Source organism: Lathyrus oleraceus, chromosome 7 (genome assembly GCF_024323335.1).
Source record: "Lathyrus oleraceus cultivar Zhongwan6 chromosome 7, CAAS_Psat_ZW6_1.0, whole genome shotgun sequence".
NCBI classification, from domain to species: domain Eukaryota; kingdom Viridiplantae; phylum Streptophyta; class Magnoliopsida; order Fabales; family Fabaceae; genus Lathyrus; species Lathyrus oleraceus.
Window position 1 is genome coordinate 207934586 of NC_066585.1, and position 72089 is coordinate 208006674.

At 38.0% G+C, this 72089-nt stretch overlaps 3 protein-coding genes and 2 long non-coding RNA genes across 5 annotated transcripts; 4 read left to right on the top strand and 1 right to left on the bottom strand.

Moving 5' to 3' along the window:
- Positions 1-6441: 6441 nt before the first annotated feature.
- Positions 6442-7636, bottom strand: LOC127108161 (uncharacterized). The gene is made up of 2 exons (XR_007795972.1): positions 7151-7636; positions 6442-6679 (listed from the first exon to the last, which is right to left on the bottom strand). It is a non-coding gene; the product is annotated as an uncharacterized LOC127108161 (long non-coding RNA).
- Positions 7637-24984: 17348 nt separating this feature from the next.
- On the top strand, positions 24985-26148 carry LOC127108162 (CCG-binding protein 1). The gene is made up of 3 exons (XM_051045588.1): positions 24985-25333; positions 25427-25500; positions 25587-26148. Exons 1-3 carry the CDS (start codon positions 25147-25149, stop codon positions 25896-25898), a joined length of 573 nt encoding a protein of 190 aa, XP_050901545.1. The 5' UTR covers positions 24985-25146; the 3' UTR covers positions 25899-26148.
- A 790-nt stretch (positions 26149-26938) lies between these two features.
- On the top strand, positions 26939-29385 carry LOC127108163 (pentatricopeptide repeat-containing protein At3g57430, chloroplastic-like). The gene has a single exon (XM_051045589.1). It carries the CDS (start codon positions 27018-27020, stop codon positions 29190-29192), a length of 2175 nt encoding a protein of 724 aa, XP_050901546.1. The 5' UTR covers positions 26939-27017; the 3' UTR covers positions 29193-29385.
- A 5049-nt stretch (positions 29386-34434) lies between these two features.
- LOC127108164 (protein DMR6-LIKE OXYGENASE 1) lies at positions 34435-36065 on the top strand. The gene is made up of 3 exons (XM_051045590.1): positions 34435-35045; positions 35122-35449; positions 35542-36065. The coding sequence occupies exons 1-3, from the start codon at positions 34576-34578 to the stop codon at positions 35797-35799; spliced, it is 1056 nt and encodes a 351-aa protein (XP_050901547.1). The 5' UTR covers positions 34435-34575; the 3' UTR covers positions 35800-36065.
- A 16747-nt stretch (positions 36066-52812) lies between these two features.
- Positions 52813-53679, top strand: LOC127108166 (uncharacterized). Its single transcript, XR_007795973.1, has 3 exons — positions 52813-53330; positions 53439-53507; positions 53606-53679. It is a non-coding gene; the product is annotated as an uncharacterized LOC127108166 (long non-coding RNA).
- Positions 53680-72089: the final 18410 nt, after the last annotated feature.

Sequence of the window (72089 nt, forward strand, 5' to 3'; positions counted from 1 at the left end):
GCTAGGCGAGCGGTATAGCGAGGGTTTCGCTAGGCGAAGGATTTGCTCGCCTAGCGAGCATGCCAGTTGGAGTCATTTCCTCGGTTTGGCCACCTGTGAGCTGGGCCTTTGTTCTTTTAGGGTCAATGCCTTGAAAAATAAGTTGGGGTGCCTTAAGAGTGTCTTGAAAGATTAACGGGCAAATTTTGGGGTATGACAGTTAGCAATCAAATAATAAAAGCAATAATATACAATACAAGCATGATTGGTGGTCTCAAAACACTCAAACAAGTCCCACCCCTAGGGTTAAGGAGTCAAACATGCTATGATCCTTGAGGCAATGCACTTGTGCAATAACATGATGCCATGAGGGATCTTAGGGTCAAAATTAGGGTCTTACAACAGCTTTGTGCCATGGGCAATTGTATCAAAAGCGGATGAAAATGGCATTTGACAAGAAGGTTCGTCCTCGAGTATTCCAATAAGGTGATCTGGTACTAAAGAAGATCATGTTGTCTCGCTTAGATTCGCGTTGAGAGTGACACCCAAATATGAAGGTCCATATGTCGTAAAAATAGTCTTTTTTGGAGGGGCTATAATAATCATGCCAATGGACGGTGAAAATTGCCACATCCACTGAATTCAAACGCATTCAAGAAATATTATGCCTAAAAAAATGAGCCGACTAAGTCAAAAATCCAAAAACATCGACTTAGGCAAAAATGGGCATCCCGGTGGACTGCAAAAACCCGAAAGAACGGTCCAGGAAAAAATTAGGGACACACAAAAAAGTAAATTCATTCTGGTGGATTAAAAACCCGAAAGGGCGATCCAGACAAAAATTAGGGATTCTATCAAATAAAAAGGCAAAAAGATTGTGATCCACGAAAGGCTCATCCAATCATTCTACTCAGAAACAAAACATTGAGATTATTTAAGACATAATGAAGATAACAATGTCGAAACTCAATTCCATTTCCATTTCTTTTTTTTTACTGCTGTAATTACCTCTTTTAGGAATTGCATCATATTGTATTATTGCTTATTCACAGGCCACACAGTCATTAATAAAATTTCTTTTTCATAAAGTTTTCTCCATTATGTCTTTTTTTAGCTTGTTTGCAAAAAATGACCATTATTTTTTATAAACATGACATTAAAATTATATGAGACCATAATAATAAAAAGCGTTTGATTCAAAAGATGTATAAGGAAAATCCATAGTTTTCACCACTATGCCTGAAGCACAAGACATCAAGTCACCCTATAGGTCACTTCGACCTAATAAACACAAACACGAGCTGGAACAGCTTGCCAAGATACATTTGAAACATGAGACATCAACATGGCCCACATCCATTACACTTCCTCAAATTACAACAAAGGCAGGAGTGTCGGGAGGCCGACATCCTCATAGGTCCAATCATTCACAGATGAATCACTATCAAAGTTTCATTCATGAATCATAGCATATCCATTAATATGGAACATTACACCATAAAATTCCAAACATGTATACATAACAAAACATGCACGCATGATATAACACAAGGGTCAGAATACCTTGAAAAATCCAAAATCAATCCCTAGCTAAGTTGGTGACACCTCTCTGACTAGACTTATCCCTTTCTTACCATTCATCCCAACGAATGTACCTTACAAAAAATCCCCAGCTAAAAACGGTTGCGATCCCCAAGCAAGCTTATTTCAGCAAGTAGGCTTATTAACTTCCTCAGTAGACCTCCTCACAAGGTCTCATTTGCAGCATGCTACCCAGCAAACTTTCCCCTAAGGAATTATGCTAGAACCTTCCCTAGTGAAGGATCATTCTAAAGACTCACACTAACTCGATCGTAAGCAACCTTATGTATCCCCAACAAATCATTTATCTATGCATTAATCCCTGCATTAGTAACGAGCTACCTATTCAATTCCCGTGTTGGTCATTTTTACTTCAGCCCCGAGGTGGCCGTCTCTCTTTTTCGACTAAGGTACCGATCTCCATTTTGGTAAGAACCTCATTTCTCCATGGCCTTGTCCAAAGCATCCACATATCTCTGGTCCGTCCGGAAATTTCTCCATTATCTGGTCCGTCCGAAAATTTCTCCATTATCTGGTCCGTCCGAAAATTTCTCCATTATCTGGTATGTCCAGAAATTTCCCCATTATCTGGTCCGTCTGAAGATTTCTCCATATCTGGTCCCTCATGAAATTTCTCCATTATATGGTCCATCCAAAAATTTCTCTATTATCTGATCCGTCAGAAATCTTTTCATTATCTGGTCCATCCATAAATCAATCTATTATCTGGTCCGTCCAGAAATATTTCCATTTAATCTGGTACGTCCGAAAATCATTCTATTAAATCCAGTTCGTCCGGAAACCTTTCCATTAAATCTGACCCGTATGGAAATCTTTCTTCATTACCTCTGGTCCGTCTGAAACATTCCAGTCATGTCTGGTCCGTCCGGAACATTTTAATCATCTTTGCTCCATTCGGAACATTTCAATTACCTCTCGTTCGTTCAGAATATTTCAATTACCTTTGGCCCGTATGGAACATTTCAATCATCTCTGGTCCGTTCGGAACATTTCAATCATCTTTGGTATGTCCGAAACATTTCAATTACCTCTCGTCCATTCATAATATTTCAATTACCTCTGGTCCGTCTAGAACATTTCAATCATCTATGGTATGTCCGAAACATTTCAATCATCTATGATCTGTTCGAACATTTCAATAATCTATGGTCCTTCTAGAACATTCCAAGCATCTCAGGTCTGTCCGAAATACTTCGATCTTATCTAGCCTCGTCCAAATCTTTTCATTCTCTATGATGCTTGTACATCCCGTTCTCTTTGGCATCCTTTCTACATCCAAGCAGAGAGTCCATTTCATTCCAAGTTCTACTCGGGGATCATCGGAACAATTTCAAGATTTGAATGTACAACATTAACTTGTGGATGAGTGTTTGCCCATAATCCTCGACGAAGTTAGTCCTCCATACAGATCATTTCACCACCATGTTCCTCTTAAGAGACAAAATTCGGGTCTTCTTGTACTTAATTAAATAGGGATAATTGTTATACCCCAATTTTGTCCAGATATTTTACTATTATATGGGTTTTAGTTGCATTCTATCTCTAATGAATGGGATAACCCAATTTTATGTTTTATCTTCTTTTACATTATTTTAAAATTAAAAATTGCACTTTTGTATTTATTTTCGGATTTCTATTTAATTATCTTTTAATAATTAGTACTTTATTTATTTTAATGTATTTTAGTCCAAACAAAATCAAAAAAATGAAAAGAGGTTTATTATTTTTATTATTACTATTTTTCAAGTTGATTAGATAATTTTGGTTATTATTTCAAATTATTACATTATTATTATTATTATTATTATTATTATTATTATTATTATTATTATATTAAAAATTATTAAAAAAATCAAATTCGTTCATATTTTTGTTGTTACATTTGCATGGTCCATGAATCCATCCAAATTCATTAGCTTAGTCACAAATAAATAAATTATATCAAATCAAATAAAATCACATACAAAACTTCCTAATCTGACAAATCAAATTTAATTCTTGACCTAGTGGTTACACTATAAATAACATACACATTTTCATAAAAAAACCATCCACAATTTCCGAATTCACAACCCTAAAGTTGTTGCTCTTCACATCGAAGAACAACAACAACTAAATCCTAAAATCCTAAGCTCCATCTGTGAAGTCCAACAACCAATCCAAAACAACCTCGCAGCAAGGAACAAGAAGCATCAACAAAAGAAATAGAAAGAACAAGAGAAAGAGAGAAAGAAAACGAAGCCTACCCATGTGGATTCTTCCTCCGATAATTTTCAGATTGGTATACTCTTCTCTTTTTTTATCTCTATATTTTGTTGAGTGCTTTAATTATATATTGCTTGTGATGAAATTTTCCTGTAAATAAACAAGTAAAACCAACCTTAGATAAAACCCATGCATTTTAATATTTTTTGTATTGTTATGTTGCATGCTTGTAGAAAATCATCTTTTTTAAATAATATCATAAATTGATTTTCTGTATGCCGCCAAGTTTAAGGAACATGTGAAGTTCTGCCCTAAGTACAATGGTGCAACCGTGGAGGGGTTGAAGTGCATTAAGTTTGAGAAAGTTATGCGACCTGAGATTAAGTAGGGTATTGGCTATCGTGAGATTCACAGGTTTCCTACTTGGTGAACAAGTGTAGGATTTATGATGAAGATTGCAGGGCTAGGTCCACTCACTACAAAAGCATTAGTGAGAGGAAATGAACGAACCGATATAGGGGAAGCCATGCAATGCTCTAATTGACAGAGGGAAGCAGAGAGCTATAGATGAGAAAAATCCAAGTGGGGAAAGACTCTTGCTTCTGTCAAGTGCTTCAAGTGTGGCGAGTTAGGCCAACATGCTAATGAGTGCAAGAATAATGTTCTGAGATGCTTTATATGTGGGAAGACGGGTCACCATGTTGCGGATTGCAAGAGTGTTGGGATGACTTGTTATAAATGTGATGAACATGGTCATATCAGTACCAATCATCAGAAACTGAAGAAGGAACAGTCTAGACGGAAACTCTTTATTGTATCAGGATCATAGACTACTAATGTTGACCGTTTGATTCGAGGTACGCGTTTTATATATAGTATTCCATTGTTTTCTATTATTGACATGGGTGCAACACATTAGTTTATTTCGCTTAATTGTGATGAGAGGTTGGGTTTGAAATTGTCTTCTATGGATGGGAATATGACTGTTGATACCCCGACTATAGGTCTAGTAACCATTTTGTGGGTTTGTCTGAATTATCCACTTACTATTTACGGTAAGAGTTTTGGTATGGATTTTTAATATGTCTACCTTTGAGAAATCTTGATGTTATCCTTGGAATAAACTGGTTAGAGTCAACAATGTTCATATCAACTGTTACGATAAGACAGTGTCATTTCCAAAGTTTGATACAAGTGATGAGTTGTTTGTGTCTGCTAAGCAAGTGGATGAACTCGTGAAATGAGGAGGCTGAGGTGTTTATAATATTAGCTTCTATGAAGGCTGAAAGTAAAGTTATGATTGGTGAATTACGTGTGGTGTGCGATATTCCAGAAGTGTTTCCAGATGATATCAGTGATTTGTCGTCGGAGCGTGAAGTTGAGTTTACTATAGAGTTAGTACTTGGTACTAGTCCTGTATTGATGACTCCTTTTAGACTGTCTGCTTCAGAGTTGTGTGAACTAAAGAAGCAATTAGAATATCTTCTTGAGAAAAAGTTTGTTCGACTGAGTGTTTCGTCGTTGGATGCGTTGGTGTTGTTCGTAGGGAAGAAAAATGGTAGTATTAGAATAAGTGTGGACTACCGACACTTGAATAAGGTGACTATCAAGAACAAGCATCAACTTTTGAGGATTGATGATTTGATGGATCAGTTGGTAGGTGTTTGTGTGTTTAGTAAGATCGATTTGCATTCGGGTTATCATCAGATCCATGTGAAGCCGGAAGATATTCCGAAGACTGCTTTCTAAACGAGGTATGGTCATTACGAGTACTCAGTGATGATGTTTGAAGTGTCTAATGCGCCTGGAGTGTTCATGGAGTACATGAAAAAAATCTTCCATATGTATTTAGATTAGTTCGTGGTTGTTGTCATACCCCAATTTTGTCCGGTCCTTTGTGGTTTACCCATGAGATCTCTTTATTTCAAAGACCTATTTGCATAAGTGTGTCCATAATCTAAAATATGGTTTGAATCTTTTACATTACTAATCCAAAACTTATTTTTTATTAGTAAGTATTCAGAGCCATGTTATTATTTCTATGATCACTATTTACTAGTCCATTTACACATCCCAAATATTTATACCAAGTTCTAAGTTCTTCATGGGTTCCTAAATTAAATTTGCATTTTTTAGAAACATGTATGTGTTTTTTTAAAATTAAAAGTCTCATATTTAAATTTTTGTATTTAAAATAGAATTGTGTTTTTTTTAAAATTAAAAGTCCCATGTTTAGATTTTTGTATTTAAAATAGAATTGTGTTTTTTTATAAATTAAAAGTCTCATGTTTAGATTTTTGTATTTAAAATAGAATTGTGTTTTTTTAAATTAAAAGTCCCGTGTTTAGATTTTTGTATTTAAAATAGAATTGTGTTGTTTTTAAATTAAAAAGTTCCATATTTAGATTTTTATATTTAAAATAGAATTGTGTTGTTTTTTTTTAAATTAAAAGTCCCACATTTAGATTTTTGTGTTTAAATTAGAATTGTGTTTTTTTTTAAAATTAAATTACTATACTTAGTTTTTGTGTTTAAGATTAGAATTATGTTGTTCTTTAGATTAAGTCATTATACTTAAGTTAGAAGTGTATTGTTTTTAAAAGTTGAATGATTAGCATAAATAAATATTGAGTTAAAATTTGAAAGATTAAAAGGTAATTACATAATTAAAATTTAATTCAATAAGTCCCAAATAATCCAAACACACATTTTGTCTAAAAAAAACTAAACTAAGTAATTACAGTGAAAAAATTGCTACAGATGGAAATAGGTTCCTAATGACCAAAACCAAGCAATTAGGATGAAATCACTTTGGACTTAGTCACGAAAACAGGTTGTCTTGAAGCTTGGAGCAGCCACCTTCCATTCCATTAGATCATCTCAGAGCTATAACCTGTAGAGAAAAACAGCTTATTTAAAAAGCACTTTTTAAAAGCACTTAAAAAACTGAAAAACAACTAATTAAATTACTAAGTTCAAAGCTTTATCCAGAGGATTAATTGGAACATCTGAAAAGGCATTGCAACAATGGCTTAAATAAGAACAAATCAAATCCCACATAATCTGGGATGAGAAAATCGAAAAAAGGAAGGAGTTTTTTTTAAGACTTGAAAATTCTTCATAAACACGCATAAGAACACAACAGCAAAGGACACATGAATTTTTCTAAACCCCTAAAGAAAAACACGAGAATAGAGCAATATTTTCTGAAAGTCCTAAAAAGTTTTCACAGTGAAACTCAACAAACTTAAGCTAAGCCACGAATTGCCAAAAGAAAACCATTACCACGACGATAACAGTGACGATAGAGGCGAAAGGAAGAGAAAGGAAAAGCATATCGAAAAGACTCGAAAAGATTAACTACCTGTAAGCCATCTTGGTATCATCTAAACTTGCTTAAATAATGTCGAATCACGCCTCCTTCCCTCATGTTATCGTTATTCTAGGGAAACCGTGAAATCGGGGTCGAAGGGTGTTGATTGGGGATAAGGGTCGAAGTTTGGTTTGTCTGCACTTTACATTCAATCACTGCCTCATTGTTTTGCCGCTTGTTTGCTAAAATTTATTTGTGTAGATGTGTTTGTCTGGATGGATTCTTTGTTGTTTGAAGGTTTGCATAAGAACTTCTATTCTGTAGATGCGTTTTCTTTTGAGATGGTAATGATGAACACCATAAGGTGTTCATCCTTGACCCTAGGGTGGGCGCGTCGGTGTTCTTCTTTGGTTTTCTTTTTGTGGGAGAAGATAGGGTTTGGTCGCTGTTAAAAAAGGGATATCAGAAATTTATTTCAGAGAGAGAAACAACCGAGTAGGTGAGATGAACGTGTGGATGCTGGAGTTTTCCTTCTTGGAAAACGCGTTATTTCAGTAATCTTGGGAAAATGGAAAAGCTTTTATTCTTTTTTTTTCATTTTCCTGCAAAATTAGGGGAATCCGTTTGGATCCCAACTAGGGTTTCGGCTGGACCAAGGTAGAGGTGTCTTTGGGCCTTACGATTTTGGCCCATTCCTCCCTATCAATATGCGCCCACTTGGGCTTTGGCTGGTTTTAAAAAAGCCCATCTATCTCCTTTAAGGGTCATGCGCCCTAATGGGCTTAGGAGACATTTCAGGGCCCATTTTATTTTTATTTTTGTGTTAGCCTAGGTTTAATTTAAACTTATTTGTTTAAAGCATGATTTTTATTTTTTTATTACTAAAATCTTACTATCATAGTTATTTAATAATGGAATTATTTACTATTTAATTAATTAATTAATTAAGTTTAATATCATTATCACCATTTATTAGTTAAATGTAAGTAATTACTCATTTTTTTTATGAAAATTGTGTGCGCAACCACTTTGGTTTATTTATTTTATTTTTTTATTTTTTATTTTTGAAATTATAATTATACTATTGTTAATATTTTTTTTATATATATATAGTAAATATGTAATTACATTACTATTATTATTACTATTATTTTTTAGTAAATACACAATTATATGGTTGTTATCATTATTAATATTTAATTATTTGGTTATATTCATTTTTTTTATTACTACTTATTATTTAATTGAAATAAAATAATTCGTTAAACATTCAATTAATTAATTGATTATAGAATCACAAGTGTCCTCCATAATTTAGATGTTTATTTATCCTGAGGGGTGTATGTGCATGATTATTTTTTATCTATTTGTTTATATCGAACCTCGAGTGTATACGAAATGACATATTTCAAAATAAATCACATATTTCTCGATTCAAAGTCGAGCCCATTTTTAAAACACCTCTGTAAGTCGATCGCTTGTAAAAGCATCGCCATCAACCCCACATGGCTTACTCTTGGGCCTTCTTACTATGAGACCTATTTGGTTTTAATTAATCGATCAAATGGATTATTCACCAAATAAATTCAATTCATTTACAAGAATGCAATTTTAAAACCTTGATCCGACATCGAAAGTTAAATTAAAATACTTAATCACATTTAAAATAACACTTCGTTTGAAAATGAAAAAGGGGATGGTTTTGAGTTTTCAACTCCTCTCCTCGATTATTTGAATACGAGTTCTCTTACTCGGTTAGTCAAATGGTCGTCATTTCTAATCCATTTAAGCACAAACAAATCAAATCCTTTTATAACAAGAAACCAAAAGGGAGATAACTTTGAGTCTTCAATTTTTCTCCTCGACTATTTGAATACAAGTTCTCTTACTTGGGCAGTCAAATAATTGTCGTTCCTCTACAAACTTCCAAACCCCGATTAAATCAAAACATTTTCATAATAAAAAATGAAAAGGGAGATGACTTTGAGTTTTCAACTTCTCTCCTCAATTGTTTGAATACAAGTTTTCTTACTCGGTCAGTCGAACAATTGTCATTTTTCCGCAAATTAATAAATTAATCAAATCATTTCATAATAAACTATATGAAAAAGGAGATGGTTTTGAGCTTTCAACTCCTCTTCTCAAATGCTTGGGTATGAGTTGTCTTACTCAGTCATTCAAGTACTTGTCATTCATTCTAAAATACGTCAACCATATACAACCTTATTTTCATAAATATTCAGATGAAACAAAAAGCGGTCTAGAGTCTTCTATTCCTTTTCCCGATTATTAGGATACGAGTTGTCTTACTCGACTATCCGAGTATTCGTCATCCATTCAAAACACCATAACTATTATCAAATCATTTCCATAATTAAGGATGAAAAAGAAAGTGGTCTAGAGTTTCTATTCCCTTTCCCGACTATTAGGATACGATTTGTCTTACTTGACTATCCGAGTAATCGTCATACAACCAAAAACATCTCAACTAATCAAAACATCCAACATATTAATTCAACTTGTCACCCTCGCGTGATCCAAAACTCTTTTCAGAGAGAACACCGTTAATCCTTTCTAACGCGCACGACAAATCAATGCTTAAGCCTCCGCCGAGAGTAGACAAGCCAACGTTTAGCCTTTAGGATGCGATCCAAACAATTGTTCATTAAAAAAATATCAACCAACCGTAGTTCCCCGAACTACGAATGCTCTGATTTCCTTATTATACCATAAGGATACGTAGGCAGGAGATTGATGTATCTTCGCGAGCACACTAATAAAAAACCTCCCCTTTCCCTTTTTGAGGTTCTCATCCATTTCTATATTTAATAATTTTATAACCTAAAGGTAACAAACAAACATAAATTAACACTCGAAACACACATTAGAACTAAAAGGTTCCCGTTGAGTACAACGGACGTAAGGGGTGCTAATACCTTCCCCTTACGTAATACACTCCCGAACCCGAATATGGTTGCGACGACCATTATTCCATTTCCTAAAGGTTTTATCGATATTTTCCTATCCCTTTATTGGGATAAATAAAGTTTGGTGGCGACTCTGTTCGAGCACTAATTTTTTCCGCGACCATCGCGAGGAATCATATTTTTCGAGATGCGACAATTGTGTTTATAGATGACATCTTAATATATTCCAAGTCTGATGAAGAGCATGTGGAGAATCTGAGAGTTGTATTGTAGACTTAGAAAGATAACCAATTATGCGGGGCTATCCAAGTGCGATTCTGGCTACGGGAAGTTAGTTTCCTTGGTCATGTGATTTCTACTGGTGGATAGTTGTGGATCCATCGAAGATATATGTCGTGTTATAATGGGAGACTCCGAAGTCGATTACAGAAATTAGAAGTTTTCCTAGGTTAGCTGGTTACTACAGGAAGTTCATTGAAGGTTTTTCAAATCTAGCGTTGCCTTTGACTCAGTTGACTCGAAAGGGTCAAGCTTATGCTTGGATATGCATTACAGAGTTTTCAAGAACTAAAGAAGAAGTGGACTTCTGTTGCAATTTTGATTTTGCTTAATCCAAGTGAGTCCTTTGTTATGTATTATGATGTTTCGAAGATGGGTCTAGGAGGTGTGTTGATGCAGAATGGCCAGGTTGTGGCATACGCTTCTAGATAGTTAAGGGTTCATGAAAGGAACGTATGGCCTAGAGTTGGAAGCAGTGGTGTTCATGTTTAAAATCGAAGACATTATCTATTTGGCTCTAAATTTGAGGTGTTCAGTGATCATAAGAGCTTGACGTACCTACTCGATCAAAAGGAGTTGAATATGAGACAGATAAGATGGCTCGAATTTCTGAAGGACTAGGATTTTGGATTGAGTTACCATTTGGGTAAAGATAATGTTGTAGCTGACACATTGAGTAGGAAGTCTTTGCATATATCGATGTTGATGGTCAGAGAGTTGGAATTGATTGAGCAATTCAGAGACGCGGGTTTGGTATGTGAAGGGACTCCTCATAATGTGAAGTTAGGTATGTTGAAGCTAACCAATGGTATCCTTGAAGAGATCAAGGAAGGTCAGAAGGTTGACGTAGGATTAGTTGACCGACTTGTGTTAACAATCAAGGTAAGGGTGGTGACTTTGACTTCTGAATTGACGGGAATGATATGAGGAGGTTCAGAGACAGGGTTTGCATACTAGATGTACGCGAGCTTAAGAAGATTATCCTTGGGGAAGGTCATAGAAGTGGTTTGAGTATTCATCCTGGTGCCACTAAGATGTATCAAGACTTGAAGAAATTGTTTGGTGGCTAGGAATGAAGAAGGAAGTAGTTGAGTTTGTGTATGATTGTTTGACTTGTCATAAGTAGAAGATTGAACATAAAAAGTTATTGAGTCTGATGCAACCATGGAGTACTCCTGAGTGGAAATGGGATAGAATTTCCATGGATTTCGTGACAATTTTTTCGAGGACGATGAAGTGATGTGATTCCATTTGGGTGATTATTGATAGGCTTTAAGATCAGTTATCCTTTGTAGAAGTTATATGAGTTGTATATTAAGAAGATTGTTAGTCTGCATGGTATTCCGTCAAGCATTGTGTCGGATAGAAATATGAGGTTCACGTCGAGGTTTTGGTAGAGTTTGCAAGAAGACTTGGGTACTAAGTTTAAGTTGAGTTCCGCTTATCACCAACAGGCTGATGGTCAAACAAAGAGGACTATCCAATCCTTGGAGGATCTGTTGAGGGCTTGTGTGTTAGAACAAGGAGGTGCTTAGGATAGCTACTTGTCGCTGATTGACTTCACTTACAATAATATATTCCATTCGAGTATTGGGATAACGTTGTTTGAGGTGTTGTATGGTAGGAGGTGTAGGAGAATTTTAAGTTGGTATGAATCTAGAGAGAGCGCAGTGATTGGACCAGGGATTGTGCAATAAACTTTTGATAAGATCAAGATGATCCAAGAGAAGATGAAAGTTTCGCAGAGTTGCTAGAAGAGCTACCATGATAAAAGGAGGAAAGCACTTGATTTCTAAGAGGGAAACCATGTGTTTTTTAGGGTTACTCCAATAACCGGTGTTGGTAGAGCTTTAAAGTCTCAAAAGCTCACGTTGTTTCATTTTATTAGTCCATACCAAATCTTGTAGAGGATATGAGAGATGCCCTATCATATTGCTTTGCCACCGCCGCTTTCTAATCTTCATGATGTGTTTTATGTGTCTCGGTTGAGGAGATACATTCTGGATTCGTCCCATGTGATCCAAGTGGAAGACATATAGGTGATAAAGAACCTGATATTTGAGGCATCACCCATCCAGATTAAAGATCGAGAAGTGAAACAGTTGCATGGTAAGGAGATTGCCTTGGTGAAGGTAGTGTAGGGAGGACCAGCTGGTGGAAGCATAACTTGGGAGCTGGAGAGCTAGATGAGAGAGTCGTATCCGACTCTGTTTCCTTCAGGTAATTTTTTAGGGAATTTTTTTTCTAAGTATGGGAGAGTTGTAACATCCCAAATTCGAATAATTGATTTAATTGAATTATTTGGATTTATTTTATTTAACTGAATTATTTGGATTTATTTTATTTAATTATATGATTATATGTGTTATGGTGTAGTAGTGATAGTAGAGTGTGGAATGAATGTAGTAGCTTGGTAGAATAACTTAAAAAATTATTATATAATTAAAATTTTAATTATTATTATAAATAAAATGAGGAATTGGTGAAAATAGGAGATTTGGGCCATTTGTGTGAATTGAGAAAAACATGTGGCAAGGGGAGAGAAGCTAGTAATAAGTGGGCAAAACCGTAATTTTGAGAAATATTGAGAAACATATAAATTCTAAAAGTTAGGGGAAAACTAGGTTTTTAGAGAACTCTGACAGTACGTAAAAACAAGAGACAAGAAGAACAAGGCTTTTGGAAATGAGAGATAAGGTTGAGAAGAGAATCTATAGGAGTTGAAATATCATCATTGTTGCTAGAAATCTAAGGTAAGGGGGAGAAAATGCTATCAATATGTGTGTAATTGCATATTGGGATAGAGATGAGAGGTCATTACTCTCATTAGGGTTCCTAGATTTTCTTTTGATGAATTGTCGTGTGATGAAAATCTGGAAATTTGTTGGTGGATTGTGTGTTCCTATGTGATTTCATGTCTGAATCTATGTTTGAATCATCATCATTATGTATCTGTATTTTTTGTAATTGATGAATGCTTGAGTGTTTGAGTTGTATCTATGAATAATGATGAAATTGGTTGTTGAATTATTGATGAAGTTGTTATGGATTATAGTGAAATAGGTGTTGTATATGTTGATGATGATGATAATATGATTCACTATTAAAAATCATGTTTTGGGTCTATTAAATTTGTATGGATTGATTGGAGTGGTGAATAAAAGTTAGGAATTGATGATAATACTAAAGGTACGTGAAAATTAGGTTTATGGGAAAAATTGGCTTAGACCAATCGATTGGCCCTAAGGGAACAATCGATTGGTTCACTATAATAACACACAAAATTTTGGCAAAAAGTATAGACCAATCGATTGGCCTCCTTGAGCAATCAATTGGTTCCTTAAAATTTTTGAAAAAAATAAATGAACAATCGCTTGGTCATAACGTGTAATCGACTATTTAATTCAAATTTTGAAAATAAAATCAAGTCAGTAGGTTTAGGACAATTGATTGGTCCCTTGTGTTAATCGATTGGTCCCTATTTCAGTTGTGTGTTTCACTTGTCGATCTTGGCCGTAACTTTCGTTCCGTAAGTCCAAATGAGACGTCGTTCGAAGTGTTGGAAAGTTAACACTTAGAGCTACCTCATGGTAGTGCTTAGTGTTTTGTTTGAGTTATAGTCATGTGCCTACTGTAGGGATGTTTATGATGACTTATATGACCGGTTAGCGAATCATTGTGTTTATCTGATGATGTGTTGATGTTATGATGAAATAACATGATTGAATGCTTATGAATATGAATTTGTTGAGTTTCTGATATTGGCTGTTGTTTCTTGAAGTCTTAACATTGATTAATTGTTGCATAAGATGAATGTTTTTGTGTGTAATGGTGATATATGCATGATGATTCTTTTGGTGAACCATTTGGTAATAATGCAGGTTGTTGAGAGTCATGCATCATGGTGTACGAACTTTGGTCCAATTTTGGCGTGCTCTGGTCCTATGGTGGAGATTTAGGAGAGAGATAAACTTGAGTGTTCATAAGTGATACCACGTGCATATTGAGTCAGTTATGGAGTATATTGCATACATATTTGCATATGTAGTTGGTTGTCATGATGTTGTTATCTGATTGCGAATATGTGTATGTTGTTATGAATGGGTGTGAGACTATGTTGTTATTGATTGTGTAATGAGTGTGTGCTTGTTGTATATTCTTTACCTTAACATTCTTTACACTGTTTATATTGAATGTAGTTTCTCACCCCCTTTGTTTCATGTTGTCCACCATGGACATCTTGCAGATACTCGAGAGTGATTCCTTGTTGTTGTATGTTGGAAGGTGGCTTGTTGGAGTTACTCTTTGTTTTTATTTCATTTGTTTTATAATACATTAGTGGTTTACTGCTCTGATCATGTAACATTGGGGATGAGATTTATTATGTTTTGAAGTTGATGTTGTTTTTGTTATTTTGGAGTTTATAACTTATTTATGAAATTGTGTTGAAAATGTTTTTCCAATATGTAGTTTCAATTGATTTTGACGCGTTTCGAAGGATTGTCGGTGATGACACCTTGAATTTTAGTTTAATGCTTTATTTATAAGTTTCGGGGTTTAGGGTGTTACACCTTTCTTTTCACCGAGTACTCGTCCGCCTGTTGTATAACTTGTCGTCCAAATACTTGTCATCTTTAAAGGATTATAATTCATAATTAAATGCTTTTCGCAAATATTTTGGATGAAAAAGGAATAGTTATGCGTATGCCCCTCTTTTCCCAGTGTATTTAGATACTTGTTGTATAGTTTGACTATTTGAGCATTCGTCATCCTCCTCTAAACAAACTCAAACCAAACAAACTCATTTTTCGCCTTAGCACGATGTTAAAACCTTTTCATAAAATGAAAGATGATTCGTACATTCTGAGACGATGCAAACAAAACTTTGTTCCTACCATGCATAAGATGTAAGAACGCTTTCCGCTCAAATGCGACAAGAACATAACTCTGTGAGATTCCAAGTTATGTTGTTCATTCTGACGTGATGCTAATGTTCACTTCTCCCTGTTTTGGGTAGCAAGAAGATGTTTTTCGCTCGAATGCGACTAAGTACCTTTTGTTAAAGTTGACCAACCAACGAATATTTTCTATCCAGAACTACGTAGCATTGAGTTCCCCATCGCACCTAGGGATACTCATTCACCAACATGTCATACATGTTGTCTGCCACAACCTAGTTGACATCTTTATTACCATTTTTGATGGCATCTTAAGCTTATGATTTAGTGGAGGAGGGGCTGACCTACAAGGTTAACACTTTAAAGCTCAAGTAAGTAAGAAAGTGAAAAGTGACGCGAGAATGAGAATGAATTTGAATACCCGAGAAATGATGCGCTTTCCATCTTAAATATGAGAAACACTTAACAACTTAAAGCGTGAAATGAGACGTAGATCGTAATCAATCGTCAAATTGATCTAAACGGTCAGCAGGGTTCTTGTACGCAAAATTGTCTACTTAGAGCGGGAAAAAGAGTCTATCAATTTTACCCTTTATTCTTTTCGCTTTGTCATTGGACTTTTATCCTGGATTTTTTACGGCCTAAGACAATCCCATTCTCTAAATATTACATTTAATTCAAATTAATTTTAAATATTTGTTATTTTCAAATTTTTAATAATAATAATAATAATAATAATAATTATAATATTTCATAAAACTTTTGAAAACAATCGAATAAATAATGTAAAAATACTTCATTTTAATACTATACATATCATGATCATGATAACTTTTTTTCACAATATATATTAGAATACTTCAAAAAAATTAATAACTTTTAAATTATTAATTTAGTGATTTAAATTAAAAGTATAATATCAAGAGAAAAATAGTAGGCAAATTTACCGAGATAACCCACTTTTTCGAATAAATTCCCAAAATAACCCAGTTTTCAAAAAAATTCCCAATCTACCCCACTTTTAGGGGGAGGCGCCAATTGGATTGGCGCCCCCTCTTAAAAATTGCAAGGAGGCGCCAATTGGATTGGCTAGGGCACCTGCCCTAGCCAATCCAATTGGCGCCTATGTGTAATTTTTAAGAGGGGGCGCCAATCCAATTGGCGCCTCCCTTAAAAAAGCCTCAAATGAAAAAACTTCTAACATGAAAGTTGTAGATCTTTTCAAGAAAATGAATTTGGATATAAATTTTGCATCATTTGGATTTTTTATGAGAAAGTTATGGGCAGTTGAAGTTGGACATCTGAGTTTTTTAACTGTTATCTGACCGATAATGTTTTGTATTATTGCATGTGTTTCTTTTAGGAATATGAATTTTTGTCCAACATAACATTTGAAGTAGACATCTTAAATTTTCCAATGCACTTGGTCCCACCTCAAAATAATTAAAAATGAGTGAGTTAGGTCTTTGCGAACTTGATCCAAAATTAAGGTTTATGTCAAAACAAGTGTATGTGAATTTTGCCAAAAGGGACCAACTTCAAGCCCTTTAGTTTGAATGATAAAAGCCTCAAATGACAAAACCTTCAACATAAAAGTTGTAGATCTTTTCAAGATAATGAATTTGGACTAAATTTTTGCATCATTTGCAATTTTTATGAGAAAGGTATGGGCACCTGAACTTGGACTCTTTGACATTTTATCTGTTATCTGACCTATAATGTTTTGTATTATTGCACGTGTTTGTGTTAGAGTTATGAATTTTTGTCCAACATAATAAGTGAAGTAGACATCTTAAATTTTCCAATGCACTTGGTCCCACCTCAAAATAATTTAAAATGAGTGAGGTAGGTCCTTGCGAACTTGACCCAAAATTAGGGTTTCTGTCAAAACATGTTTATGTGAATTTTGCCAAAAGGGACCAAATTCAAGCCCTTCAACATAACAATAACAAGTCCTTGAATTAGGGTTTCTGACCTATAATGTTTTGTATTATGATATGTGTTTATTTTAGAATTATGAAAGAAACCTAATGTTTGGAGTTTACACAAAGATAAATTTGACATAATACGAATTGATATTAATAAAATTTGGATTTTACACAAAGAATCCTAATGGTGATGACCGGGATCACCTAACCGACCTCCGGTCCCACATCCCCTAGCTACCCTAACCCTTGGCCCTAACCCACGTTGACGATTCTGCACCGGTGTTTGTTCATCTGATGGTCCAGGAGCGTCATTACCTCATACAGGAGAAGATCCGTTGAGGTATTCAGCCAACTTAGCATAGTCTTCAGTATTCCATGATGGTGTACCGGCGTAGCTGAGCTCATGACCCATGCCAGAGAAGTTGGGGTGTGGTTGACTCATGGATGGGCGACCGGGACGGTTGAAGGGAGACATGGGTGTGAATGATGGGTCTAGGAACGGTTGGAAAGGTTGTTGGGGTGTTTGGAAAGGGTATGGTTGTGGGATGTTTTGGTATTGTGATGTTTGGGGTTCTTGGCTACGGTAGGAGGAGGGGCGGTTAGTGTTTTGGCTAAGGCGACTTTGGTAGGGTGATGGTGTGGGTGCGAAGCGATGTTCGGTCGAAGGTTGATGGTCCATTTGTTGGTGGTGGTATGGGGGATGTTCTTGGTTTTGGGGTTGGGTGAATGGCATGTTTTGGTTGTATCTTTGTGTGTTTGTGGAACGGAAAGTTTGACGGATAGGTGGTTGTGAGTAACCGGGCTGAGAATGTTATTGGGGGTTAGATGTTGATCCTTCTTGTGTGTAACTTGTCTGGCGTGGGTCGTAGAGGTACATATCATCGGCGATGAATTGAAATCCAACTGATCTATACCAATCCATATAAGTACGACTTGGTTTTACCTCATTTGGCATGACTGCGTCAGTTAAGACATGGTCATGACGGTGCTTCCACTTGCGACACTCTGATCTTGCGAAGGTTTGCCAAGGGTTGTAGTTCCATTGGTCGTTCACTTTATGCATATGCCATTCTCCTAGGCTAGCTGGGGGATCTGGGATATTCTGGACCATACCAAAATGCAGCTTCACACGATCGGTGTTGTGCATCTCCACTGTTGTGAACCGTATTATCGGTGTGCATGTTGTCCATACGGCTGCGTCTTCAGGGTTGATCTGATGCTCATGATCCATATTAAGGTATGGACGCCAAATGAACTGAAATGTTAAAGACGATAGGATTTAAATGAATGTAGAAAAAGTCAACATAATATGAAGAAATAATGAAATTATTTTGCTTACGTCTGCCGGTCGAAGGTGATCCAACAGGTTGCGATATTGAGTAATACAGTGTCTTGGACATCTGCTGTAATTCATACCGCGTGCCGACCATCTACACCAAAAAGTTAAAATAAATTAGTTATGGGTACTAAACTGTAAGGAAGGAAGTAAAGATATAGCAATTTAAACAACTTACTTTTTTGCATATGGAAAAGTGAAGGGGTTGTTATTGACCGGTGCTAGAGACGGTAGTCTTGACCATCCCCGTGCTTGTAGCAAAACAGCACATCCAGAAAATGTAGAAGTGTCTTTGTGAGAGTTTTTGCACAACGAACTATAGAGATAGGCTAGACATGCGGATCCCCAACTATAACTACCTATTCTATCTATATGTCTAAGTAAAGGTAAGTACATAATATGCATGCTAGAACCACTACCTTCGGGAAATAAAAAGGATCCTAGTAACAACATAATGTAACACCTAGTTTTGATGATTCGAGCATCTTCGGTAGAATGCTCATCTAAATAAAAACTATTATAATATGACTTAGGCGTGAGAGTAGTATACCTTGTCCCCTAGCATTATCATATAACAAATCAGTGTTTAAAAGCTCCATGCAAATTGAATTTGCATAGTTGGTCTTACCATTAACAGCTTTGCCTTCAATTCGTAGTCCTAAAAGCATGTAGACGTCTTCTAACGTCACGGTACACTCATCGGTTGGAAACCAAAATGTGTGTGTCTCTGGCCTCCATCTTTCGCATAAGGCTAGAATGAACTTGTTATCTATAGACCAAGACATAATTTTGCTAATGTGACCAAAACCGGCGAGTTCAACATAAGGTTGAATCATCGGGTCCATTGGGACAAATTCGTGGACTCGAGTTCGAAACCTTGAGACATCCTATAATAGAAATAATGTAACACTTGACTAAGTCGGTATTTCAAAATAAAATGGGGTTGGTGGAGATGAAACATAAAAAATAAGTATAAGAAAAAACTTAAGTATGTCGCGATGTTTGCAACTGTTCCTCTGTGTGTTTCGCCCATTGTGAGTAAAGACATATTGTTGGGGAGTTGGTGTAGATGAAAATGGAAGCTTTTGTTGAAGATGAAATTGTAAAAGAAGTAATGTAGATGAAGTAGTGAGAAATGTAGATGAAGTAGTGAGAATGTTGGTGTGGAAGAATTGTTGAAGGAGTGGATGAATTTATAGGCAAATGGAGGAGTGCATAAAAAATTGTGTTTGCATGGTGTCTCCACCTCATTTGGCGACCATGTACAATATTAAAGAGGGGACGCCATTCAAATTGGCGACACCATAGGGTACATGCATGCAAGGCTAGTTCTGAATGCTTGGTTTCAAGGACTGACTCCATGGGGGCGCCATTCAAATTGGCGACCATGTACAAGCCTTAAAGGTAGGCGCCAAACCAATTGGCGCCACCTTCTGCATGTCTGACACGTGGCATTGTTGTCTCCTGCATGCTGAACAAATCACTTATGGATGGCTTGCATGATTGACACATCATCTCTGACCATCTTAGGTGTCCGACACGTGTCTGTCTTGTCTCCTGCATGCTGATGACTACCTTCTTGATAGCTTTCCTGGTTGACACATCAACTCACACTGTCTTGCAGGATTGACACATCATCTCAGACACGTGGCTCTCTAGTATCCTGCATGCTGAATACTCACTTCTGTCTTGACTAGCTAGCATGCTTGACACATCAACTCACACTGTCTTGCATGACAGACACATCAACTCATGACTAGCTAGCATGCTTGACACATCAACTCACACTGTATTGCATGACAGACACCTCATCTCTGAAATTACTTGCATGCTTGACACAGTATCTCAGAGTAGCTTCAATGTGAGACACTGATACCATCTATTTAAGTGTATTACTATCACATTCATCTGCACTTGCAAAATACTTTTCATCTCCAAAATACTTTTCATCTTCACTCACATTCATCTTCACTCACATTAATACTTATCATCTGCAAAATACTTTTCATCTTCACTCACATTCATCTGCACTTGCAAAATAGTTTTCATCTCCAAAATGTCATCTTCATCATTATACAGTATCAACGTTCACTGCAACGGTGAAACTTTTGAGTCTGAGCTTCATGGTTTTTGTTTTAGAAACACTGATACCATTAGAGTCACGATGAAGAGAAATGCAACCTTTTTGCATTTCAAAAAAAGAATACAATCCTTTATAGCATCAGGTATTGTGTCAAAGATGACATATCAGAATCCTATATTTTTTGAGAATGGTCAATGCAAGCTTTTCCCCCTAAAGATACGAGACGATGAAGATGTTGAAAGCATGTTTCTTAGTCATGAACATTCAGGCATGGATTGTATCGAGTTGTACATTACTCTACAACCATGTATACCGTCTCAACAGTCTCAACTAACAGATCAGGATCCAGCTGGTGAAGATGCTGTAGATGATGCACAATGGTCAGATGAACTCAACCCAGAAGCAGAAGTAGAGGTCGACGTTGTTGATGAAGAAGAAGAGGATACTGAGATACAGGTTGATCACATCCTGAATAACGACGATGAAGATGAGGCTCAACCACCACCAATACCTCCTACTCATGCCTATATTCCTCCTCAACATATGACAAATATGGATCTTCACGACGATGAAATGTCCGACAGTGTCTTCTATAATCCGTATCCGAGACCAGTAGGCGAATTAAAGGTGGGAGACATGTTTCGTACCAAAGAGGAATGTGTCTTGGCAATCAAAAAATACCACATGAACAACTTTGCTGACTTTACGGTGAAACGCACTGATTCTAGAAGGTATGTTATCGAATGTCGTAACATGCTTTGTAAGTTTCGTTTGGCTGCATCTTACAAGAAGAAAAATGACTCTTGGGAGATCGCTTCAATAGACCCACCACACAGTTGCGTCGCAACAACCGTTGAACAAGATCACCGTAAACTGAGCACAGCTTTGATATGTCGAGACATTCTGCCATTGGTAAATAAAGACCCATCAGTGAAGGTGAGTATAATTATATCCCATATCCGAACAACATATAATTATACTCCATCTTACAAGAAAGCATGGATTGCGAGGACAAAGGCTGTTGAGCAGGTTTTCGGCAACTGGGAGGACTCATTCAAGGAATTACCACGGTTTTTATGGGCACTAAAAACTTATGTCCCAGGAACTGTGGCAATTCTGGAGACAGTGCCAGCAATGATGCCAGACGGAACCTGTGCTACAGGTAATAGAATATTTCACCGTCTCTTTTGGGCATTTGACCCGTGCATCAAAGGTTTCGCTTTCTGCAAACCTCTCCTGCAAATTGATGGCACCTGGTTATACGGAAAATACAAGGGTACGTTGCTCATGGCAGTTGCACAAGACGGTAACAACAATGTATTTCCCATTGCCTTTGCTCTTGTTGAAGGTGAAACGGCTGCTGGATGGGGTTTCTTTCTTCGACATCTCAGAACGCATGTCGCTCCACAAGCCAATCTATGTCTGATTTCTGATAGACATGCTGCCATCGAAAGTGCCTACAACAACCATGACAACGGATGGCATGATCCTCCTTCTACACATGTCTACTGTATCAGACACATTGCACAAAACTTCATGCGTGCTATAAAACATAAAAATCTTCGCAAGAAGGTGGTGAATGCTGGGTATGCTTTAACTCAACCGTCTTTTCAATATTATCGTGATGAGATTCGACTGTCTAATGAAGATGCGGGGAGATGGATAAATAACATCCCAGTAGAGCAGTGGACAAGAGCATTTGACGGTGGTTGTCGATGGGGCCACATGACAACAAACATTGTGGAATGCATGAACGGGGTTTTCAAAGGAATTTGAAACCTGCCGATAACCGCCTTGGTAAGATCAACCTACTATAGGTTGGCTTCTATGTTCGCAACCAGAGGTGAAAGATGGAGTGCAGTGTTAATGTCCGGACAAGTATTCAGTGAATGTTGCATGAAGGTCATGAAAGAGGAGAGCATCAAAGCTACGACACACGCTGTAACAGTGTTTGATCGTCATAGACAAAATTTCAGCGTCCAGGAAACAATGGGCAACAGCGAGGGGAGACCAAATTTAGCCTACGCGGTTAAACTACACAGAAGTTGGTGCGATTGTGGAAAATTTCAGGCCTTCCGCATACCTTGCTCCCATGTCATTGCAGCATGCGCTTATACTCGTCAAGACGCTTACACCCATTTATCTGATGTGTACAAGGCCAACACCATCATGAATGTATATAGTCAAAGCTTTTCAGTACTACCAATGGAGGATTACTGGCCTCCATATGAGGGAGATATTGTTTGGCACAATGAAGAGATGCGTAGAAAGAAGAAAGGAAGGCCAAACATCACACGTATAAGAACAGAGATGGATTCCACAGATAAAATGATAAGATTATGTAGTATCTGTCGTCAACCAGGACACAACAAAAACAACTGTCCCAATCAAGGAGCATCATCTAGATCTTAAGCTTATTGTAACATGATATCTAGATCTTAAGCTATTTGTAACATTGTATCTAGATCTTATGCTTTTTGTAACATTGTATTTCTGTAACAATCAATCATTATATATCATTAAGTTCTTGTTACAACGAGTTTCATAACCAACATCAGTACAAAACATCTGAAAACATAAATAATTCTAACTGATTACAACAATCAAATTAATGTCGTCTCGACCGAACATCATTTCCCTAGCATCCTTATCAGTCCTCATTCGCACCCAACCAAAGATACTGTCAAGTCTCTCAATACTTCTGATTTTTTCCCCTTCTGGTATTTTCCCGTCTAACCATCGAACCAGCTCCCTCTTCAGTTGATCTAACGTGGTGATGTTCCAAAACAGCATCAGCAATTGAGGTTTGTCTCTCGCATAAATCACCTTACCGTATCGGCGACGAACACCAAACATGATAGCCAAATGATTATATGAGTTGTGAAACAATAGGTCACACTACGCATCTATTTATAAGACCAAAAAGGCATTTTATGAGGGACTCGGCAATTGAGTTGGCGCCTCCTTTTAAAACATACACATAGCCGCCAATTGGATTGGCTAGGGCACCTGCCCTAGCCAATCCAATTGGCGCCTCCATTCAAGTTTTAACAACAGTCGCCATATGAACAACTTTCATGTTCATCAAAAATCCATTTGAAACTTGGAAGCTCATCATTAATTTCAAAACATTATAGGTCATTTTGACAGAAACCCTAATTTTGGGTCAAGTTCGCAGGGACCTAACTCACTCATTTTTAATTATTTTGAGGTGGGACCAACTGCATTGCAAAATTTAAGATGTCTACTTCAAATGTTATGTTGGACAAAATTACATATTCCTAAAAGAAACACATGCAATAATACAAAACATTATAGGTCAGATAATAGTTGAAAAACTCAGAAGTCCAACTTCAACTGCCCATAACTTTCTCAAAAAAAATCCAAATGTTGCAAAATGTATATCCAAATTCATTGTCTTGAAAAGATCTACAACTTTCATGTTGGAGGTTTTTTCATTTGAGGCTTTTTTAAGGGAGGCGCCAATTGGATTTGCGCCCCCTCTTAAAAATTACACATAGGCTCCAATTGGATTGGCTAGGGCAGGTGCCCTAGCCAATCCAATTGGCGTCGGGGGCGCCAATCCAATTGACGCCTCCCTTTAAAAGTGGGGTATATTGGGAAATTTTTAAAAAACTGAGTTATTTTGAAAATTTCTTCGAAAATATGGGTTAATTCGGTAAAAAATCCAAAATAGTAAAGTGATTGAGCGAGAGAAATTTCAAAACAATCTCATTTTGAAAAATAAAATATATTTAATATTATAAAAAGAAACAAATTTTAGTGTGTAATGTATCTGTGTGACTGTATGTCTGTATAGTAAAACCAATCCTTGGCCGGGCCCCACCACGTTTTGAGACCATTCTCCCACTTGACTCAATCATCTCATCAAACTTACACAAATTGCCCTTAATATGGTCCCACTTTTACCAAAAAAGCAAACACCAATAAAAGTTCAATATAATCCCTCAATTAAAATGCAAATTTAAATCAGAGAAGTGATCTTACATCTAAAAAAGAGTAGAGATGCAATTTATTATTCGTTTAATATTGGTATATACATGTAATATTATTTGTGTAAAACATATTATTGTTTAGTTTATAATTGAAGGATTAAAAAAAATAGAGAAAAATCATTTACTATTATTTTATACTATCGAAAGAGATATATTATGTTAAGTAACATTTTTATTTTTAAGATATTAATATAAAATACTAAAACTTTATTAAATAATAATGTAAAACTATTTTATATTGAAGGTGCACCATCTTTAATTTTTTTTTAATTATTTATTAATTTATATTTCATTTTTTTCTGATACAAAATTAAATAATCTCTATGTGCCAAAATTAAGTGGTTTTAAAAAAGAAAACTGAAACCGGATAATCATTCTTTTCAGCAACTGCAGGATACTTTGTCAACAATATAAAAAAATATCTAAAAAATATCGTCCTTATCCAAATACCAAGTAACAAAACCCCCACAAAATATCGCAGTATTTAACGGGATATAGTATAATATAAACCATCATCATTATGCAGCCTTATCGTTAACACTATTTCTCTCCGTTTTTCTGAAATTACCTTTTCACAACAATGAATTCATCATCGCTACTTCGTCCTTCTCCTCCTCCTCTTCTTTTTCATCGCAACCGTTTCGTTATTTCTTCTTCATCTAGAAACCAATCTTACATCCCTAAACTCGAACCTTTTAGCCGATCCAAAATCGACAGAGTCGCTAAAAGCCTCCCTATCATTGAAAAATCTGAAAAAGATCTCTCCGGTGAGTTCCCTCCCTCCCTTGTTTTTTTTTTCATGTTTATTTTCCTCATTTGATTTTAAGATTTTAATTTATACTTTTAATTTTGTTTTGCAGATTATTGTTCTACACTTGAAGGTGATGAATGTTATAGTTGCTGGCAGGCTTATTTTGAGCTCAAAGATCTTCAAGTATGTTTTCTCTTCCACCCTTATTATTCATCACTTTTATTTTTTTATTTGTTAGGTAAAACATTGAAAGATTTGATGTTTTACAGAAGGAGTCACCGAGAGGAGATATAGAGAGGTTAATTATTCAGATTGGTGGTGTAAAATCCTTGATAGGATGTTTACATGGAATTGCTGCAATTCATAAATCGAAGAAGAATGGATCAAATTTGGGCATGGAAATAGAATCAGAAGATGAACAAAATCGTTGTCCTAGACCAGATGGATTACCAAAATCTGCTGAGGAAATGATGGAAGAAGAGGAAGCGAAAATGCCTGATTCGTCGTATACTAAGCTTTATAGATCCATGGGAAAGTCACCTGCATGGTATTCTGAAGTACCAGATCATGAAACAGATTGATGATTAGTGCAATTTAACCTGTTTATTTCTTTTTTGTTTGTAGAGAATGATTAATCATGTGAATGTGAATATGTTAGTAGTATGCTAGTTATGCTCCTATATTTGTGAGGTTTTTGTTTTTGTTTACTTTGGTTATTGCTTTTCATAAACCATGATGTCATGAAATTTCAGGAAGTAATGTATATAACATGTATCTTGTTTTTCACAATTTTAAAGTTTTGATCTAATGGAATGAAGTTTGATATTTTTATATCGGAGCAAACTCTAAACTCTAAATTCTATTAATTCCTCATTGTTAATTTTTTTTTTAATAAAAAAGGGCCTAAAGATTCAGAATTCAGAAAAAAGAAAAGAAAAAAAAACTAACTTAAACTCTATAACGATATTATGAGAAATATTCCTCTCTAGTTAGACTTTTGTGTAGAGATTACTATTATTCACAGAGGCATCAAATGGTTCATTATAATTTGGTCACAATTTTATATAGTATCACATTTCACAGTGCAATGAGACGAAATTGCATGAGAAATTCTAGTAGGTCAATTTTAGGAATCAACATCAGAAGAGTGTTGTTTTCGGAACTAATTATAGGGAGGGATCACTCTTGACATTACTAACAAATTGGTGCCAAACCACAATATCTCAAACAATGGTGGTAGAAAAACCACAAGGTCAGCAAAATGTCGCATAGCCATCTATTTCAGCTTCTCATGATCAAACAATGGCTTTAATTTTTCTTTTACAAACAATAGTATTTGAGTACTAGTATTTTGGGTTTCTATCATCATCAATAACTCATTTAAAATCAAAGATATTTTTTATAGTAAAAAGTTTAAGTCAATTAATCTTCAAGATCACACTCAAGAGCTTCAAGATATTTATGGTAAGCCATAGAATGAGCTATTTTGAATGTTTACGAAAAGAAAAATTTGATGATTAATTAAGTGATGAAGAAAATTCAAAATAAAAAGTGGTAAATTTTATTTTTTAATTAAAGAAATGCAAATTTTTTTTTAATAAATTAACCGTTTATGAATGAGTGACACGAGATATTACACCATTTGCGGTCATGAGGTAACGGCTATCCCTCGTAAACCACCATGTTTTGTTTCCGGCACAATGACTCTGATTTTCAGATTACACCCAGTGAGTTCCACTTGGAAACGGAAAGCAAAAATCCAACTTTTCACGACCCTTTTGCAATCTTCGAAACCATATCCCCCTAACGTGATCTCCACCAATATCTCCATCGCCCACTGCTCAAAAACCGGGAAACTTGAAGAAGCGCGCCACATGTTCGATGAAATGCCGCTTCGAACAGTTTCCTCATGGAACACCATGATTTCTGGATACTCCCAATGGGGGAACTACGCTGAGGCTTTGACTCTTGTTTCCATCATGCACCGTTCTTGTGTCAAGTTCAATGAGATTTCTTTCTCAGCAGTTTTGAGCGCGTGTGCACGTTCTGAGTCTTTGTTCCTTGGAAAGCAGGTCCATTCACTCCTTTTGAAATCTGGACATGAGAGGTTTGGCCTTGTGGGGAGTGCTTTGTTGTATTTCTATGTGCGCTGTTGTGGGATTAGAGAAGCTGAGCAAGTTTTTGAAGAGCTGTGTGATGAGAATCCCACATTGTGGAGTTTGATGCTTGCGGGGTATGTGCAGCATGACATGATGGGTGATGCTATGAAATTATTTAACAAGATGCCTGTTAGGGATGTTATGGCTTGGACTACGTTGATATCTGGGTATGCCAAGAGGGAAGATGGGTGTGACAGGGCTTTGGATTTGTTTGGGAGTATGAGGAGGAGTTCTGAGGTGTTGCCTAATGAGTTCACTTTGGATTGTGTTATAAGGATTTGTGCTAGGCTTAAGGTTCTATATGTAGGGAAGGTTGTTCATGGACTTTGCATTAAGGATGGTTTTGATTTTGATAACTCCATTGGTGGTGCACTTGCTGAGCTTTATTGTGTTTGCAGTGCTGTAGACGATGCGAAGAGAGTTTATGATAGCATAGCAGCAGAAGCTTGTTTGAGCATTGCTAACTCATTGATTGGTGGCCTTATCTCGATAGGGAGGGTCAAAGAAGCTGAGCTGATCTTTAATGGATTGAGCGAGAAAAATCTCATCTCTTATAATTTGATGATTAAAGGTTATGCGATGAGTGGTGAGTTTGAAAACTCGAAAAAATTGTTCGAGAGAATGAGTGTCAAACATTTAACCTCCTTAAATACTATGATTTCTGTGTATTCCAAAAATGGCGAACTTGATGAAGCTTTGAAGCTTTTTGACAAAACTAAAGGTGAAAGAAACTGTGTAACATGGAATTCAATGATGTCGGGTTACATTCATAACGGTCAACACAATGAGGCATTAAAGTTATATGTGACTATGCGCAGACTATCAATAGTGTATAGCAGATCAACTTTCTCTGTCCTATTCCGTGCTTGTGCTGGTCTCTGTTCTTTTCAACAAGGCCAGTTGCTTCATGCACACTTAGCCAAAACACCATACCATGCAAATGTTTATGTCGGGACTGCTCTTGTAGACTTCTATTCAAAATGCGGTCGCTTGGGTGACGCTCAAAGGTGTTTCGCCAGCATCTTTTCACCAAATGTAGCAGCATGGACAGCTCTTATAAATGGTTATGCATATCATGGACGTGGATCTGAGGCGATTTCACTCTTCCACTCAATGTTAGATCAAGGAGTTGTTCCAAATGCAGCTACTTTCGTTGCTGTTCTTTCTGCCTGTAGCCATGCTGGTTTAGTTGACGAAGGTTTGGAAATATTCCATTTAATGCAGATAAGCTACAGGGTAACCCCAACAATAGAACATTACACATGTGTGGTGGATCTTCTTGGTCGATCAGGCCGTGTGAAAGAAGCAGAAGAGTTTATTATAAAAATGCCTATTGAAGCAGATGGCGTAATTTGGGGAGCTTTGCTCAATGCCTCGTGTTTTTGGAACGACGTGGAAGTGGGAGAGAGAGCTGCTGAGAAGTTGATCAGTTTGGATCCAAATTCGATATCTGCTTTAGTTATTCTGTCTAACATGTATGCTGTACGAGGTAGATGGGGAAAGAAGACAAAAATTAGGAAGAGATTGCAGAGTTTGGAATTGAGAAAAGATCAAGGGTGCAGCTGGATTGAGTTGAACAACAATATGCATCCGTTCTCTGTAGAAGATAAAACACATCCTTATTCTGATGTTATTTACAAAACTGTAGAGCATATAACAGCAACCATTAACTGTATCGTACCATTTAATTATCATTATAGCAGCAATGTCGGTTAGCTTTTCTCATACAACCTGCTCTTTTTGGTCTTATTTTTCTTTCAGATGTGGCCACTTAAATTTTTTAATGAAGCACGAAGTCTTCCAAAAGGTGAGTTTTTTCAAACTTAATATTGAATGGGATAGATTTTGTAAACTAGTTTCAGGTAAAAAATGATTTATATTTAAATTTCAACACTATGCAAAAGCAACATAGGTTGCACACCTACTTCTTCTAGCCACTATATTTCAGACTGGAAAAACTTTTATTACAAAGGGATGAGTGCTTGTACATTATTTTTAATCTGTAAATAGTTTATTTTTATTTTAGTTATTGATTTCTGTTCGGAGAATTCATGTTGAATTTCTGTTCAGAATCGTAATAGAATCACATATCTTGATTCTGGGGGATCGAGAAACATTATGTTTAGGTGAGATCTGAGTGTATTTCACAAGATTGAAGATGAACGAAAACAATATGAGCACCAAGCTTCCAGTGTTCAATGACACTGGAATCGTTTGATGATTCAGATGTGTGTGTTGTTTGGAGCTCAAGATGTTCTTGATCTCATCAACGACGGTTACATTCAGGTTGCACTTCCAGAAAATGCAACAGATGCGCAGCGAAATGCTTAACGTGATTTGAGGAAGAAGGATCAGAAGGCTATGTTCTACATCCATCAATGAATGGATGTGAACGTGTTTGATAAAATCGTTGATTCGACGACGGCAAAAGCTGCGTGGGACACACTGGTGCGGTGTTACAACGGTGATGTATCAGTGAAGAAGGTGAAGCTTTAGTCTCTACGTAAGCAGTATGAGAATCTCATCATGAAGAACAATGAGAAGGCACCTGACTACATCTCCAAAGTGATTCTGATCACAAATGAGATGAAGTCGTGTGGAGAAACTCTTTTTGAAGAAAGTATCATTAAGAAGGTGCTTAGATCTCTTACTCCTCAGTTTGATTACATCGTTATAGCAATTGAACATTTTAAAGATCTGAGCACCATGAGAATAGAAGAGCTGCAAAGCAGTCTAGAGACACAAGAATTGCGTCTGACTGAAAGAACCTCTGAGAGAGAGGTAAAACAGGCTCTGAAAGCTTCTTTTGTCAAGAAAGACCCGAAGCAATCCTAGTCAGAAGCCAAGAAAAGATATGGTAGGTCTCAGAAGTCAGAAACCTCAACTTCTGGGAGTCCGAAGGAAAATGAGAAGTATGACAAGAGAACATTTCAATGTTACTGTTGTAAGAAGTTTGACCACTTCGCTGCAGATTATTGGTCAAACAAGGAGAAGAAATCCGAAGAAGTGAATATAGCCAGAAGTTCTGATGATGAACATGTGCTATTAATGGATTCTGATTCTGATAGAGCGTCTCTAGAAGACTGGTGGTATATGGACACTGGTTGTTCAAACCATCTTATTGGAAATAAGAAATGGTTGGTTGATTTTGACTCTAGGAAGAGGACCAAGATCAGACGTGTTAATGATAAGTATCTGAATGCTGAAGCAATGGAGAATGTTATAGTGATTTTGAATAATGGAAAATCTGCGTTAATTAAGAGCGTCTGGTATGTTCATGGCATGAAGAGAAATCTGATGAGTGTATGTCAATTAATTGAAAAATGATTCTCAGTTACCATGAAGGACAATCTTTTGAGGTTGTATGACTGTAATCACAAGTTGATTATGGAGTCAGAACAGGGAAGGAATATAACATTTAAGGTGAATGTTAAAACTGCAGATTCTGAACGCCTTAGCGCAACAAGTGTTGTGAAGGAAAGTGAGTTACGACACAAAAGATTTGGTCATTTGAACTTCAGAAGCTTAGGGCATCTGAATTCAAAGAAATTGGTACGCGGAATTCCTACAATTAAGAAACCAGGAAAATCATGCAATGTGTGCATGAGAGGGAAGTAACCAAGACTGCCATTTGCATCAGAAGTAGTTCGAAGAGCAAAACATACTTTGGGAGTAATGCATTTTGATGTGTGTGGACCATTTCCAGAACCTTCACCATGAGGGAATAAATACTTTGTGTCATTCGTGCATGAGTTCACATGGATGACATGGGTATCCCTTATAAAGTTCAAACACCTCAAACACAAGGTGTTTGCTGAATTTAAGAAATTTAGAATCAAGGATGAGAAACATAGTGGTCAGACTCAGAAGATTCTCAGAACTAATGGTGGAGGTGAATATAACTCTACTAAGTTCAAGAAGTTCTGTGAGGAGAATGGAATTGAGCTTGAAGTGACTGCTCCATATACTCCTCAACACAATGGTCTTGCTGGAAGGAGAAACCGAACTTTGCTTGATATGACAAGGGGCATGCTGAAGGAGAAGAACCTTCCTAACACTTTGTGGGGAGAAGCTGTTGCAGGATATGTGCTCAACAGGTGTCCAACTAAGAAGCTGAAGGAAATTGTTCCTTTTGAGAGGTGGACTGGAGATAAGCAAAGCGTGAGTCATTCTAGAGTATTTGGTTATATATGTTATAAACACGTTCCAGATGCTACTAGAAAGAAGCTGAATGATAGAAGCAAGGCGATGTTACTTGTGGGGTATCACAGTACAAGTGCTTATAAGCTTTATTGTCCATTCACTAAAAAGGTTGAAGTCAACAGTGATGTTGTTGTGAAATAGTCAGAAGTATGGGATTGGAGCAAGTCTCAATCCAACTTCGGTGCTGAGTTAATTTCTGAAGATATTGATTGTGATTCTGAAGATGAGTCAGAGTCTGAAAATGATTCTGAGAGTGAGTCAGAATCAAAAGGCGATATTGATTATGAGGAAGAATCTGATTCTGATCCAGATTCTGATGGTGATCCAGATTCTGATGGTGATTCAGATTCTGGTGGTAGTCTAGATTCTGGGAATATTCCAGATTCTGAAGGTGGTCATGCTTTTGAAGTCGGTATTTATGGAGTTCTAGCATCTGATATTGTTTCAGAATCAGAAGGTTCTGAACAAGTTCAGAGGCCACAAAGAATCAGAAACATTCCGAAAAGGTTTACAGAGTTTGACATGCTGCAAGGTACTGAAGTAGATTCTGAAGGGGAAGTTATTCAGTGTGTCATGTTAGTAGACTTTGAATCTGTGAGTATGGAAGAAGCTCTCAAGCAGAAATTTTGGCTGAAGGCCATGAAAGAAGAACTTGATGCCATAGAGAGAAACAAGACTTGGAAGCTGACAGAACTCCAAGAGATCAAGAAAACCATCAACGTGAGATGAGTTTATAAGGTGAAGTTAAAGCCAGATGGATCAATTGGCAAACACAAAGCAATGTTAGTTGTGAGAGTTTTTCTGCAGAAACCTGAGTTAAATTGTTTTGAAGTGTTTGCGCCTGTAGCAAGACATGAAACAATCAGGCTAGTGATTGCGATAACTGCTAACAGGAATTGGCCTTTGATGCAGTTACATGTGAAATATGCATTTCTTAACTGTCCATTAGAAGAAGAGGTTTATGTGTCACAACCTTTTGGATTTGAGAAAAAGAATCAGGAAGGGATGGTGTACAAATTACACAAAGCTTTGTATGGACTGAAGCAAGCCCATGGAGCTTGGAATCTGAAAACTGATTCATTTTTCAAGAAGCAGGGATTTCAGAAATGTGAGATGGAGTATGGTGTCTATGTTCAACATACTTCTGAAGACAATATGATTCTGATGTGTCTGTATGTTGATGACATATTGCTAACAGGAAGTTGTGAACATGAGATAACTAAGTCCAAGAAGGAGCAGATGAATGAGTTTGAGATGACTGATCTAGAAAATATGGTTTATTTTCTAGGGATGGAGAGTATGTACTCTGAGAAAGGCATAATTTTACATAAGCTGAAATATGAACTTGAGCTTCTGAAGAGGTTTAAGCTGTTGAATTGTAAAGTTGTTGTCACACCTGCTGATACAAATCAAAAATTGGATTCTGACTCTGATGGTGATGATGTAAATGCGACAACGTTCAAGCAGTTGGTAGGGTCTCTGAGGTATTTGTGTAATACTAGACCTGGTATTTGTTATGCAGTTGGAATGATGAGTAGGTTTATGAGTAAACCGAAATGGTCTCATTACCAAGCTACTGTTAGGATTCTGAGGTATATAAAGGGAACTCTGAAGTATGGAGTTTTGTTCCCTTCTAGTATTGAAATTGGCTCAGAACTTCTGAGTTACTCAGATTCTGATTGGTGTGTAGACAAAGTTGACAGAAGAAGTACTTCTGGATACTTGTTTAAGTTTCTGGGAAGTCCTATTTCTTTGTGTTCCAAGAAGCAACCAGTTGTTGCTTTGTTAACCTATGAAGCATAATATATTGCAGGTGTTGTAGTTGCATGTAAAGTTGTGTGGCTTCTGAATTTACTGTAGGATCTGAAGATCAAAGTAAACAAGTCTCTGAAGTTGATGATTGATAACAAGTATGCAATCAATCTTGCCAAGAACCCAGTGCTGCATGAGAGAAGCAAACATATTGAGACTAAATATCACTTTCTGAGAAATCAGGTTCAGAATGGTGTGCTAAAAGTTGTACACTGTAGCACCTAGAAGCAGCTGACAGATGTTCTGACGAATACGATCAAGACTGATCAATTTCTCCGTTTGAGGGATGAAGTTGATGTTTTTAGTTTTGGTTAAGCTGAAAATGAATTAAGGGATGATGTTAGAATTAATTCATATTTTCAGAAACTTGTTGACAAAAGTTTGTTAGAGGGTATTTTAGTATTTCTTCTAAAGTCTCACTTGTATTTAAGCAAGTGAGTGGTGTGAACAAATTGTATCTTTTATTCCTTTTTGCAGTCTGTGTAGCAGTGTGTGTGTGTGCGCAACCATTTTGTAACTTTTAAGAGTAGTAAAAGTTTGTTATTATTCTCTCTTCTCTCTCTTATTTCTATTGTTCATCTTTATCATCTTATGCACCAATAAAGTCCGCTTCTACCTTCACCGCAAATAAATAAAAAAGTTCATCGGCATCTAAAAATATGTCAATACCATCCGAGACCAAAGACTATAACAATTTGGAATCACTATCCAACAGGGTGACAAGATTTAACAACATATACTAAAACTATTGGTAAAAGATTGAAAGGATTAAAAATATACTATTTTTATACAATGTCAAAATATAAAACATGGATTTTTTTTTACTGAAATCAATTAATATTATTTATAACTTGTATATAATTTGGGTACATATTTTCACAATATGCGGTGTGAAAAAAACCACGTTTTTCTCTCCATACCTACCCCCTCACGCACATATACTAAAACTAGTCCAGATTCAATGTATATGTACCTGTGGTTTAATAATCACAAAAATGTTGATAAGTTTCTTATGATGCTGATATATTTTGAAACAACCTTTTAAATAAAGAGAAACACAAGAAAATCATCTTCAACATTAAACATGGGAGAGATAGATCCAGCTTTTGTTCAAGAACAAGAACACAGACCAAAACTCTCCATCATCGAAGCCCAAGGAATTCCCGAAATCGACCTCTCTCCATTATTCCACCACGAAGCTCCAAATCCATCTGCTATTGAAGGCTTAGTGAAGGAGATTGGAAGTGCATGCAAGGAGTGGGGATTCTTTCAAGTAACAAACCATGGAGTCCCTCTGAGTCTTAGGCAGAAACTTGAGGAAGCTTCTAGATTGTTCTTTGCTCAGAGTTTGGAGGAGAAGAAGAAGGTTGCAAGAGACGCCATCAGTCCAAACGGTTATTATGACACAGAACACACCAAAAACGTTAGAGACTGGAAAGAAGTGTTTGATTTTACTTGCCATGACCCTACTTTGGTTCCTGTTACTTCTGATGAACACGATGATCGAGTTACTCAATGGACCAATCCAACCCCTCAGTATCCTCCTCAGTTCAGGTACCTATTTCATAGAATTTGTGTATTTGAATTAGATTCAATCTTAAAATTGATGTGAAATTCTGAACATGAGCAGGGCTATAATTGAAGAGTATCTTCAAGAGATACAAAAGCTGGCCTTCAAGTTACTGGAGCTAATAGCTTTGAGCTTAGGAGTTGAAGCGAAGAGATTTGAAGAATTCTTCAAAGATCAAACAAGCTTGCTTAGATTCAACCACTATCCTCCATGTCCCTACCCTCACCTTGCTCTTGGCGTCGGAAGACACAAAGATCCCGGTGCCTTGACTATTCTTGCTCAAGACGAGGTTGGAGGACTTGAAGTGAGGCGAAAATCAGATCAAGAATGGGTTTCTGTGAAACCTATTCCTGATGCTTACAGTATCAACGTTGGTGATATCATCCAGGTACTTTTGGCCTAATTCATATTGTGATATTATCTGCAAATCAATCATTTCACCGGAGTAAGAGAGTAAGAGAGTTGGGTTTATTGTTACAGGTTTGGAGTAATGATGAATATGAGAGTGTTGATCACAGAGTAATAGTGAAGGAAGAGAAAGCAAGGTTTTCTATTCCATTCTTCTTCAACCCAGGACATGACGCTGAAATCAAGCCTTTGAAGGAGCTTATAAACGACCAAAACCCTTCAAAATATAAGGCATATAAATGGGGTAAGTTTTTAGTCAGCAGAACAAGCAGCAATTTCAAGAAACAAGATGGGGAGAATCTTCAAATTTATCGTTATAAGATATCTTAGAGATTACAATACGTTAATATAAGTATCACAATGTTACTTAAGTTGTTAATGCAGTTAGTATTTGTAACATATTTGTTAGTTAATTTAATTATTTGTTTTTTAATATATTTAAAAGACTTAGTCTTTATGTGTGTTGTTAGTGCTGTTAGTTTGTTTAGTAGGTAATTAGTTTTTAGGAATTTTAAGTTCGTGGCTTTGTTGAATTGTTCTGCTGTACTGCCTATTTATAAGGCTATCTATTTTCAATAAAACTTCATTCTCTCCAATTCAGTTATCAATATCTATTAGTGGTATCAGATAGTGGTTACGTGAGAGGGAGAGAGGGAGTGCAGTGTGAGAGAAACACTGTGAGTGAGAGAACTAAGAAATTGCAGAGTTGTTTTTCTTTCAACACACATGACTTCCGACAATAGCTTTGTGCAAGCTGTTATTCCCCGCTTTGATGGTCACTATGACCATTGGAGCATGCTCATGGAAAACTTCTTGAGATCCAAGGAGTATTGGCAGGTTGTGGAATCTGGATTACCAGAGATAGGAGATGAAGCTGCATTGACTAATGTACAAAAAACAGAAAGAAAAGCTTTAAAGTTAAAGGATTTGAAGGCAAAGAATTACCTCTTTCAAGCCATCGATCGAGCAACCTTGGAGACGATTCTTTGCAAAGACTCCTCCAAGTAGATTTGGGACTCTATGAAAAGAAGGTATATGGGAAATGCAAGGGCAAAACGTGTGCAACTGCAGGCACTTCGAACAGAATTCGAAACTTTGCGAATGAAAACAGGCGAACCTGTCGCTGATTATTTATGTAGAACCATGGCAGTGGCTAACAAAATGAGAGTTCATGGAGAAAAAATGGAGGACGCGAAGATTGTAGAAAAGATTCTTCAGTCAATGATGCCCAAATTCAATTTTGTTGTCTGCTCTATTGAAGAATAAAAAAACATTGATGAACTGGCACTTATGAGTTGCAAAGTTCCTTGTCGGTTCATGAGCAAAAAGTCATCCAGCAGGACACCGAGGAACAAGCTTTGAAGGCTTCAAACTTTAAAAGTTCCGATAGAGGAAAAGGAAAGTGGAAGGACAAGAATCCATATCACAAATCAGATGAGGATTATGCATCAGATATGTGAAAGAGTAACAACTACCGTCAATTCAGAGGCAACAAGACGAATAATGACAAGTCCAAAGTTGAATGTTTTCGATGTCACAGATATGGTCACTACAAGTCTGAGTGTAGAACTAAATTGCACCATGATCGTGGTCAGAAATCTAACTATGTGGAAGAAAAGGAAGAAGATATTTCTCTCTTGATGGCATGTCACAAGGAGGAGAAAATGCATGGAAGTATGTGGCACTTAGACACAAGCTGCAACAACCACATGTGCGGGGATAAATCGTTGTTTTCAGACTTGGATGAATCATTCCGAAGCACTATAAAGTTTGGAGATAACTCTACAGTTTCAATCATTGGCAAAGGAAATGTCAAAATCTATACAAAAGACAACACAAAATATTGTATTGGTAATGTTTACTTTGCCCCTGATTTGAAAACTAATCTTCTTAGTGTTGGACAACTCCAGGAGAAGGGATTTGAGATTAATATCAAAGATGGGGTGTGTTGTATCCAGAATAAAGAAAAGGGATTGGTTGCTGAAATAAACATGACATCAAATCGCATGTTTTCGCTACATTTCAGAAACACTTCCCAAATTAGTCTCTTAGCGGAATTGAAAGATGCGTCATGGCTATGGCATTTTCGCTATGGTCATTTGAGCTTTGGAGGATTGCAAACTCTCCAACAGAAGAATATGGTGAAAGGTCTGCCACAGTTTCAAAGACCATCCCAAGTTTGTGAAGAATGTGTTGTTGGAAAGCAACATCAAGAAACTTTTCCAGCAGGAAAATCACGGAGAGCAAAACAAGTCTTGGAGCTGATTCATTCTGACATCTGCGGTCCAATCACTCCAACCTCAAATGGCGGTAAACGTTACTTCATAACGTTTATTGATGATTTTAGTCGGAAAACATGGGTTTATCTTTTGCAGGAAAAGTCTAAAGCTCTATCTGTCTTCAAACAATTCAAGGCGCTTGCTGAAAATGAAGCGGAGATGTCAACTAAAATCCTACGCAGCGGTCGTGGTGGTGAATACAACTCACGAGAATTTGTAGATTTTTGTGAGACACATGGAATCCAGAAGCAGCTTACAACAACTTACACACCACAACAAAATGGCGTCTCAAAAAGGAAGAATAGAACCATAATGAATATGGTTCAAACAATGTTGAAGATGAGCGGGATGCCAAAAAGTTTTTGGCCAGAGGCTGTAACCTGGAGCATTCACTTGCTGAACAGAAGTCCCACATTTGCTGTCAAGAATATGACACCCGAAGAAGCATAGAATGGACACAAGCCAAATATTGAGCATTTCAAATTTTTTGGCTGTATCGCATATGCTCATGTTCCGGACCAGAAACGAAGAAAGCTTGATGACAAAGGAGAAAAATGCACATTTCTTGGTGTAAGTAACCAATCAAAAGCCTATAAGTTGTACAAGCCATCCACCAAGAAAATTATCATCAGTCGAGATGTGAATTTTGACGAAAGCAAGTTCTGGCCATGGAGTGATGACAACATTGAGCAGAAAGTCCAAGTTGATTTTGATGGAGAAGGAGAAAAAAGTGAGCAACCAAGTCAGATTACTTCCACTGATTCTCCAAATTCTGATGTGAGTGCTGTTAGACTATGGCACAGATCTAGAAGGGGGGGGGGGTTGAATAGATCCCAATTAAAAACTTGAGTCGGCGCTCCCAATTTAAAAGAAAATTGGTTTTGAAAATTTATTTTAAGTGCGGAAGCGGCCGAGGAAAATTTTAGTCTAAAACGAACCGTTATTGGAAAACCGGATATGCGTTAAGCTAATGGATTAGTGAAGCTTAAAGTGCCTCAAGTTTCCTTTCGGATTGTTGAATTTTATGTTCCAAATGTGAAATTTTTTTCTTATTTGAGACAAGCCTTTTAAAGGCCTCTTTCGCTTCACAGTGTAAAGTATCAAAAGCATTTTGCAATTCATGATGAGACATACTGGAGGATTTTTCATATTTAGCATGTCGTACCTGTTTCTTTTTGTTCTTTTGATGAGCAGAGAGACATAGGTTTGCATTTTCATCTTCATCACTAGAGCTTTCATCATCGGAGGAGTCGCTATCGCTTTCCCAAGCTATGTATACCCTCCTTGGCTTTGATGGTTTCTTATGTGATTTGTATGATTCTTTTTCTTTTGTCTTCTTGTTCATTGGACAGTCCGGTTTGTAGTGACCCGACTTTCCACACTTATAGCACGACCCTCTAGTTATTTTTCCTTTTGAGTCATCATTTTTAGAGTACCTAGATTGCTTCCGGAAGTTTACCAAGTTCTTCTCGGAATGTTGGATGTCGTTCTTTCTCACGTAACGGTTGTAGCGTTTAACAAACAACCCCATATCTTCACTTTTGTCCTCTTCTTCTTCGTCACTCGATGAATAATCACTTTGCTCTTTTGCTTGAGACTTTGAGGAAGAAGTCTTTAGAGCTATTGATTTCTTTTCACTCACCTTTGCTTTGTCCTTCTTATCTTTCTTTTCATGTTGTTCCAGGCTCAAGAGAACTTGTTCGTGCTCTTGTAGTTTACCAAACAATGTTGTCAAGTCCAATGTGGTAAGATCATTTGCCTCTTTGATGGCGGTCACTTTTGGCTGCCATTCCCTGTTAAGACATCTTAAGATCTTATTAGTAGCAATATCATTGGAAACAGGCCTACCAAGTGAATGTAATCGATTGATGAGATGAGTGAATCTCTTTTGCATGTCAGCAATGGTTTCCCCTTGCTCCATGAAAAAGAGATCAAACTCTTGTGTTAGTGTATTGATTCTAGCCAATTTAACATCATTCGTCCCCTCATGGGCAATTTGTAGTGAATCCCACATAGCCTTAGCAGTAGGACAATGGGATACACGATAGTATTCATCTACACCTAATGAGGAGATTAGGATATTTTTGGCTTTCCAATCATAATTGTATTTCTTTTCATCATCATCGGTCCATTGTGCTTCGGGCTTAGGCACTACTTCGTTGTTCTCATTGGTCATGGTTATTTGAATTGGACCATTGAGAATAACATTCCATATTTTTCTATCTATGGAATTTATGTGCACTCGCATACAGTCTTTCCAATAACTATAATTTTCACCATTGAAAACGGGAGCTCTATTATAAGCCCCTTTAGGTTCGTTAGCCATTTTCTATCAAAGTTGTATTTTGAAGCACAGAGTGAACCGGAGCTCCTGATACCACTTGTTAGACTATGGCACGGATCTAGAAGGGGGGGGGGGGTTGAATAGATCCCAATTAAAAACTTGAGTCGGCGCTGCCAATTTAAAAGAAAATTGGTTTTGAAAAATTGTTTTAAGTGCGGAAGCGGCCGAGGAAAATTTTAGTCTAAAACGAACCGTTATTGGAAAACCGGATATGCGTTAAGCTAATGGATTAGTGATAAAGTGAAATACAAATCACTACACTATTTGCACACTCAATGATATATTTCACTAACTAGCAAGCCTAGTTCCAATGATCCAAAATACCAAATTAAACTGGATGTAGACTTAAGACAACTTTGGCTTATGCAAATTAACAAACACTTGGTGTGCATAAACACTCCAAGTGATATTTGAGTTAAGTAAGTAATTCAAATTTATCTAGTACAATATACTATTGTACTTTGGATTCAAACAACAGTCTTAATCTCTTACTCAACTTATATCAACGTTTGGTAAAATTGCTTAAACTAAAATCACTTAATTTTTAAGCTGAAAAATACTTATGCAGAAAATTAAAGAAGACAGAGATTTGATGAGGCAGTTCCCCCGCCGTCCTCGCTTCGGGGTACGTCTGCCCTCAATTCTAAACTTAGAATTGAGATGATTTAATTAGATATCACCTGTGAAATTTAACCGTTTATACAAGGATTGCAGAGCAAGTAAACAACAAAACTCTTAAGGTGTTGAATGCTGCTTCCTATCCTTGTTCCTTGATTCAAGATGAATCAAGACCTTCGATCGTTGTTGCTAGACCTCCGATTCCAGCCCCTTTGCTGAAGAATCTTCCGTTCTTCAAACCCTCGGCCCGGCTGATCTCAAACACAACGAATCGAACCCGAATCCTTCACTTCAATATCACCGAATCCGCTACTAGACTGAAGAAGACTTCCTCTTCTCAATCACCTTCGCTCAGCTGAATATTGATGAAGCAATTCGTCCAAAACCCCCCAAACACAAACCGGTATTGGAGGACAAAACCCTAATGGTTTTATTCAAGAAAGAACCTGCCACAAGCTTCAACCCGAACCGGATTCTCCAATCACAGCTTCGAACCTTATCACCTTTAACCGAACACGAAGCACATCAAAAATGGTTGTGTATAGTTGATGTGTTGTGAGATGTTGAAGAAGAAGATGATGAATCTTGGACACCTATTTCACTCTTTCTTGTTTCCTTGAACACTTGAATTCAAATTGACAAATGTTAGTTGATAAAAGTGATTTTACTTCTATTTATAGTAACAACTTACCAACCAAAAATAACAGCTTTTCAAACAGTGGAAAATACTCAGAAAACTGAGTTTACGCCCGAGCGGTCGACCATAGGTCGGCGTGCACTGACCCGTGGGGAATGCGCTGACCCCTATGGTCGACTCAAAGGTTTCATGCGCTGACCCGTGGATAGCATCACTATGCCATGCGCCGACCTGTGGTCGACTCAAGGGATTTATGCGCTGACCGATGAGCTATACGCCGACCTTTATGGTCGACTCAAGCAAGTATGCGCTGACCAATCTCCAGTTTGTCTGAGTTATGCGCTGACCCGTGGCTCATGCGCTGACCCTTGCGGTCGACTCAAAGCCTCCATGCGCTGACCTATGCGGTCGACTCAAAGCCTCCATGCGCTGACCTATGCGGTCGACTCAAAGCCTCCATGCGCTGACCTATGGTCGACTCAAGCCCTGCAAATCTGCAAAAATTCAAATTTTTGGTTTTTGTGGTTTTCATGCATTTTGTCATGACCACATCTTGTCCACATATGTTTTTAAGAATTATAACAGATTTAGATAATCATAGGAAAGGATACGATAGGTGATGTGTTGCATTTGTTTGTAGACGTGGAATCGACAATGCCGATTCATCTATGATGGTCATTTGTCATCATCGAAACTTGCGATCGTATGTTGTCTGACACTTTGCCCTTACATACTCCCCCTTTTTGATGATGACAACCCGTGCACAGCCAAAGAGACAAACAACATGCAGTATTTACACACATTGTGCACACTCCCCCTTTCTTTTGTAATCTAACGTTATCTGCAAAACCGACTGTTAATTGTGGCGAACATTTTGGCTGCTTGTACTCTTCTCCCCCTTTGACAACATCAAAAAGAGACAAGGAACAATTATTCAACATAACATAAAAAATTTCACAGGAAATAACACAAACAGATAATAATATCACACCAATATCATTACTGAATGATAATCATTAATTAAAAGAACATTAATCATTAAAATAGATTGTGCACAAACAAGCATAACAGAGAAATGAATACAATCAAACAACAAGCAAAGATTTCAGTTTTACATTTTTCTGCACATACGTTGACAAGTTTGATGCATAGTTAGAATGTCATACGACAATAAACATCCAAAGAGATACATCAGGCATATATATACAATATCATTATATGGTATAACTATGTTAATCATGAAACTTTGCAGAAAGAGAGAGAGAAGGGAACAGTATCACCTTGATGCCGAAGTAACTTGATGAACAATAAACTTGTGCTTGCAACAACATCAACTTGTTAAAAGTACAAGATTATAGTCTTAAATGGAATAAGGTAAAACAGCAGATTATAGTGCCCGTTCCGAAATATCGAGAATACCAAGTTCTCGGCGGATATGAAAGAAAGGTTCAGTTGCTAGCGGCTTTGTGAAAATGTTCGCTAGTTGATTTTCAGTATTAACAGGTTCAAAAACAATGTCACCTTTCTCTACATGATCCCGAAGAAAGTGGTGTCGAATTTCGATATGTTTCGTACGTGAATGCAGCACAGGGTTCTTGGTGAGGTTAATGGCACTTGTATTGTCACAAAAAATGGTAATACGTTCAAGTTTGAGGTTAAAGTCCAATAGTTGTTGCTTAATCCATAGGATTTGAGCACAACAGCTACCGGCGGCAACGTATTCCGCTTCGGCGGTTGACAAAGCAACTGAAACCTGTTTCTTGCTATGCCAACTGACCAAAGAGTTTGAAAATAAGTGACAAGTGCCACTGGTGCTTTTCCTATCCGATTTGCAACCGGCAAAGTCGGAATCGGAGAAACCTACCAATGAACAATCATTACCTTTGGAATACCATAGTCCATACTTCGGAGTACCGGATAGGTATCGAAGTATTCGTTTGACGGCTTTTAAATGGTATTCCTTGGGACATGATTGATATCTTGCGCACATGCATACACTAAACATAATATCGGGACGAGAAGCAGTAAGATAAAGGAGTGAACCAATCATACCTCTATACCGTTTTACATCTACTTCCTTACCGTCTTCATCTTTGTTCAGGTTTGTACAAGTAGGCATTAGAGTGTCTATGGCCTTAGCTTTTGCCATGTCAAATCTCTTGATAAGGTCCAAACAGTACTTTGTCTGGCTCACGAAAGTTCCTTCTTTGAGCTGTTTAATTTGCAGACCGAGAAAGTATGTGAGCTCCCCCATCATACTCATCTCGAATTCGCCCTGCATAAGGTCAGAAAACTCTCTCACAAGATTCATGTTAGTAGACCCAAATATGATATCATCTACATAAATTTGCACTAATATCAAGTGCTTTCCTTGACGTTTAATGAAGAGGGTTGTGTCAACCTTTCCTCTTGAGTATTCTTGATCGAGTAAGAATTTGCTTAGTCTCTCATACCAAGCTCTAGGAGCTTGTTTGAGGCCATACAAAGCCCTTTTTAGTTTATAAACATGATCAGGATACTCATGGGATTCGAAACCCGGAGGTTGTGCGACATAAACCTCTTCATTTATGTGACCGTTAAGGAACGCACTCTTGACATCCATTTGGAATAGCTTAAAGTCTTTCGCACAGGCGAAAGCAAGGAGAAGGCGTATAGCCTCGAGTCGGGCAACCGACGCATAAGTTTCCTCATAGTCGATGCCTTCCTCTTGGTTATACCCTTGCGCGACTAAACGCGCCTTATTACGGATTATTACCCCGTTTTCGTCCAGCTTGTTCCTAAACACCCATCGGGTGCCGATTACTCGATGATCTCGCGGAGGAGGGACAAGGTCCCAAACCTCATTTCTGGTGAACTGATTAAGTTCCTCCTGCATTGATAAAAACCAGTGTTCATCGAGTAGGGCTTCTTTAGGGTTTTTAGGTTCCATCTGCGAAACGAAAGCGAAGTGATAACAGAAATTACTTAGCTTAGATCGAGTTGTTACACCCTTTGAGATATCTCCGAGAATGTTGTCGATTGGATGGTCTTTGGAAGACTTCCAAGCTTGAGGGAGATCATCGTTTGAAGGCGGATGAGCTGCCTCGGTTTCCTCATGATGTACATCTTTATCCTTCTCAATTTTGACTTTGTCGGGTTGATCAATCCCCGGCTCGCAACCTTTGAGTATGTCTTCAGTAGATGTACCTTTACCAAGAATTGCTCCACGGTTGTTGTCGCCATAAGTTACATATCCCTTCTTCTTAGCCACGAAGTCAATGAAGAGAGATATGTCTCCTGACATGTGCCTTGAGCATCCACTGTCGAGAACCCATCTTCTCTCGGTAGTCTCGAGGCATTGTACCTATGGCAATATAATTAACAAGAGAAGGTACCCAATGGCTTATTGGGTCCTGAATGGTGAGGAACGAAATGGTTGCATTTGGGCATCCATTGATAAATGCCTTTAGGAACTAAAAATCTCCTAAATCTACATTTAGCAATGGAGTGGCCTTTCTTGCAACAATAGAGACAAGAGAAATTTACATTTAGATTGCTTTTGCTATCTTCATCCTTTATAACATATTTATATTTTTGATATGGATTAACCATACTTTTTCGAAAGTTTGATTTGTCGATAGCAAAAGTAATCTTGGGCTCAAGAGCCTTGTCAAGTTTGGCCTTTAGGTTTCTTACTTCACCTTGCGAAATGTAACAAGTATCACACCCAAAGTTCATCATTCTACTTCTAAGGTCCTCATAACTTGTTTTTGTGCTTTCCACTATAGAAGCTTTAAGTGCCTCAAGTTTCCTTTCGGATTGTTGAATTTTATGTTCCAAATGTGAAATTTTTTTCTTATTTGAGGCAAGCCTTTTAAAGGTCTCTTTCGCTTCATAGTGTAAAGTATCAAAAGCATTTTGCAATTCATGATGAGACATACTGGAGGATTTTTCATATTTAGCATGTCGTACCTGTTTCTTTTTGTTCTTTTGATGAGCAGAGAGACATAGGTTTGCATTTTCATCTTCATCACTAGAGCTTTCATCATCGGAGGAGTCGCTATCGCTTTCCCAAGCTATGTATGCCCTCCTTGGCTTTGATGGTTTCTTGTGTGATTTGTATGATTCTTTTTCTTTTGTCTTCTAGTTCATTGGACAGTCCGGTTTGTAGTGACCCGACTTTCCACACTTATAGCACGACCCTCTAGTTATTTTTCCTTTTGAGTCATCATTTTTAGAGTACCTAGATTGCTTCCGGAAGTTTACCAAGTTCTTCTCGGAATGTTGGATGCCGTTCTTTCTCACGTAACGGTTGTAGCGTTTAACAAACAGCCCCATATCTTCACTTTTGTCCTCTTCTTCTTCGTCACTCGATGAATAATCACTTTGCTCTTTTGCTTGAGACTTTGAGGAAGAAGTCTTTAGAGCTATTGATTTCTTTTCACTCACCTTTGCTTTGTCCTTCTTATCTTTCTTTTCATGTTGTTCCAGGCTCAAGAGAACTTGTTCGTGCTCTTGTAGTTTACCAAACAATGTTGTCAAGTCCAATGTGGTAAGATCATTTGCCTCTTTGATGGCAGTCACTTTCGGCTGCCATTCCCTGTTAAGACATCTTAAGATCTTATTAGTAGCAATATCATTGGAAACAGGCCTACCAAGTGAATGTAATCGATTGATGAGATGAGTGAATCTCTTTTGCATGTCAGCAATGGTTTCCCCTTGCTCCATGAAAAAGAGATCAAACTCTTGTGTTAGTGTATTGATTCTAGCCAATTTAACATCATTCGTCCCCTCATGGGCAATTTGTAGTGAATCCCACATAGCCTTAGCAGTAGGACAATGGGATACACGATAGTATTCATCTACACCTAATGAGGAGATTAGGATATTTTTGGCTTTCCAATCATAATTGTATTTCTTTTCATCATCATCGGTCCATTGTGCTTCGGGCTTAGGCACTACTTCGTTGTTCTCATTGATCATGGTTATTTGAATTGGACCATTGAGAATAACATTCCATATTTTTCTATCTATGGAATTTATGTGCACCCGCATACAGTCTTTCCAATAACTATAATTTTCACCATTGAAAACGGGAGCTCTATTATAAGCCCATTTAGGTTCGTTAGCCATTTTCTATCAAAGTTGTATTTTGAAGCACGGAGTGAACCGGAGCTCCTGATACCACTTGTTAGACTATGGCACGGATCTAGAAGGGGGGGGGGGGGGGTTGAATAGATCCCAATTAAAAACTTGAGTCGGCGCTGCCAATTTAAAAGAAAATTGGTTTTGAAAAATTGTTTTAAGTGCGGAAGCGGCCGAGGAAAATTTTAGTCTAAAACGAACCGTTATTGGAAAACCGGATATGCGTTAAGCTAATGGATTAGTGATAAAGTGAAATACAAATCACTACACTATTTGCACACTCAATGATATATTTCACTAACTAGCAAGCCTAGTTCCAATGATCCAAAATACCAAATTAAACTGGATGTAGACTTAAGACAACTTTGGCTTATGCAAATTAACAAACACCTGGTGTGCATAAACACTCCAAGTGATATTTGAGTTAAGTAAGTAATTCAAATTTATCTAGTACAATATACTATTGTACTTTGGATTCAAACAACAGTCTTAATCTCTTACTCAACTTATATCAACGTTTGGTAAAATTGCTTAAACTAAAATCACTTAATTTTTAAGCTGAAAAATACTTATGCAGAAAATTAAAGAAGACAGAGATTTGATGAGGCAGTTCCCCCGCCGTCCTCGCTTCGGGGTACGTCTGCCCTCAATTCTAAACTTAGAATTGAGATGATTTAATTAGATATCACCTGTGAAATTTAACCGTTTATACAAGGATTGCAGAGCAAGTAAACAACAAAACTCTTAAGGTGTTGAATGCTGCTTCCTATCCTTGTTCCTTGATTCAAGATGAATCAAGACCTTCGATCGTTGTTGCTAGACCTCCGATTCCAGCCCCTTTGCTGAAGAATCTTCCGTTCTTCAAACCCTCGGCCCGGCTGATCTCAAACACAACGAATCGAACCCGAATCCTTCACTTCAATATCACCGAATCCGCTACTAGACTGAAGAAGACTTCCTCTTCTCAATCACCTTCGCTCAGCTGAATATTGATGAAGCAATTCGTCCAAAAACCCCCAAACACAAACCGGTATTGGAGGACAAAACCCTAATGGTTTTATTCAAGAAAGAACCTGCCACAAGCTTCAACCCGAACCGGATTCTCCAATCACAGCTTCGAACCTTATCACCTTTAACCGAACACGAAGCACATCAAAAATGGTTGTGTATAGTTGATGTGTTGTGAGATGTTGAAGATGAAGATGATGAATCTTGGACACCTATTTCACTCTTTCTTGTTTCCTTGAACACTTGAATTCAAATTGACAAATGTTAGTTGATAAAAGTGATTTTACTTCTATTTATAGTAACAGCTTACCAACCAAAAATAACAGCTTTTCAAACAGTGGAAAATACTCAGAAAACTGAGTTTACGCCTGAGCGGTCGACCATAGGTCGGCGTGCACTGACCCGTGGGGAATGCGCTGACCCCTATGGTCGACTCAAAGGTTTCATGCGCTGACCCGTGGATAGCATCACTATGCCATGCGCCGACCTGTGGTCGACTCAAGGGATTTATGCGCTGACCCGTGAGCTATGCGCCGACCTTTATAGTCGACTCAAGCAAGTATGCGCTGACCAATCTCCAGTTTGTCTGAGTTATGCGCTGACCCGTGGCTCATGCGCTGACCCTTGCGGTCGACTCAAAGCCTTCATGCGCTGACCTATGCGGTCGACTCAAAGCCTCCATGCGCTGACCTATGGTCGACTCAAGCCCTGCAAATCTGCAAAAATTCAAAATTTTGGTTTTTGTGGTTTTCATGCATTTTGTCATGACCACATCTTGTCCACATATGTTTTTAAGAATTATAACAGATTTAGATAATCATAGGAAAGGATACGATAGGTGATGTGTTGCATTTGTTTGTAGACGTGGAATCGACAATGCCGATTCATCTATGATGGTCATTTGTCATCATCGAAACTTGCGATTGTATGTTGTCTGACACTTTGCCCTTACAAGTGCATATTGCGAAATTGAAGAAACTAAGAGCGAACTCAACGTAATAGAAGAAGGCCTGCATGGATGTCCGACTTTGAGGTAACTGGCATCACCGAGGATTCACAAATTCATTTTTCACTATTTGCAGATTGTGATCCTGTAGATTTTGAAGATGCTGTCAAAGAGCCTAAATGGCAAAAAGCTATGGATGTTGAAATTGAGTCTATTGAAAGAAATAATACTTGGGAGCTGACAGAACTTCCAAGTGGACAAAAAACCATTGGTGTTAAGTGGGTTTTCAAAACAAAGTTGAAAGGAAATGGCGAAGTCGATAAATACAAGGCACGATTGGTCACAAAAGGTTACAAGCAAGAGTATGGTGTCAATTATAAAGAGGTTTTCGCTCCTATTGCACGTCATGATACAATCAGGTTGGTGATTTCTTTGGCCGCTCAACATTCATGGCCTATTTACCAATTGGATGTAAAATCTGCGTTTCTCCACGGCGAGCTAGAAGAATAGGTATTTATTGATCAACCTCCTGAATATGTAAAATTTGGAAGTGAGAACAAAGTTTACAAATTAAAAAAGACACTATATGGACTAAAACAAGCTCCAAGAGCTTGGTATAGTCGTATTGATGCTTATTTTTCAAAGGAGGGTTTTAAAAAATGTCCATATGAACATACATTGTTTTCAAAGTTTGGATATGGGGCAAAGATGATTATTGCCTGCTTATATGTGGATGATTTAATTTATACTAGAAATGATAATGCCGGAGCAATAGTGATTTATTGTGATAATGACTCTACCATCAAACTCTCTAAAAATCCTGTTTTATATGGAAGAACCAAGCACATAGATGTGAGGTTTCATTTTCTAAGGGATTACACAAAGGAAGGTATAATCGATATCTTCTACTGCAGGAGTGAAGATCAAATTGCAGATATAATGACAAAGCCACTGAAGCTGCCTAATTTTTTGAAGCTCAGAAAGTTACTTGGAGTCTGCACACTAAATGAGACTTAGTGAACTGAAGCCGAAGGGTTTAAGTTCAAGGGAGGGATTGTTAGTTAATTTAATTATTTGTTTTTTAATATGTTTAAAAGACTTAGTCTTTACAGGTGTTGTTAGTCCTGTTAGTTTGTTTAGTGGGTGGCTAGTTTTTAGGAATTTTAAGTTCGTGGCTTTGTTGAATTGTTCTGCTGTACTGACTATTTATAAGGCTATCTATTTTCAATAAAACTTCACTCTCTCCAATTCAGTTATCAATATCTATTAGGGAAAACAGGTGACACGATTTCATGTACAATGTTTAAAGTAGAAAATTGTTCCAATCAACCTTTGCAATTTCAATCACATGACCAGACTAATTACAATAGATTTTATTTTTTACAAGTTGACATTGTGATACTGGCATAGCCAGGCTAACTACACAATGACCCACATAGAGTAATCTTTTTAATAGTAGTATTTTTTTTAAGTTTTGAATTATAAATACCAACAGTTAATCCAGAAATCTAAATAAAATGACGTTGGATTGAGACGGTATCTTACTCTCATTTAATTTTTGGAGTAATATTTGAGCTATTCCACCCACCCTTAATTATATTCATGTGTACATGATAGATCCTATTGCAGATGCATATGGCATCTTATTCATGTGATCCCTTTCTTCCTTAGTTGAAGGGGATTGTGTTTTTGATAGACACAGGTCATGTTGCATAGGTATGAATCTTTTCTTGGAATCATGCATATTAAAGCGTCTCAGCACTTTGTCTATGTATGTACTCTGACTTAGGCCAAGCAGTTTTTATGATATATCTCTATAGATCCTGATTCCTAATATATATAGGCTGCTCCACCTAGGTCCTTTATAGAAAAGCATTTCCCCAACCAAGTCTTTACTTGTTGCAGGGTAGGAACATCGTTTCCAATGAGTAATATGTCATCTACATAGAATGCCAGGAAGACGATCATGCTCCCACTAACCTTCTTGTAGACACAAGGCTCATCTTCATTCTTGATGAATCCATATTATTTTACTGTTTCATCAAAACGAAGATTCCAACTTCTAGAAGCTTGCTTCAATCCATAGATTTATCTCTATAACTTGCATATCTTTTGGACTTCTTATGGTATGTTAAATCCTTCAGGTTGTGTCATGTACACATCCTCAAGAAGATTCCCATTAAGGAAATTAGTTTTGACATCCATCTGTCACATTTCATAATCATGATATGCAACAATAACAAGTAAAATCCGAACAGATTTAAGCATAGCAACTGGTGAAAAAGTTTCATCATAGTTAACCCCATGAGTTTGTTTATATCCTTTTGCAACCAGTCTTGTCTTATAGGTATGTACCTTACCATCCATGTCAGCCTTCTTTTTGAAGACCCACTTGCATCCTATAGGGTTAACTCCTACAGGAGGCTCTACCATCCAAACCTGGTTTGTGTACATGGAATCCATTTCAGATTTCATGGCTTCTAGCCACTTCTTAGACTCAGGACCAGTTATGGCTCCTTGGTAGGTCACATGCTCATCTTGATCCATGAGTAATACATCATCTTGATCAATTATGAGATATCCATATCTCTCAGGTAGGTGACATATCCTACTTGACCTACGCTGGTCTTGTTCTATTTGAGTAGGTTGCTCTTCCATAACTACTTGTGTTTCCTACTCTAATTCCTCCATCGGTGTATCCATGCTTTGTGAAAATAATTAAAGTTACTAGCATTAACATCAAAATAGTTAAAGTTCAACATCCTAAATGATTAACAAAATAATAAATATTCAAGAGTCTAAAATTAAAGCGACCAAGTATAAACGAATCAAAGTCATCACTAATCAAATTATAAAAAAGAGCCAAGAATATTGTTCAAATATTTTCCACAATTAAAAAAAAAAGTCTTGACTTCGACATTTATATCTTCAACCAAATTCCAATGATAAAAATATAAATGTTAGTTCATATATCAATTCATTAAGAGACCTAATAATACAAATATATATCAATTCATTAAGAGACCTAAAAAATAAAAGTATCTAGTAGTTAGTGGTAAAATTTATGGATTGAGTGATTTGATTGAGTCCAAATTTATCCAAAAACCAATTATTTTAAACAGTTTTTCATTTTCGAAAATCATATTAACCCACTTACCCATTCCATCCCACTATTTTGGATTGGTTTGAGTCAATTTAAATGCATTTGTTGGGTTTACCTAAACCAGACACACCCCTAGACACAACACAAGTTTCTAATCAAAGTCTTACAATAAAGCGTCTTAAAAATATTTTTTATGGTAAAATTTTCATTTCTTGTTTATCACTAGTAACTCTTCTTTTCCCTGTTCTAATACTTCTTTGTGTCTGAATGTGGATTTTTTTATTGATATTAATATTAATCCTTTCATTATCATCCTTGCCACTAACATTGGCATAATCAGTATATCTCAAGTCATCAGCCAACATAGAATCATAATCGCTTAAGTAGATTGTAGACATGGTTTTGAAAATGTTATCATAAACTCAAACAACTATGATTTAAAAAAAGATTGAAGTGAAGGTGAATAATATTGCAGCATGTTATTGGAGAAGTCTTGTTGGTGCTAGTGAAGCTTTGTTGGCAAGATAAGGATTGGAGAATTAACACTTGAAACTCAAATTGCATTATTATACAGTCATGAGAAAATGAGTGCCCAAATTCAAGCTCCAACAAAACAACTAGAAATTTAAACCATGGCATCGCAACCAATACAATACAAATGACCAGTGTGTCCGTGAAGATCAAGAAGAAGAGGTCAACCGTAAAATCCTCATATTTTTATATACAATATATTTATTATTTTAGTAAGTTTTATTATTTATTGATATTTTAATTATCTATGTATATTATCATATTTTAATTATTTATTTTATGAATAACTATTTTGATAAATTAGTAATATTATGATTAACATTAATTATTTATGTACACGCTGTGTCATCGTAGTTTTACATATATAACTCTATTATTTAATAATTAACATTAGTCTCAATATTATATTTGTTATTTTATTATTTTTTAAGTTTATAAATACGATAGCACTTAAATAAGAGTATTTTAATAAATAATATTTTAATTATAAGTGAATAAAATATATTAATGAATTTGTATGAAGTTTAATTAAAATATATGTTAAAAGTAAAAGGGTGGAAGTTACTAAATATATGGGAAAATTTCATGAGTCAATTAATTAACAAACAAATAAAAAAAAGGAGAAAAAAATAAAAACAAAAACCTAATTAAATATAGATTTAGTAATCTATAATTTTTTTTTTACACAAAAAACCAATATTATATTAAATAATGATCTTATCTTATATTAGGCTCAACATTATCTTGTATGGTTTCAGGTCCATTATCATGATCCGGTATCAAAACCTTACGAGCTAACTTGTGCGCCATCATATTTTCACTTATGGGAACATAACGAACCCTAGTCGAGACCAACATCTCACACCACTATTTGAATCTCATAATCAAACCTCCGATTATGTTCCTCAAAATTCTGAAAACATCATCGTTAAAGCTAGTCACCAGATTCTCATAATCTGTGTTAAAAATAACTTTTATCATCCCTTCCACATTTACTTTTTCTACCGCTTTAATCATAGCTATAACTTTGGCTTCTATGGGATTGTTGCTACCATTCATACTTAGATTAATTTGATCTATGATTTCCCCTTCTTCATTTTTGAAAATATCTCCAAGCCCCAATTTCCCTTGATTTATCAAGCTAGGCATCCGTGTAACACAATATCCATCCTTTCTCTTTGGTACAATGCGTCTTTGCATCAACCTTATCGTTGATGGCTTTATCAGCGTTGTTCTGGTGTCGGTAAATGGTTGTTTCTTTGATTTTTAAGGTACCTGGCTTTTTCATGTTAAGAAATATTTTATCTTTGTAGCTCATGTTATTGTTCTTCTCTTTTCCCCCCATTCTTCGAGTTATTGGACATGTTCTTTTGTAATAGTTGTATCTCACAGCCAATGGTAGCCACTCCAGATTTCGATCCTGATCCCTTTGGCAACTCCATTTTCTGGTAATTATCGTAGTTAGAATCATTGTTATGAAGAATCATTTTCCCTTTTTTTTCGTAGATATCTTTTTGATTATTTTCCTTTTTTATATTTCTAACAGGTAGATTGATGTTTTGGAAACAATTATGGGTCCGTTTATTCCTAATATCAGGTATCCGCTTCTCATTGGTCTTATTTCTGATGTTGTTTTTAAAACTAGTAAGTTTAACAGACATGGATTTTTATGTAGATCCTTTTCCATTTTATCCTTGCTGTTGATGCTATGAAGGTTATAACACTCTAAAACCCTTGCTCGAAATTATAAGGAATAAGCAATTATAAACAATTATTTCATATAGGGTGTCACACAATCTCCACAAACAATCTACTTTGTAATACCTATTAAAATAAGACACTTAATTCAAAATACCTGTCATCACATGCCCGCCTTTACTTAGGCTCATTGCAGCGGAATTAATCAATAAAACAACTACTCATTAAAATAAGTTCAACAATAACTTATATTTAAAATTAAACTCAATCAGAGCAATATGCAATCATCTTTAAAGCAACTTAAACATGAGTTATAACATTTAATCTCGCAACGATAATGTAGAATAAAACAAGACATAATGTTCTCCCGCAAAGTGAGCAACAATAATCTAGAAACACATAAAACTGGAAAAGAAGAATAGCCTCAATGCTATCCTTCAGCTCTAAAGTAGCTACTCATCTACCTTATTGTTTGTATCCCAAGAAGGAGCACAAAAACACTACAACAAAACAAAGGGGTGAGAATACGCTCAAAATATATAATGGTGCAAAAGAATTCAAGGGTAGCCTAAAGGAAAAACATCAACGTTCATACATTGCAATTTCGTAGATCAATACAACAATGCAACAAAACCCAAAAAAATAATTCATATGCACAACGACTTGACTCATGCATGTGGTACCAACTCAACAAAAGATTCTTCATATGAACCAGGTCCCAACATCTGAACCCCGAGCCCTAACATCTGAGCTCCAAGCCCCAACATCTGAGCTTGAGACAAGTCACTAGTCCTAACATCTGAACTTATGACATGTCTCTTTCACAACAACGACAACATATGATGTATGATTAGTTAAAAAAACATTATCATATGAGAAATGACTTTCAAATAGTCTATCAGACGAGAACTGGTTGCTTTTTTTATTTATTGTCAGATGGGAATTGACTTTAAAATGTACTACCAGATGAGAACTTGTTTTGAAAAGAATACTGACTACCAGACGAGAACTGAAGTTATAAATAGGCTACCAGACGAGAACTGATTTTTTTAATGTTTTCTCTTTAATGCTATGGGCATATGCTCGATGAATGAGATGATATGCATGGCTTAACGCTAGAGCGAAGCAACATGATTAATGTATGAGAATGATTTATGCAATAACTTGAAGGTTTACAAAGATGCCTCTGTGTGGGTATTCGATGGAAAAGGTTTCTTTTGCAACAAGGTTCCTTTGCCAAAAGGAAAAAGGTTATTTGATAAGGGGTTAACATGATTCCTCGACGCTTGTCTCAAACTCGAAGGTTGTTGATGTAAAATAGAGTTTGCTTGAGCAACTTGAAGTATGGAGAGGACTTCCCTTATGTAGCTCATTTGCCCTAGTCTACTGTGTTTTTGAAGATGTTTACCCTGAAAGGAGTTCGGAAGAAGCATGCCATGAGAAGACCTAGAGATGGATTGCTCCAATGCTTGAATATTGCAACATTCTATCCCCGATTATCCAATTATTGGAATGGTAGACTTCTGATTGACCGACCTTTGGAAATTTAGACTCATTTTTCTCTTTGCGGTGGCTTGCGCCAACCCGATCCTCGAAGTGATTTGCCTCTGACTAAACAACTCTCGGGGTGATTTTCTCGGATTAACCGATACTCAATATGATTTTCCCCTGACTGGACTTCCTTCACCTGATCAAGTTCCTCAACTGACTACATATTGTTGGGATTTTTTTGATGTTAAGTGCTGACTTGCTGTTAAAATTGTTCATTTAAAAATGGTAATTTTAATGCAGTGCTTATGATTTTTTTTGAAATCAAAGTTTATTGATGTTGATTTGGTGAAATATAATGAGCGGGTCAATGATCATAACACAATGTTGATCTAGCCATTCACAGTGTGGAAAATTGCAATTAATACAGATGATTAGCAAAGAACTTTTGGAGTCAGGTTAACGCAACCTTGTTGTAGTATGCTTTCAGAGTAAACACTGCATCAATTAGGTCTTTTAAAGATTATAACGATTCACAATATTCTAAACAAAAGGAAATGAGACTCAAAATTTAATTTTAACCCACCCCTTCTTCTTGATGATCTCTAGTCCTACGTTCAGTTAACTCGACACACACATTCAACTTTCAAGAGGGTTTAAACGTGTAAGATTAAGATTCAAGATGATATTTTCTTGAAATGACAGTCACCTTATTTTGTTTCTCTTTGTTTTTGTTGAGGATTTTGAGGACCTACTTTTTTTTCTTTTGATCCCCAGTTTTGCCTGTGTCATACCCCAAAATTTGCCCATTAATATTTCAAGACATTTTGCAAGGCATTCCGACTCATATATAACACTGATCTTGAAGAAACAAAGGCCCAGCTCACGGATGGCCCAATCCAGAAAATGGCCCAAACTGGCCTGTTCGCTACGCGCTCGCCTAGCGAAACTGACAGACAACAAAAATTTCGGGCTTCATTCTGAGCCCATTAGGTCACCATTATCACTATAAATACCAGCACTTCAGTAATAAAAAAAAAAAAAAAAAAAAAGAATTTTTTTTTTAATTAATTAATTAATTAATTAATTAATTAAATAATTAAAATAAATAAATAAAATATAACAAATTATTTTGGACTTGGGTCTCCCTCATTCCAAGCCCATTACCCACGAAATCAGTCTATAAATACTGAAGTTTCAGTAGAGGAAAGGAGACTTGGAGTTACACTGGGAGATTCACTGGAGAAAGAAGGAAGAGAAGCAAAACACTCTGAGGTTTCCTTGGAACAAAACCTTGAGGAAAAAGAAAGAAAGAGAACAGAGAAGGACGGATAGAAACTTTGGCATAGGAACCCTGCCTACCCGGAGAATTCAGAGTAAAGAAACCCTGAAGGCAGCCCATCTGCACCGAAGCCATCGCCGTCCAATTCCCGCTGCCTAACTTATTCCGATACTACAAGTGGTCAATCCCTTCAACCTTGAATTGGCAAACAGGTTTTGCGTATCTCTATTGTTTATACTTTCAATTGGCCATATCTACACATATAATGCATCATGATTAAATGTTGATATATAATTTGCTTTCGTATGGGAATTTAAATATGCCTGAATACCCTGAATGTTTGACCATGTTATTCCTGTGATAAAATGCCATAAAATTCAAAGTTCCTAACATGGGGCTGTTTTCAAATTCAAAATCCGTGGCCTTCGCTAGGCGAGGCAGAGGCGAACGAGACAGTAGCTGACTTTTCTATTCTGTTTTTTTTTTTTATGTTTTATCATAGCCATGCATTATTCATCCTATCCTATTTATTGTTGTGATATTTCTCCGGTGTAATCTTCGATTGCACCCTGATTTGGTGTTCTGACATGTTTCTTTTTTTGAGTTTCGTAAAGGTTCACATATCCCAGGAAAAGGTTATTGGCTAGGTATTCCACTTTATTTGTGGGATACCCTTGTGGAGTTTCATCCTAAATTAACTTTTAATGTATTAATTTCTAATGTATTAATTTTTTAATATATTATTTTTAATAATTTTAATATGGAGTTTCATCCTAATTATATAATTAATTGTAAAACTTTGCCTTTGAATAAGTGATCTTGGACCTCTCTTTGTTGCCTTACGATTACGATATTACGGTCATGTCCCGCGAACGTGGGGATACCCTTAGCAAAGACCCTTCGGTTAAATCATCATAAAATAAATTATAGTCCCTCGGATGTTGCCTTCGAATATACAACTTTGTCCCTCGATGACCCTCCGATGTTGCCTACGGTTAAAAGATGATAGTCCCTTCGAATGCTAAGATATCCTCGTAACTGTTGCCTTCAATGACCTATCGATGACCCTACGATGACCCTTTTACATCCAAAGGATAAAACTACTTATTTCTCAATAATAAGGACAGTTTTACCCTCATAAGGATAGGAAATACTCATAAAGACCTTGGGTCGGTATAACTCTTAATTGTTGGCTCACAACCTAAAACATTTTTTCACACCTCACACCTTTCAAAATACCTTCAGAAAATCACCACTTGGTATACATTCATACTAGAATCATTACCGAGTTATATTTTTCTAAACAATTTTCAAAACTAAACGAGATAATCACTTTGTATACATTCATACAAGAATCATTACAAAGTTAAATTCTCTTTTCAAAACAATTTTTCTAAACAATTCACAAACACTTTTTTTTAGACAAAAATAATATAAGTGATCGAGCAATTAAGAGCCCATGGATAACCATGGATACAAAGGGTGCTAACACCTTCCCTTTGTATAATGTACCTCCCGAACCCAAAATCTAAATTAAGGTTTTTCCTGTTCTTTTCCACCTTTCCTTATTGGATAAAAGAAAAGTCGGTGGCGACTCTTGCTAACCGCGACATTGCGATTAAAACCACAAAAAAGTTCAGTTCACCGTATGACAGTACTGGCGACTCTGCTGGGGACCTTAAAAAGAGAGGTTACCTTAAAAACAAGATCACTTATTCAATTTGTCTGATTTATTTTTAAGGGATTGCTTGGGTATGTTATGCTTGAGTGAAAGATCCTACACCCGGATCTAGTGTACCTTAGGTAAGTAGCAAGAGATCATCGCGACTGTCCGGCGTATACTGGAATGGTCAAAATGATGGCTACGGTTAATGTGGCACTTTGGATGTCCTGATGTTCCTCATGTTAGTTGAGGAAATATTTGGCATTCGCGTGGTGTCATAAAAGCATTAACCAGACCTTTAGAACCCTAATTGACTCATCCTGGCCATTAGAAAGTAGTGAGATAACTGGCTTCGGTTCCGACTGGAGTTGGTTGAGACTCGATACTACACTCTTTGAGATTGGACTTTAGGGAAGCTTCGGTCAACCACTTGGTGTTGCACTGAAGTGGACTTAAGGAAAGGTCAATGATTTGAGATCCTTCTAGAACCCGGTTACTATTCTAAGACAGGTTGAACCAACCAAACTTCAGTGGGGAGGGTATTTACCTATGGAACTCACGCAAGCCTTAAAACCTAGGAATGATTGTTGTGTGACTTGCTTGTGCTTGTTATTTATCTAACAACATGACATCATAACAACATAACATCATAACATCATGGCATTGTACTAACCATTTCAAGGATTTAGGGATTTAACTCTGCTAAAAAAAAAAACAGAAAAAACGAAAACAAAAGCAAAAACAAAAGAGAAAAGAAAAAAAAGCTCTTTTTGTTAGTTTATGCAAAGTTAAATCCCGAAAGTCCTTGAAAACATTTCATACATTGCATTGCATCGCATAACAGGTATTCTAAAGGATCAGTGTTCTCACGATTTTCCTATCAAACAGATTCCAACAGATTCCAGCAGATTCAAACAGATTGAACAATGGCTCTCGAACAAACTGTCAAAGATCTCCAGGCCCAGAATGCTCAATTCCAGGAAATGATGCTGAGCTTATCTAAGGGGCAGGAAGAACTGAAAGCTCTTTTGATGGAGAAGAAGAAGGACCAGAAACCTGTGGGTTACATCAACCCGGGGAGAAGGCTTAAGGGACAGGTTATAGGAGTCAAGATTAGAATTCCGAAGGATTCAGAAGAAGAGACCGAGAATGATTCGGAAGATGAGAATCCTAATCTCGTCAATTCTGAGGACGACGATGAAGATTATGAACATGAACAGTACTCTCCGGAGGATGATAAGTACAAGTTGCTGGAAGAACGTATGCTAGCTATGGAGGGGCAGAAAGTGCCCGGTCTGGATTTCGAAAACTTGGGTCTGGTCTCTGATGTGGTCATTCCCCGCAAATTCAAGGTTCCCATTTTCACTAAGTATGATGGTGCCTCTTGTCCTCAGATGCATCTAAGGGCTTATGTGAGAAAGATTCAGCCGCACACTACTGATAAGAAACTGTGGATCCATTTCTTCCAAGAGAGTCTGTCTGGCACACAGTTAGAGTGGTATTATCAGCTTGAGAGCTCTAACATCCGCACATGGACTGATTTAGCAACAACTTTCTACAAGCACTACCAGTATAATTCTGAGTTAGCGCCTACTCGGCTACAGCTACAAAATATGACTATGGGCTCTAAAGAAAGTTTCAAAGAATATGCTCAAAAGTGGAGAGATTTGGCTGGCAGAGTCAAACCCCCTATGACTGATCGAGAGTTAGTGGACATGTTCATGGGTACACTGACTGGCCCATTCTACAGCCATCTACTGGGAAGTTCCTCGTCAGGTTTCACTGAACTTATCTTGACAGGTGAACGGGTTGAAAGCGGCATTCGAAGTGGAAAGATACAGGCAGCTACTTCTGCAAGCACCAAAAAGTCCTATCAGGGAAAGAATGAATCAAATGCTGTGTACAGTGAGAGGAAGCATAACAAGAAGAATCGTGACCATACTGTTGGGGCAGTTACAATTGCCGCACCGCCATCTCAGAACTTCCAACACAGACAAGACAAGTCGAGAAGACAGTTTACCAAGATCAATATGACTTTAACCCAAGCACTGCAGAGTATGTTAAAGGCCAATTTGATTACCCTTAGAGGCCCTCCTGCAAATCCCAACACTACTTCTCCTCGTTATAATCCCAACGCCAGGTGTGCCTATCACTCCGATAGCCCCGGGCATGATACGAATGATTGCTGGTTGTTGAAGAACAAGATTCAGGATATGATCGACGCTGGAGAAATTGAATTTGATCCTCCGGCGACCCCCAATGTCATCACAGCACCTATGCCTAATCATGACCAGAATGTTAATGTTGTGGACGACAATTCTCACGTTACTGACGTTGCTGATTTAGCATCTCCTCTCCTGATCGTTAAGAAGAATTTATTGCAAGCTGGTTTATTTCCAGGTTGTGCTGAAGGTTGCGATCTCTGTGTACTCCGACCCAATGATTGTTTGAAGTTGAAGAACGGCATTCAACGGCTGATGGATGATCGTACAATTCTATTTGAAAGGGTTCCTAAGGTGGACAACTCTATTGAAGAGGTATCTGTGATTGCTAGGTCCAAAGCTCCAGTGAAGATTACCGCTACTAGAGTGCCTGTGAAGATTACCGCTGAGCCCAAAGTGGCTCCCCTGATTATTACCGCACCTGGCCCCGTGCCATATTCCTCCAGCAAAGCTATTCTGTGGAACTATGGAGGCGACGTTTACATCCATGGCATAAAGCAGGTTGGTAGTTCTGCTAATCCTAATGATATTGTGGGGACTAGTAAAGTTACTCGAAGTGGAAGGATCTACTCCCCAGAAATCTCACCTCCCGCTCCCGAAATTCGAGGAAAAAGACCAGTCAATCCTCCTCAGTCAGAGACATCGGTCGAAGTTACTTCTGAAGATGTTGCCAAACAGGAAATGGAAGAGATGCTGAAAATCATCCGTAAGAGCGATTTTGATGTAGTGGAACAATTGGGGCATACTCCGTCTAAAATCTCAATGTTGTCCTTGTTATTATCCTCTGAATCCCATGCCAATGCATTGATGAAATTCTTGAAGACCGCTCATGTGCCTCAAGAAACATCCGTCGATCAATTCGAACATTATGTTGCTAATTTGACTGTTGACAATGGCCTAGGCTTTTCCGATGCTGACCTGACGCCAGCAGGAAAGAATCACAATAAAGCTCTGCATATCTCCATCGAGTGTGAGGGGATCACCCTGGCTCACGTGTTGATCGACAACGGCTCTTCCTTGAATGTGCTCCCTGTAACACCTCAAAATTTGCCCTCCTCTCTTGGGACTAGCATTATCATATTTGCATTTCATTTTAGGTCATTAGGCATCTCATATTGCATATCATGTGGTTACATTGTGCAAGCTATCCTCCCAAGTCTTGATCAGAAGATGAGGAAGTCAAAGTGCAAGCCTAGGGTTTATTGACTGATCATTAGCCATCTGAGGATTGGGCTATGAATTAGGGTTTCATGATTCTCCAATGGATGTTGGTCTTCATCTTGATTGCAAGGATACATCATCATCATCATGGTTGGATGTCATCAGAAGATTGAAGAAGATTCCTTGAGATTAGGGTTTTGACCACTGGTCAACTCTAATCAGTTGCATTGGGCCAATCAGGGCATAATCAGGAGATGGGGTCTATGGTGGATGTGGGGTTCATTATATGATTATATTGAGATAATTGAGGCTAGGGTTTCACCCTTGAGCCATTTCAGTTGAAGATTGGAGCTCAGATGGATCTATGCATTGCCAGATTCATCTATCAGATGAAAAGTCAATTGTGGTCAACTGTACATGATTTGATGGATTTGGAGGTGAAAACAAGTTAGACACATTTCATTCATGTTGGGACAAGTGTTATATGACATCTCAAAGCTTAAAAATGAAGAAAATCAGGTCAGGACAAAAACTGCCAAAAATAGCAAGTGACTTGTAACTGAAGTTTCCAAAAATGGAAAGTTTTTGACCTCAAAAACAGAAGTCCAAGGAAGCTTCAAATGAAAAATTGTTCAACATGACAGATGTAGATCTTGTTCTCACCTTTCCAAAAAGCCCAAGAACTTGAAAATCCAATGTACGGTTTGCAAAATATGGCTCAGTGAATTTCAGAAAAGACCCGTAATCAGGAGGCCATAACTACCACATACTTTGTCCAAATTGCAAGTTCTTTATATGCACAAACTCCATTTGACATGTATTTTGAGGGTGCATCATTGGATTTGTTCAAAAATGGCCAAGGCAAAAAGTCACTTTTCAACTGGACAGCTGAATTGGACCAGGGGCAAAATCGTCCAAATGTCAAAATAATTGGAATTTTTGAATGGGACTTTTTCCAACACCTCAGGAATGGCATTTTAAGTGTGTTTGAATATTCATTTTGTGGTTAATGCACATGGTTTGAGTTTTGGGTTGAAAAATGAAATGTTAAAAATGGATCAATTACCACACACATGTGATTTTGAGAAATACTCCACCAATGGACATGAAACAAGTTTCTACACATTACATATGGCATTTGGGGATTGCTTGAGCTGTCAAAACAGCTGGCACTAGCTGTCATAGTGCATTTACCATTTTACCCTCCATTTGCAAAATTACATTATCACTTAACATGCTAAATTGGTTAATTACATGATTAGTGATGGATTAGTGCAACATATATATTCTAAATCACTTGCTAATCATAACAGAAATCACATTCTCCAAAGTTGGATCTAGAAACTCTCCAAATTCTCTCCATTTTCTCAAGAACAAAAAAACTTCAATTCCAAGTTTCTTCACCAAAACTCAATCAATTTCCATAATTCCTTTTGCATTCATCTTCTCTAATCATTATCTTGGACTGTTTTGGAAAGTTGGAGCATGAAGTGCATCGAATCGCAGCTGTCCAATATCACTCCATCCATGGTGAAATCGAAGTTTGAGCAATAGGAGCGAAATTGAAGGGAGCTGAGCTTCGCATCATCTTTCCATGAGCTTGTACCGTTTCTGTTTCAGCAAAACACGCGCTAACTACACTGTTTTCACACGGCCATTCCAGGTATGTTGGATTTTCGATTCTCATGATAGGCTTAATGATTGTATGCGTTAGAAAGGCCTTGCTATGTAGATCATGGATATGTGTTTGGTTTTAGAAATAGTGACCTGTAGGGAGAGAAATCTGGAAATGAAAGTATGAGCATAAACCCTAACTCACTCGATTTGGAAGATATAGGAACTGTTAGGACAAATTGAAGTGATATTCGGATTGTGTGTGGAAAGACGAATCCAACGGCTATAGGCTTGTCCATTTTCGTTAACTTTTGTTGTTCTTCGTTTTTTCAAGTTTTCTGGAAAATTCGCGTGAGGAAGAAGATGAAATAGTCGCTTTGATCCAAATTTCAGTTTAAAAATTCAAAAAAAACTGTTTCCCGCCGGCGCCAAAAGATTTACAAAAATGCCATTGATGATTTTTAGTTAATTTCATTTAATTATTAGAAAATATTTAACACATTAAAAAATTCAGAAAAAATAGAAAAAAATCAGAAAAATATGGAAAAAATTGTGTTGACTTTGTCTTTGAGTGTAGGATTTTTTTGACCTATTGGTCAAAGTTGTGCTTGGTAAATATTTTATTTGGCATAGGCTTTTCTAATGTATGTCACATTTTGATACATTTTGGCAATTTGATCATGAAATACTCATATCATAAAATAAATGGCTGAAAATTTTTGTGGTGGTTCTTGACTCATTGAGGATTATTTATATGTAAATTTCATGAATTTTTGATACCTGGTTAGAGAGCAGCAAATTCTGGAACTTAGGTGTGACAATTTGTGTCACACCTCTTGATGTCAAATTGTTGAATTTAATTGGATGACCTATGCATGTTGGAATTGGCTGAAATTTTGCGTGATGACTTGTTGACATGTTAGGATGCTTAATGAATTTTTGTAGGATTTTTCACTGCATTTTCAATTTAATCATGATTTTTCATCTCTGGTTGTTGAAATTGCAAGCTCATGTGATACATGTTGGTAGATTGATTGGGAAATCCTCATATTGTATTGTATGGCCATGAAATTTGATATGCATGAACTAGACACATGTTAGGACCTCCCTGTTTTGGTCTCATCCATTTCTTTTTAGTTTCCAATGAGATATGAATTTTTGAAGTGGATGTATGCATTGATGGTGTGAATTGGAGCATGAAATTGTGTCTGTTTTTGTTGATTTTCATTGACATGGTTCCATTTGCCCAATTGAGCTCAAATTTGACATGGTAGACCTTGATTGACCCCTGTTTAGGTGTATTAAATTTGAGATTTTTTTGATGTGTTTTGGCATGGCTTTGAATGCAATACTTCTGTTTGTATATTTGGTGCTTCATTTGAACCAATATGGATTGTTTTGTGCATGAATTGAACTTGATGGATGATATAAACATGAGACCAAGGATGTTTGCTCTTGTTTGATGTTAATTTGATGTTGGATGGTGGATACCTTGCTGTTTTAATTTTTTTCTTGCTTTGGGACCCTAGGCTTGGCCTAGTGGTCTAGTTGCTAATGTTTGCTTGGTTTTTCAGGATAAAAAAAAAGCAATGTACATGGAGAATGATACAAGTTGATTTTAATTGATGTTGTGGATGTTTGTACACTAACATAACATTGTTTTGTAGGTGTTGGAGCTTGGGCTTAAGCCTTGAGCTTGCTTTGTGTTATATTGTTTAAACTGTTTGATTGTTTGCTGTATAGTTTGTCTGCTTGAGTACTGACTGAGTTTGATTGTTTCCAGGTACTTTAGTTGCTCAGTTCCTTGTGAACTATTGCTTTGTTTTGCTTTGCATAAGCAATTTGCATCGAGGTAACTTCTTAAAACTTCATGTAGTCTGGAGACCCGGCTGTTACCGGGCCGGGCAAATTGACTGAAGTCCTCCTTAAGAGGCAATGCTTGTGTATGTTTATTTTTAAGCCCAAGCAGGAAAAGTCCTTCAAGTAAGGCAATTGGTGGAAGGTAGGGGCAAGCAACCTGTCCCCCACTATTCAGTTGAGTCTTCTCCTTGCTCCCATTACATGGTTGTAGCATTGAGATCAAAAGCCCAATATCTGTTGTGTCAGAGTCATCGAGTATAGAAGGGTTCCCCTATTCTGGACCCATGCTCATTTGTCAGCTCTCCCTGGTTAGGGATATGAGCTGTGAGGTCTGATCCTCACTTCATCCTTTCATCTGCTTCACCTTAGCCTCGTAATGGCAAGGTTAAGAGCAAACACAGCCTGTACAGACGATTGCTTAGGCAGTCAAACCTGATTGATTGAGCCCCCTTGTTTGGCTATAGTGCGTGTTATGTGGATATCTGATTGACATGCTTGTTTGAGATACCTGTTCTCATTTGATGATATATGATTGTATGCTTGTGTGCTAGCTTCTTTCCTGGTTAGGTTAGTTTGCTTATGCAAGTAGGATAGAAAACCGAACTTAGGATTAACGATGCATGACAACATTAGGCTCGAGTCTCAGCTCCCTAGTTGTGTATCTTTCCCCGGTTTCTGGTTAGCAATTCAGTCCCTTTCAGGGGAACTACATCGCCCTGATCCTCGTTCCAGGCGAGGTATGTAGGCAGGTGGTCGTGCGAGACCACTCCGGGCAACCTTTTTCTTTTTTTGCGTGCGTTTACTTGTTATCTGATTGTATGTTTGGGTTCGGATGCCGACGTAAGCCCAGTGATTGGCTGTCGGGCTCCACGTTTGCCCTTTTAAGTGTGTTCTGGTTCGGATGCCGACGTAATTCCATCCAGTGGTTGTCGGGCTCCATGTTTGCCACCCTTGCTTGTTTGTATGTTTTGTGTTGTTTGGCGTGCGTAAGCCGAACTACAGTGGCTCTGATTCTTGTTCCAGACAAGATATGTAGGCATAAGGTGCGATACCTTATCGAGCTCGTTCCTCTTAACCCCACCTGCGTTCCCCGTGTGTGTGTGTGATGTTTAGCAACCTTTTCTTTATTCTAGGACGTGGATCCCGTCGAGTACGACGGACGTGAGGGGTGCTAATACCTTCCCCTTGCGTAACCGACTCCCTTACCCTTTCTCTTTGGTCGCGAGACCATTTCCTTTCCAGGTTTCTCTGAGCGTTTCCTTTCCCTATCTTGGGATAAATAACGTTTAGTGGCGGCTCTGTGTGTTTTGTTTTCGAGCCTCGCCGGTTGATTTTTCGCAGGATGCGACAGCTGGCGACTCTGCTGGGGATCTAAGCAATGTAGACCTATGCTGGTCCATCGTCCCTAAGCGAGTCTTTCCTAGCGTTTTAGGATTAGTTTGGGTTGCTTATTGTGTGTTGTTTATTTATTGCATTTATTATTCTAACCCATGTATATATGTGCATTAAATACTTGCATGCATCATACTATCATGTTGTTGCCGTCCTCTGTGCAGGTGATTCCTCTGTTTTGGGGTGGGTGTTCTGAGTGGGGCTAAAACCCAGGCCCGAGTATACACCTAGGACTAGTGTGGTCTCATGTTCCTCATTTGCTGGATCAGCATATTGTTGCAACGTGACATACCACAAGCCAGACGAGGTTCATTTGATAGTGCTTTCCTCTGTGGGGTACTCCACTTTGGTTGAGTTACTTCATCTGAACTATTGACTCTGGTGACCGATCATTTCCCGGATTTTTGGTTTAGACGATCTCAGGAGAGCTGCAATGGCACACCCGAAAGGGCAAACCCATTGAGTATCTCTGCCTGATTGTCGAGACTATTGTCCGCCTTAGGATGACCTGTTTAGAATTTACCTGTGAGGGGAGGGTTGATTCTTTCAGATGCATGTTCAGATGGTGACTCAGATGGAGACTTTTTGATCTGTGATTCAGATTCCTATTTATAAGTCGGATTTATGGCCGTTTATTTCTGAGACGCCGGAGTGCTGTCCGAGTTATTTATCAGTGGGGATCCGTTTATTTCAGGATTCCCCGGGCCGAGCTATCTATCAGTGGGGATCCGTTTATTTCAGGATTCCCCGGGCCGATTCAGATGTTGTGAGTATCTGCTCAGAGATTGTGGTTTGATGATGATGATGATGTATCTGTTTTCCGTTTATTTCGGAACCCGTGGGTCTGATTGATGATTGTACACTCCTCAGATGGTTATGATCAGTTCAGAGACCAGGTTTCAGTACAGATGATCAGATGGCTTAGAGGATGGCACAATGCATTGCATTCATTCATCAGCATCATTACATCTCGCATTTACCTGCATCTAACACATGTTTATCCATATGCAGGGACATTTTTGATCGAGATTCTGGTTGAGAGACTTTCTGCTAGAGATGAGAACCGGCTTGAAGCATGATGTTGTCTACAGTTTCTTCAACCCAGAGATTGATGAGTTGAGAGACATGATTGCATTGATTACACCTGACCATGTGGGGATGTTCAGGGAGTCATACGGTAGTATCCTGAAGATGGTTTTCAGACTCACTGACAGTGACAGAAGCGCCATTCATACTCTTCTCCAGTTCTACGACCCGGGGCTGAGATGCTTTGTATTTCCGGGCTATTTGTTGGGACCTCTGATGGAGGACTATGCCAGTATCCTGGGTGTTCAGATCCGTGATCAGATTCCTTTTTGTGCTATTAGGAGAGAGCCTGACGTCCTTGGGATTTCCCGTGCTCTTTATTTGAGTCCGGAAGTGACCAAGGAGGGTTTGAAGGAGAAAGGAAAATTACCCGGTTTTCATTTGGGTTTCTTGGAGGCTAATGCCAAGGAACAGGCTGCTAGGGGTAACTGGAAGACGGTTTGTGCTCTGACCGCCGTGAGCATTTATGGGATTGTTCTGTTTCCTAATCAGAAGGATTTTGTGGACCATAATGCTATCAGATTGTTCATGCAGAGAAACCCTATTCCTACTCTGGTCGGAGACGTTTACTACTCGGTGCATAACAGGAATGAGAAGAGGCGTGGTGGTTTGATCAGATGCTGTTCTCATTTGCTCTTCCGATGGTTTATGGGGTATTTGCCTTCTCGGGGTGCCTTTGCTCATATTGATCCCACTGTCAAGTGGTCGTTCAGGTTGATGGGTTTGCGGGCTGATGATATCGCTTGGACTCATAATGGTTTGGCTGGACGGAATTTTATATATAGCTGCGGGGATTTTCCCAATGTGCCTCTTATAGGAGTTCAGGGTTGCATTAATTACAACCCGACGCTTCTTAGGAGACAGATGGGGTTCGCTATGGAGGTTCCTCCTCTCGAGTGTGAGACTCAGGAATCCTTTTACTTCCCGATTGAGGGCAATCAGGCCAAGCTGATGCAGGTGTCCGGGGCATGGCGCAACATCCAGAAGAAGGGTAAGGTTCCATTTAGTAAGGTCAATTGTCGGTATTTTCCTTTGTTTGAAGATTGGCTGCGGAAGAGGATTGAAGCCACATTTCTACCATTTCCTGGGGGTGATCCTGTGTGTCCTATGATCGAGGGTCCAAGTTCTTCCGTCAGCATGGAGGAATTCCTTGAGATGAAGAGGGCCAGAGATCAGTTACTTGCAGAGAAAGCTGAGTTGGAGAGAAGTGTTGCTCGGTTTCAGGCAGCTAACCAGGAGATCAAAGTGAAGATGGAAGATCAAGACAAGCGACATGCCTTGGAGGCCAAGCGCTTTGAGATGGACACAGCCTATTATGGGAAGATCAGCCAAGCTTTAGCATCATCCAACCGGGAGCACGACATCACTAAGGATAAGCTGTTCAGAGCGTCAAAAGTCATTGAAGATGAGAAGAGAAGGCAAATACTTGTCAGAGATCAGAGGGACGACAGAGTCCGAGTCCTCATTGCTGAGTGGGAGACCAAGCTGAAGGTCAAGGAAGCAGAGAATCTGAAGATCATCGCTGAGAGAGATCACTACATGGCAGAGAGAGACCACTACTTCAGGCAGATGAAGATTCATCAGAAGGAAGTGGGGAGACTACAACAGGAGAACACCGAGCTCAGGTTCGCCGCAGAGTTCGCGAGGATGGAAGATGAGATAGGGCCATCTGTGGGACCCTCATCCAGTTAGATCTTTCATTTGTGTTGGATTACCGTCAGGCTTGTTGACGGAATTCACTTGTCTGTATTTCTTTCCTATTCTGGAGGATTGTATTTGATTTTATCTGGTTGATGTATGACTATGGCACTGTTTGTGCACTTTTTGGTTATGTAATGATGGTTTCTATTCAGTGATTGGTTGACAAGCTTTATTTGCTTTACCGTATGCACTTACACAAGCACACACATGGTTGGGGGTATCATGCTAAATCACATATCTCCGATCTGCACGATAAAATCAAACGCTGAATATCAGAATATTGATGCCGGATTATTATTTGTCTCAGTGATGCCAGGATCGAGAGACAAAGTGTCCTTCATATGAATAGACACTGCATCCATGCATTGATCATAATGACTGTGCTTTATTTTGCAGGTGTTTGTTATTAACGTGTTTGCTTGTGACAGGAATCATTGCTCGCGCTCGAAGGACAGTACCTTTGCACTCAACACGCCCTCACAGATATTACACCCGAAGGAATACACCCAGACTCATGGAGCTTCCTAGTGCAGACATGCTTGAACTAAAGGATAAGATGAACGAGCTGATCAATATAATGCAAGGTTTTGCAATTGGTCAGAAAGCGCTGGCGGATAAAGTTGAGAAACTCGAGCGGGTTTCTGCTCAGAACAGTGGGGTCAACCTGGATGGAGTCTCCAACCAGGGGCAGGGATCTCGTGATGGTGGAAAGAGGACAACAGTTGGTCTGGTGAATAATGCTGGTGCTGCTGGTCAACCGGGGCCTAGTCAAAATATGAAGGACAATTTTGTGCCTCCGTTCTATGGTTTTGATGAAGATCAGGAAGAGGATAGGGAGGCTGACCAATTTTCTATGCAGAACGAGCCTTTCGTGCCTTACAACATTCCTCCTCAGAATAAAGAAATTCAGCTGCTGGCTGAGAAAATCAAAGTGCTGGAGAGCTATGCCACGCCTGGGGTGGTAAATATGTCCAACATGGGGCTGGTGGAGGGGATTGTAATCCCTCAGAAATTCAAGGCGCCCGCATTCGACAAATACAATGGCAGTTCTTGCCCGGAAACTCATCTCCAGGCATTTGTCCGCAAAATCTCGGCATACACCGCAGATCAAAAACTGTGGATGTACTTTTTCCAGGACAGCCTGTCTGGGGGCTCCCTGGAATGGTACACCAAGTTGAGATCTTCTGATATCAAAAGCTGGCAAGATCTTGGGGATGCGTTCTTCAAGCAGTACCAGTTTAATGCAGATATGGCTCCGAGCCGTACCCAGTTGCAGGGTATGTCTCAAAAGCATAATGAGGGCTTTAAGGAGTATGCCCAAAGGTGGAGAGAACTGGCTGCGAGGGTGCAACCTCCTCTTGTGGACAGGGAGATGTCAGATCTGTTTATGGGGACCTTGCAGGGGCCGTTTGCCGAAAGAATGGTGGGTTGTCCTGTGACCAATTTCCCAGACATTGTGGTGGCAGGCGAAAGAATTGAGAGTTGGTTGAAGTTGGGCAAGATTCAGGGTGCGTCTTCTTCTTCGTCAGGATCGAAGAAACCATTTGGTAATAATGGCGGGCAGAGGAAGAAGGAAGGAGACACTAGTGCAGTGTACACTCAACGTGGACCCAGTAGGGACCGTTACTTCCAGCACAATGCTGCGGTAACAATTCCTACTGAGTCTCAGCCAGCACAACCGCAACAGCAGCAACAGCAACAGAGACAACAACCCTTTCAGCAGAGGCAGCAAAGGGCTGGTTATCAGATCCGGGGCAGAGCACAGGATCGTCAGTTTGATAGGCCTCCAGTGAGCTATGCTTTCTTGTTTAAGAAGCTGCAAGATTTGGGCCTTGTGCAAACTAGAACTCTGGCACCTTTGAGACCTGATCAAAGGTCGCCCAGCTATGATGAGAACGCGAAGTGTGAATTCCACTCAGGTGCGCCTGGGCATAACATTGAGAACTGTAAAGCTTTTAAGCACACAGTTCAGGATCTAGTGGATTCCAAGGCTATTAATTTTGCTCCATCTCCCAACGTCAACGCAAATCCCATGCCCGCGCATGGTCAAAGGGGGGTGAATGCAATTTCTGCTGAAAATAGGGTTGGACTGTCTGAGGTTGATCAACTGAGGACGCCTTTGGCTGAGTTGAAAAGACAATTGTTGATGAATGGGGTTTACCCGGGCTGCGGGTCTGAGTGTGCTGAGTGCACTACTTCTGCAAACGGTTGTGAGCTTCTGCGGAAGCATGTCCAGGGTTTGATGGACGCAGGGGTTATTCTGATTGAAAGGGCTGGTGAAGAGAAGGAAGAGGTCTCCACCATAACCATTTTCTATGATCCGGTGGATTTGTCTAACCTGGTGGAGGAGGCTCCAGTTACCATCACGGTACCTGGGCCGATTCCATATGACAAAGATGATGCTGTGCCATGGCATTATGGGGGAGAAGTTTATTGTAATGGTGAGAAGGTTGAGGAGCCATCTGCTAGTGAAACCACCGTGCTAAAAGTGGATAATGCCGGTCCCAGCGGTTTCACTCGCAGCGGTAGGCTGTTTGCTCCCGATGCTTTGAGGAGGGGGGAGGAAGAAAAAGATAAAAAAGAAAAGGCCGAGGCTTTAGCCAGGGCGAAGGGGAAGGCTGTGGCAGAGAATGGAGGTACTCCTGTGGTGACACCGGCGCCTGCGGGGTCGGATAACAAATTTGATGATGAGGCTGAAGAATTCCTCAGAATAATCAAAAAGTCAGAGTATAAATTGGTGGATCACTTGCAGCAGACTCCTTCTAAGATCTCGATCCTTTCACTGCTGTTGAGCTCTGAGGGTCATAGGGAGGCTTTATTGAAGATATTGAAGAAAGCCTATGTGCCTCAGGAGATCACAATC

What these genes read in the sequence shown, in the direction of transcription:
- LOC127108163 (XM_051045589.1), top strand. Translation starts at nt 27,018, where the DNA reads ATGACTCTGATTTTCAGATTACACCCAGTGAGTTCCACTTGGAAACGG.
- LOC127108162 (XM_051045588.1), top strand. Translation starts at nt 25,147, where the DNA reads ATGAATTCATCATCGCTACTTCGTCCTTCTCCTCCTCCTCTTCTTTTT. An exon ending in ATCTGAAAAAGATCTCTCCG is followed by an intron (nt 25,334 to 25,426) that starts GTGAGTTCCCTC and finishes TTTGTTTTGCAG; the next exon opens with ATTATTGTTCTACACTTGAA. An exon ending in TTGAGCTCAAAGATCTTCAA is followed by an intron (nt 25,501 to 25,586) that starts GTATGTTTTCTC and finishes GATGTTTTACAG; the next exon opens with AAGGAGTCACCGAGAGGAGA.
- LOC127108164 (XM_051045590.1), top strand. Translation starts at nt 34,576, where the DNA reads ATGGGAGAGATAGATCCAGCTTTTGTTCAAGAACAAGAACACAGACCA. An exon ending in CAGTATCCTCCTCAGTTCAG is followed by an intron (nt 35,046 to 35,121) that starts GTACCTATTTCA and finishes GAACATGAGCAG; the next exon opens with GGCTATAATTGAAGAGTATC. An exon ending in ACGTTGGTGATATCATCCAG is followed by an intron (nt 35,450 to 35,541) that starts GTACTTTTGGCC and finishes TTATTGTTACAG; the next exon opens with GTTTGGAGTAATGATGAATA.